This window comes from Hibiscus syriacus, unplaced genomic scaffold (genome assembly GCF_006381635.1).
Source record: "Hibiscus syriacus cultivar Baekdansim isolate YM2019G1 unplaced genomic scaffold, ASM638163v2 tig00110270_pilon, whole genome shotgun sequence".
Taxonomy (NCBI): domain Eukaryota; kingdom Viridiplantae; phylum Streptophyta; class Magnoliopsida; order Malvales; family Malvaceae; genus Hibiscus; species Hibiscus syriacus.
The window spans coordinates 1352606-1424694 of NW_024062656.1; the positions used below are offsets into that span (position 1 = coordinate 1352606).

At 34.8% G+C, this 72089-nt stretch overlaps 5 protein-coding genes, 1 long non-coding RNA gene and 2 other non-coding genes across 9 annotated transcripts; 3 read left to right on the forward strand and 5 right to left on the reverse strand.

The window, feature by feature from the left end:
* Positions 1–30285: 30285 nt before the first annotated feature.
* On the reverse strand, positions 30286–31334 carry LOC120115651 (probable serine/threonine-protein kinase PBL15; the record flags this gene model as incomplete). Its single annotated transcript, XM_039136284.1, has 4 exons — positions 30286–30659; positions 30759–30894; positions 30992–31175; positions 31256–31334. Coding segments are annotated over 4 exons (651 nt in total), but the record flags the coding sequence as incomplete, so codon positions are not given.
* A 3-nt stretch (positions 31335–31337) lies between these two features.
* LOC120115665 (probable serine/threonine-protein kinase PBL22) lies at positions 31338–32212 on the reverse strand. The gene is made up of 3 exons (XM_039136295.1): positions 32145–32212; positions 31831–32048; positions 31338–31524 (listed from the first exon to the last, which is right to left on the reverse strand). Coding segments are annotated over exons 1-3 (360 nt in total). The 5' UTR covers positions 32146–32212; the 3' UTR covers positions 31338–31383.
* Positions 32213–39651: 7439 nt separating this feature from the next.
* On the forward strand, positions 39652–43529 carry LOC120115705 (probable serine/threonine-protein phosphatase 2A regulatory subunit B'' subunit TON2). Its single transcript, XM_039136332.1, is given in 13 exon segments — positions 39652–39863; positions 40450–40541; positions 40652–40714; positions 40810–40908; positions 41042–41069; positions 41072–41199; positions 41366–41437; positions 41568–41700; positions 41807–41871; positions 41982–42057; positions 42268–42369; positions 42610–42802; positions 43128–43529. Coding segments are annotated over 13 exon segments (1434 nt in total). The 5' UTR covers positions 39652–39721; the 3' UTR covers positions 43369–43529.
* LOC120115726 lies at positions 42919–43037 on the forward strand. Its single transcript, XR_005515500.1, has one exon. It is a non-coding gene; the product is annotated as a small nucleolar RNA snoR104 (small nucleolar RNA).
* Positions 43530–43609: 80 nt separating the features above from the next.
* On the reverse strand, positions 43610–45412 carry LOC120115706 (E3 ubiquitin-protein ligase Topors). Its single transcript, XM_039136333.1, has 5 exons — positions 45014–45412; positions 44789–44926; positions 44633–44690; positions 44147–44412; positions 43610–44011 (listed from the first exon to the last, which is right to left on the reverse strand). Exons 1-5 carry the CDS (start codon positions 45376–45378, stop codon positions 43942–43944), a joined length of 897 nt encoding a protein of 298 aa, XP_038992264.1. The 5' UTR covers positions 45379–45412; the 3' UTR covers positions 43610–43941.
* A 320-nt stretch (positions 45413–45732) lies between these two features.
* LOC120115664 lies at positions 45733–47620 on the reverse strand. Its single transcript, XR_005515496.1, has 3 exons — positions 47505–47620; positions 46498–47398; positions 45733–46173 (listed from the first exon to the last, which is right to left on the reverse strand). It is a non-coding gene; the product is annotated as an uncharacterized LOC120115664 (long non-coding RNA).
* On the reverse strand, positions 46265–46383 carry LOC120115727. Its single transcript, XR_005515501.1, has one exon. It is a non-coding gene; the product is annotated as a small nucleolar RNA snoR104 (small nucleolar RNA).
* A 7308-nt stretch (positions 47621–54928) lies between the features above and the next one.
* On the forward strand, positions 54929–60207 carry LOC120115707 (anaphase-promoting complex subunit 7-like). Of its 2 annotated transcripts, XM_039136334.1 has the most exons (18): positions 54929–55072; positions 55173–55241; positions 55344–55394; positions 55881–56018; positions 56108–56170; positions 56328–56443; positions 56604–56688; positions 57319–57378; positions 57618–57663; positions 57828–57901; positions 58085–58135; positions 58251–58451; positions 58533–58577; positions 58712–58805; positions 58966–59111; positions 59433–59662; positions 59816–59876; positions 59960–60207. In XM_039136334.1, the coding sequence occupies exons 1-18, from the start codon at positions 55004–55006 to the stop codon at positions 60044–60046; spliced, it is 1686 nt and encodes a 561-aa protein (XP_038992265.1). In that variant the 5' UTR covers positions 54929–55003; the 3' UTR covers positions 60047–60207. The 2 variants fall into 2 exon arrangements, with proteins under 2 accessions (XP_038992265.1, XP_038992266.1); XM_039136335.1 differs by lacking the exons at positions 59816–59876; positions 59960–60207 and having other exon boundaries at positions 58966–59127; positions 59475–59656.
* The last annotated feature ends 11882 nt before the right edge of the window (positions 60208–72089 follow it).

Consider the following 72089-nt stretch of genomic DNA (forward strand, 5'->3'; position numbering starts at 1 on the left):
TTTGATGTTATCCCTATATCATATAAAGAGTTATATGATAAACTACTTGAAACACGAGAAGTGGCTCCCAACCTCCGTATTCGAATTGGTATGACATCAACGTTTATTGTGAATATCATGCCGGAGCTCAAAGAGATACCATCGAGAATTGTCTTGCCTTCAAACGTCGAGTTCAAAGTCTTTTGGATCATGGAACCTTACAATTTATGGTAAATGATCGACCTAGTTTGGTAACTGAAGGTCCTGCTAGATTAATACCAAAAGTATTCAAAGGTAAAAATATCAGTAGGGGCACCCAGAAAAAGGAAGATTTGCTGAGGTCTGAGGCTCAAATGCGTCATTTAAATATGGAAAACAATAAATTGAACACCAAAATGAAAACCATGCAAGAAGATTTCCATAAGATCAGTCAAGCTTTTCGAAATGCTGGCATAGGAAACACCCCAGAAGAGTGGATAACAGGGGTCACCAAACTAAAAACGAGCTGCAACATACATGAAGATATTGTCCAAGAACTTCTTGAACACAAAGGTTCTCTTACAAGGGAAAATGAGCAACTTCGAGAGTTGACACAAAAGATGAAGGAAAAAGACAATATCATGAAGGAAGCTGCTGCTCAAGCAAACAATGTGGCTCATAAGCTGGTGGACTTAGCTGGCTTCACGAGAGAATTAAGGCAGATTGATAACTCCATACCTGAGCATAAGTGGAAGTTAATTTGGCTTTTAAGGGAAATAGAGAAGTTAGGAGTGAAAGTTGTCCCCTACATGTAAAAGTTTTGTTTGATGCACAGAAACGTTTGTGTTCAATGAAATCTGTTCTAAGATGACCACTCTTGAGTAACACCTTTTCATACATGCATTTGCATTTTGTATCTTTGCATTTTCATTTTTCATTTATACTTTTATGTTTGCTTTTATATTGCACAATTTGCATTCTTATTGTTACATTCACATATTTGCATTTGTATTTGCATTCTGCATTTTTGCATTTTTACGTTTGTATTTACATTTTCATTTTTGCATTTGCATCTTTGCATAATTACATTTTATTTCAAACTATTTTGCATGCATTTAATCATGATAACATGGAATATTTTGGGGAGAATTCCATGACAGAATTTTTGAAATCAAAGTGGAGCTAACTTGGTATTCCTAAAGAAGGATAATAACCATGAATGAGATTCTAGCAAGGGTTGGTAGAATTGAGAAATTGCAAGAGCAACTTATCAAGACTCAACAAGAAATGACTGATCATGCAAAAAAATTTCAGGCTGATTCAAAAGAACAAATGACCACTTTAACGTACATGATGAATGATATGATCCATGGAGGGAAACCTTTAGAGGATCCCGTTGTGAAGGCTATGAATGAGGTTCTGAATGATAGTGATGAGTTCGACGTGATAGTGTCTGATGATCAAGAACCTATTAGTGAGTATGGTAATTCAAGACAACTTCAAGATTTGGTCCCAAGAGGCATTGGTGAATTAATGGTGAATGAAGAATCAATGAAAGAAAAAAGTTTGTTGTAAGAAAAAAGCTTTACCCAAAGAAAAGGGGCATAGAAAAGGATCAAAGGTTGATAAAGAAGAAAAAATGTACAAAGTTTTCAATTTCCTCCCTTCCACTTCTCAGGTGAAAAAGTGCATTAAAAAATGCTCTCATCCAGATTAAATAATCCATGACTTGTTCAGCCACAGTGGCCTCCAATTGAGAATTGGACCTATAAGGAGGTTCCTTGGATAAACCAGATTGAAATTCCAAATTGTTCAACTAAGGTTCTTAGTAACCTTGAGAGAAATTTCCAAGATCCTTTAGAACAAGCAATTCAAAAGTACAAGGTAAAAGAGGGGGGTTAAGGTTCAATGCTCAGAAATCATTGCCTCGATGGAGACTAATGTGATCAAATCATGTGAAGAATATCAGAGGCAAGAAAATGGCAAAAAGGCTTCCATGAATGTAATCTGAGATTGGCCCATAGGTCTAAAAATAAACTGGGAAGATGCAACCATGAAAACATCTCAAACACCCATATCAGACATCTTGAGGACAAATGAAACTTTGGGCAGTTTAGAGAACATGACGAATACTACGCCAATCACAATTGCATTATGTGTTCAAAACCGGGACAAAGTTATTGTCACCAATAAGAATTATTTTGAACCTAATTTCCAATTGATAAACGAGGAGATGAAATTTGACCACAAAATTGCTAAGAAAGAAGTAGAGGTTGGTACGTCTGAGGAATCATCCAAACGAGCCCAGATAAGAGAAATGATCAAGAAATGGGGGGCAACTGAGGACAATGACCCTGATCCTATTACACACCCAACATTAGAGGAGTAATGATGCATAAACAAGTGGAAGTGTTATCTACCACTGTAGTACTTTCTATTTTTAGCATCTTGTTTGAACTTGTCTTTTGTTTCTTTCTCAGTCTTGTTGAAATAAATAAACTTGTGTTGCTTTTATGGTTATGAGCAAGAAATTAAATTTTAATCTTGAAATTTTTGAATATCAAGTAGATTAAATATTCTTTTTCAAGAGTTATAGATCTTTGGCAAGTGGTAAAATTATACCTTCCATATCTCATCCAACGCCAATTACTTGACCCTTGCTAAAACCAAATATTGACCATACATTTATCTGAAAGTCTGAAGTCATGTCTCTACCTGTTTTTGAGACATAAAATCCAGATGTTTACCTTCTTGGGTAGAGTTGATTGTTGATTGGTTTATAACAATCCACCACATTTTTCCTTTCAAATACAAAACCATCATAAACCAAAAGACCTCAAAAAAACCAAACTTCAAATTATCCGTGAATCTTCCTGCAAGAAGAGACGAGATGAGGCATCATGATCAACTTATCGAAGATAATTTCGAGTGATTGAGGCATACTCAAAGAAGAAAGAAAAAAGATTGATTTAGATAAATATATCATGCATTAATTACATTATTTTCATATAAATAAAGATTAATCTTGAATATTCATCCCCATGGGGATACCTCTTTTTACAAAAGCTTATGTGTATGAGATGACGAACGGAATTGTTTCATTTATCCTTTCAAATATATGTGTATATATATATATCCCTTGTTGTCCCCTTTTGAACCTAAATGATTTTTCTTCTGATTCAACCTTAACCAAGGATCACCCTCCACATTGGGGGGCAAGAAGAAGGAGGTGCTCAAAGCAATTCAAGTCCTATACTCATCCATCAAAAAAAAGAGGAAAATAGGAAAAAAGTAAATAAAGGAAAAAAGGAAAAAAATTGAATCAAGATGGGTGACTTATTGAGCCTCGAGCTACAAGGTTGATCAAGTGCAATCAGTTCAAAAATTCATATTCAACAAGAAGAGCAAGATGTGAAAAAATGGAAATGAACCCATAAAATTGACAGTCTAGAGGGATCCAAAAGAAGAATGACAAGCAGCAAAGCATATCCAAGTCAAGAAAGACAATATTGAAGGCATCAGAATGAATTGATCCTTGGTTCAATTACCCTTAAACACTTGTTTGAGCCTTTTTATCCCTTTCTTTCGTAACCGTGAGCCTTGGCCTACGTTACGTACTTGAAAAGGCCTTTCTAATCATACATGGATTTCTATGTGAAAGAGATTATCTTCAGATTTCATTCCGCCTCTCAAGATTGATTTTTATTTGCAAAAATTATTTTTTTAAATCTTTAATGCATGATATGAAAAATAATAAAAGGGGGGTTCAAGATGTAAATTTTTAAATAACATCTTGGAACTAAAGGAGGATTCGAGTTGAAAACCTGAAAATGTAGCTCGAATGTTGAATGGTGCAACAACGACATAAGAGACGATCTTAAGCTCTTGATGAAGCCCCTCACATCCCAAAGATGTTCCTGAGATTCTGGAGTCAAGAAGTATATCTATGAGATGAGCATAACAACCATTCCTTCAAGATAGTGGAAGCTCATAGAAGACATATATGCTGGATCAACCTGACAGAACTTAATTTACCAGAATCAACCTAAGCCCTAAATCAATTAATAATTTTGACACTTGACATAGGACTATGCTTTTTTTTTATTGATTCAAAAGTGTAATTGATTTATTTGATATTAATTAAATTCATGCTTATGATTTGATTCTATTGTGAATCTGTGATAGCCAACACTTTACAAAATTCTTTCATTCTTTGATAAAGAAAGGAGAAAAAACATTTTCAAACAGGACAGTCTCAAATGAGGAAGGTCTTTGAAGCAAGTTGTTTATTCTACCTCTATTGAAGAAAAATAATAAACGAAGCCAAAATGATGAAGTATTTCACTTTCTTGAAAGTAAGTGGTCCAAGAAGCCAGAAAGTCTAGAGAATTAAACTTGTAACGCTCTCATGTGACATCATTAGCAATCCATCAAGAAAGATTATCACTTATCTCATGCTGAGGGCGATAAGCATCACCAGACAAATTATTTTCCCCAACCATTAATTCATGTTCTCTAGAAGATTACATCACAGAGCTATAAGTCCCATTAAGGCATTATGGGAATGAACAAGTCCACCACATGCACTCTGGTTATACCGTGATACTGGCTCAAGTCTTGATACATCATTGCTACTTCTTCCATGTCGATCATTTTCCTTATCATGATTATATCCATTATATCTTTCAGAAGATTGCTGAACTTGAAATTGAGAACTTATAGGCACAAAATAAGACATCGGAACAGATTCTACACTTGTATGCCTTTCATATTGGGTAACATTGGTTATATCATTCCAAAAGTAAAGATAACCAGTTTTACTATCAACTAAACCTTTCCATGGTTCGGGAATAGTGAGATATATATGTGTGTATCTTGAAGCAGTAGAAGAGGCAGTCATTGTAGTAGTCATTGTAAGAAAATGCACCAACAAAAATCTTCTAGTTCATCCCAATGATGTTTATTTCTTCCGGTAAGATTGTTACACAGGATGCCACCAACAACATGGTCGAATTCGCCAAATCTACTCATTAATTGCTCCAACGAATCACAATTCAGTTCTTGCACATCTATTTTCAATGGTATGCCAAGATAGTATAAGGCAACATCTGCATTACTGATCTCAGAGAAAAGAGACAAGACATTGATACCACCGGGGAACATGTCTCTAGCAGATCCTCCTCCTCATGTATGGTTTTTAGGGAAACCTAGAAGCATTTCCACCTCATCAGGTTCAAGTGGAACAACTTTATTCCTTACAACCCATACCATATTTAATTTTTGGCACTCATCAAGAACATACTTCTGGACACTCGAAGGTGGCTCATCGTCATAAGCTTCAAGAGCCTTACGGATCTTTTCTGTCAATTTGGCACTTCCTGTACATGTTTGTAAACAGTTTAATTTTGTTCTTGGATCCCAAGAAGGCCACCATTTCTTTTTCAATGGAAAAACATCATGTATGGTGCATGGAGGAAGCGGAATAAGAGGAAATATGTTCTCAATTGGCAGATTATGAGTAGCCCCTTTTCCGTACAGCAGTACAAAAATACTTCGAATCTACAAATTCTGGCTCTACATCGTATAAGTACCGTAACATTTCGGTCCAAACACCAACTGGAGCAAGTGCCACGTTCTCGTAATAGAAATAAGGAGGCCCAATAGCATCCTCTGGAAGTGTTCTTTGAATTATCTGATATGGTTCGGTAAAAACCCCAAAACCAATTATTAGATTTAGAAGATGAACTGCATGATCGTATTCATTAAGAAGTCTCTTTTCAAGCTTCCTCTACTTCTTCCTTTTTCAAAAATCATAGCCCGAGTTTCGCTTTTTCTTGTAATTAGGGTCTGTTGAAAACATTTTGATATTTCAATATAACAAATTAAGTTAAATGAATTTTAAGATTGTGCAATAAAGGTTTTTTAAGTATATTAGATATAATTATTCAAATATCAAAACATTACTCTAAATCTTTCAAAAATCATTTTTAATCTTTACTCAAGTGTAAAATTAAGTTTTAATCTTAAAACAATTTCAAAATAATTTTACAAAGTATTTCAAACCATTTCAAAGCCAAAAATTCCAGATTGCTTAGAGGGAACCGATTCCCCCCTGAATGGTTTGGCTCCGAGAATTCCAATATGCTCGGAGGGAACCGATTCCCCCCAGGGGGTACTGATTCCCCCCTGTGTAACGGTCGAAATATTTGAATTTTACACTTAGGGAACCGATTCCCCATAGGGGGTACCGATTCCCCCCACGCTCCAAGCTGTTTTATTAATTGTTTTCACACTAAAACGGCTATATTATCTTCTCTAATAATCCTCAACGTTCAGAAGTGATTCAAGGTGTATTTAAGCAAGCTTAGAAGCCATTGATCAAAAACAAAAATATCAAGCAACTAGAATCAAGAGAAAATCAAAGAGAAAGCATCAAACCTTAAGTTTGAGCATTTCAAGCCTATTTTTCATTCAATATTCATCTTGCTTTCATGAACACTCATTGTGCTCAATTGTATTCATTTTTGAGTATTCTTTTCTTTGTTCTAGAATTATGCAAACAATCTACCTTGTGATGATTTTCTTGTAAGTTTACAAAATTTATATTGTTCTCTTTGGGAGAGAGATTCTCAAGAATTTGGGATATAATTCTTGAGGGTTTGTAAGGTTACTCTTTGTCCTCAAAAGAAAGACAAATTAGTGAATTTGTGGAAAATCCTTAGTGTGGATAGCTAAGGTAGTAGACGTAGACTTTGATTGAGAAAGTCGAACCACTCTAAATCGTTGTGCAATTAGTTTCAATTTTCTGCAAAAGCTTCCACCAAAATTTTTATTACCAATTCACCCCCCTCTTGGCCGATTCCGTCAATCGATTAACTCATCAATTGGCATCAGAGCCTAACTCATTTGAAGGTTTAATCGCCTCTTGAGTCGATTAGGGAAGAGTTATATCGATAATCAAAGTCATCAATGGCCTCTACTTCAAACTTCGACTCCAGTCTCGATTCAATGCCCGTCAACAAGCCTCCTTTCTTCAATGGGGCTAATTATGCCTATTGGAAAAATAGGATGATGTACTTCATTCAAGCAAGTGACATGGGAGCATGGAATGTCGTAGAAGAAGGATACTTCAAGCCTCTCACTCATCCAAGATTATGGAGTAAAGGAGAGACAAAAATGTTCCAGCTCAACTCCAAAGCCATCCATATCATATTTTGTGCTCTTGGACCAGATGAATACAGAAGAGTTTCATCTTGTACAACCACCAAAGAAATATGGGACAAACTTCAAGTCACTCATGAAGGTACCGATGAGGTAAAGAAATCTAAAATTAGTATTCTAATGCATAGCTATGAAACTTTCAGGATGAAACCAAATGAAGATATCAAAGCTATGACGGATAGATTCTCAACGATTGTCAATGGTCTCAAATCATATAGAGAGATCATTTCAAATGAAAAGCTTATAAGGAAGTTAGTCTACTCCCTCCCAAAATCGTGGCAATCAAAGAAGACGACAATCATCGAGTCTAAGGATCTAACATCCTTAACTCTTGAAGAGCTAATCGGTTCACTCCTCACTCATGAAATGATGCTTGAAGATGAGGTGGACCTTGATAAGATTGAAGAGACACCAAAGGAGAAGGAGAAGAAGAAAAACATTGGAGTTTCTCTCAAATCCACAAAAAAATGAGAGTGATTCGGATGAAGATGACGATGACGAGGAAATGGCATTGTTTGCCAAACGGTTCAGAAAAATGATGAGACCTTACCGAGGAAGAAAATTCAAACGAAATGAAGGCCTAAAAAATGAACCAAAAGAGAAGGACTCGATCATTTGCTATGAATGCAAAAAGTCGGGGCATGTCAAATATGATTGCCCACAATTGAAGAGAAAGGGTCAATCAAAGAATAAGCACAAGGCTCATGTGGCTACATGGAGCGATGAAGAAGGTTCCGATGAAGAGGAACAAGAAGTAGCAAACTTGTGCTTAATGGCATTCGGGAAAGATTCTAAGGTAACCTCTAACTCATCTGATTTTGATGATTTATCCTATGATGAGGTATTAGAGGAATATAATGGGTTGGCTTCGGATTATGAGAAATTGTTTTTAAAATATAAAAATGATGTTTCAAAATTGAAAAATGAAAATAAACTCATATCCAAAACCAACAACGATCTTGAAAGTAAAATCAAAGATTTGCAAATCAAACTAGAAGAGTTTGAAAAGAAAAATTTAGATTTGCAAAAGTTACTTTCAAAAGTCAATGATGATCATCAAAAGAAAATTGATGATCTTAAAGCTTCTTTTGATAAAGTTGGAACAAAACGTTTTGAAAGTGGAGAAAATTCAAAATCCAACTTTGTTAGAAAAAGTTTTAAAAACTGCAATCATAGAGGTCCCCAAAGAACCTCTAATGGAAAAAATTGTTAGAAGTATATGGGTTCCTAAGGAGCTCATTACTACTAAAGATAAGGATATCCTACACAAATGGATACGTAAGGGGACTAGGATTTTGGAAACTAATGAATATGGACCCAAAAGAATTTGGGTACAAAAAAATTAGAAATTAATCTATGTTTGTAGGAAAATGAACATTGCTACAAGGCACGGAAAACAAATCCAAATTCATTGTACCTTGATAGTGGATGCTCAAGACACATGACCAGAGACAAAAATCGGTTCATTGAGCTTAATGCCAAAAATGGAGGAGAAGTGACTTTTGGTGATGATTCAAAAGGTCACATTGAAGGTATTGGTACTATTGGTAATACCTCTTCCATACAAATTAAGAATATTTTATATGTGAATGGATTAAAGCATAATCTATTGAGTATTTGTCAATTTTGTGATAAGGGATTCAATGCCATGTTTGATATTAATGGTTGTAAAGTCATTGACATTGCATCTAATCGGATTATGCTTGTTGGTCATAGAATAGGAAACATATACATAGTACATTTAGATTCTATTGATATGACTAATTTGTGCCTAGTTGCTAAGAATGAAAATGATAGTTGGTTATGGCATAGGAGACTAGAACATGCTAGTTTGAGTGTTTTGCAACGGCTAATTCAAGGTGATTTAGTTCGAGGGTTGCCTAAGCTTAAATTTGATAATGATAAAATCTGTGATGCTTGTGCTAAAGGAAAATAAAAGCGAGTTTCTTTTAAATCCATTAATGACGTATCAACTAGTAGAGTATTACAATTGATCCATATATCTTTTTGGGCCAACTAGGACTACTAGCTTGGGTGGAAAACAATATGCATTTGTCTTGGTAGATGACTACTCTAGAAATACTTGGGTTCTATTCTTAAGTACTAAAGATGAAGCATTAGAAAAATTCATCACGTTTTCAAAAGTAATCCAAAACGATAAAGGTTACTCTATAACTAGTGTTAGGAGTGATCATGGCACTGAATTTGAAAAACTTGGATTTACTGAGTTTTGTAATTCTAATGGTATTAGTCACAATTTTTCAGCACCTAGAACCCCTCAACAAAATGGAGTTGTTAAGAGGAAAAATAGAACTTTAGAAGAAATGGCTAGAACCATGCTTTGTGAAAATAATTTGCCAAAATATTTTTAGGCGGAAGCCACAAATACCGCTTGTTATGTTATAAATCGAGTAATGATTAGGCCAATTTTAAAGAAAACTCCATATGAAATTTTCAAAAATAAAAAGCCTAACATTAGCTATTTTCATCCTTTTGGATGTAAATGTTTTGTTTTAAACAACGGTAAAGAGAACCTTGACAAATTTGATGCTAAAAGTGATGAAGGAATTTTTCTGGGTTATTCCTTAAATTCTAAAGCTTATAGAGTATTTAATAAAAGAACTTTAGTTGTAGAAGAGTCTATACATGTTGTTTTCGATGATAATCCCCTTCCGAGGAAGGATTCTTGTGTGAATGATGATGTAGGTGTTATAAATACAAATGACGTTAGACAAGACGTTGGAGAACCATCATCAAAGGAAGAAACGAAAAATGAGGAAACTCATGATCCTCTTGAGAATCAAACCATTGAAGAAAGGGAAGTATCTTATCCAAGAGAGTACAACTATGTCAAGGATGGTGAAATTATAGGTGATACATCCAAAGGGGTAACAACTCGATCTTCTCTTAGAAATATTTGTAATTATGTTGCATTTATTTCATGCATAGAGCCTAAGAATATTAAAGAAGCATTAAAAGATGAACATTGGATTATGGCTATGCAAGAAGAATTAAATCAATTTGAGAGAAGTAAAGTATGGACATTAGTTGAAAGGCCTAGTAATAAATCTATTGTAGGTACTAGATGGGTATTTAGGAATAAGCTTGATGAGAGTGGTAATATAGTGAGAAACAAGGCTAGACTTATTGCTCAAGGGTATACTCAAGAAGAGGGCATAGACTATGATGAAGCATACGCTCCCGTAGCTAGGATAGAAGCAATTAGAATGTTACTAGCATTTGCATGTTTTCATGAATTTAAATTATATCAAATGGATGTTAAAAGTGCATTCTTAAATGGTTTTATAAAAGAATAAGTGTATGTGGAACAACCTCCAGGTTTTGAAGATTCAAAATTTTCGGATCATGTTCTTAAATTGACAAAAGTACTTTATGGTTTAAAACAAGCTCCAAGAGCTTGGTATGAAAGATTGTCAAATTTTTTAATTGAAAAAGGTTTTTCAAAAGGTAAGGTTGACACTACATTGTTTTTAAAGCATAAAGGTAAAGATTTATTAGTAGTTCAAATTTATGTTGATGATATAATATTTGATTCTACTAATGATGTTCTTTGCCAAGAATTTTCCAAGCTAATGCAAAGTGAATTCGAAATGAGCATGATGGGGGAGCTCTCATTTTTCTTGGGACTCCAAATCAAGCAAAGAAAAGATGGCATCTTCATCAATCAAGCTAAGTACATCAAAGATATGCTCAAGAAGTTTGGACTGGAAAATAGCAAACCTCATGACACTCCAATGAGCTCTTCAACAAAGCTTGACTTAGATGAAGGAGGTAAATGTGTAGATATAAAATTATATAGGTCAATGATTGGATCTCTACTTTATCTAACTGCAAGTAGACCGGATATTATGTTTAGTGTTTGCTTATGTTCTAGATTTCAATCATGCCCTAAGGAATCACATTTACTAGCTGTTAAGAGAATCTTTAGATACCTTAAGGACACTCCTAGTTTAGGTCTTTGGTATCCTAGAAACTCTAGTTTTAGCTTGCATGCTTTTTCTGATGCGGATTATGGAGATGCAAATTAGATAGAAAAAGCACCTCCGATACTTGCCAATTCCTTGGAAATATGCTGATTTCTTGGTTTTCAAAGAAACAAAATTGTGTTGCATTATCTACCACTGAAGCCGAATACATTTCAGCTGGTAGTTGTTGTGCACAAGTTTTATGGATGAAACAACAACTTTTTGATTATGGAATTGAAGTTGGTACCATTCCTATCAAGTGTGATAATACTAGTGCTATTCGTCTCACTAAAAATCTCATCCAACACTCTAGAACTAAGGACATTGAAATAAGACATCACTTCATTAGAGACCATCTCACTAAGGAAGATGTAGTTCTAGAATTTATTGATACTTTGCACCAATTAACGGATATCTTTACAAAACCTTTAGACAAGGAAAGATTTTGGACACTTAAGAGAGAATTAGGTTTAACCAACCTATCTTCACTTAGTGTTTAAAATAATTTTAGCACTTTTAAGACTAAATGAAAATTGTTAATTTTTAATTGCATTCATTGCTATTAGTTAGGGGGAGTTTATGATTCTTGATGAAAAATTAATTTTATGTTCAAATATCGTTTAAAGAATAATTTGATTGTTTGAACATGATTAATTTTCAATATATGAGTTGCCAATACCACTAGAGAAAATTAATTTAGCATTTTGTGTGTTTAAAATCAGATTTTAGCATTTTGGTGCAGAGGGAATCGATTCCCCCCCACAGGGGAATCGATACCCCCCTGGGCTGGTTTTATCGGGCAGAACCTCATTTTCTTTACTCAAACCCTCTTCTCTTCACGGCGTTTCTTCCCTCTACTCTCTCAAATCTCCATTCTTGCCTCAAATCAACGTTTTTAATCAGAATTCACTTCAAATATCATCTTCTAAACCTGTGAATGGATAAAGGATAAGGAAACCGGTGAATGGATTCGATCGTCTGAACATACTCCAGGAGCTAGTTCTTCACGAGCTCAACCAGAAGCTGACGATGATCCCGAGCTTCAACAATTAATGCAAGACATCGATGAAGCCGAAGATGAGCCTGAGTAGCCCGAGGAGCAAGCACAACAAACACATCAAATGCCTCCATATTTTCAATCCTTTATGGAGACATTCGATTTCCGATATGCTACCATGGATTCGCTCTTTACTTCTATAGAGTCCCATTTATCCATAATGGGAGCTCAACAATTAGAAATTCTTCGAGAGATGCGTGCAAACAACGAAGCAACCAACGCACGTATTAATGAACTCACTCACGAAATGACCGCTATGCGAGCTCGTTTTCCCCTCTCGATCCGGATGTTTAATTCTATGCTTAGTTTTAAAACTTTAAACTAAAAGATTATTGCTTGAACATTTTGAATATTTTGGAATGTTTTATTTTGAGGATTGTTAGACTTTGGATTTGTTTGGACGTTTGAGCTTATATATTTGGCTTAGTTAAATTTATTGCATCATTTACATCATTTTAGCAATATGACCAATTTTGCCATGTCACATTAATTATGAATATTGATTATGAAACTAATTGTAACATCCCGAAATTCAGGGTTAGTGACTAAATTGCAAATTTTGAAAACTATGTGCTTGATTTCGAAATAAGTTAAAAGTTCATGGATTTAGTAGTAAAACTGGAAAATAACAAGGGTGTTATGGTCTTTTCTAAGAGAAGATTTTTATTTTCCCTTTTTAAGGAAACCACGTGGGAAATGAGAGAATTATCCATAGTCTTCTTCTCCAGCTTCTTCTTCTCCCCGTAAGCCTCATTTAAAGGTGAGTTTAATTTCAACTGTTTAAGTCTTGGATTTATAAGTTGATTTTGATTCTTGGAGTATTATGTAAGCTTAAGGAAAGCTTATATAAGCTTTAAACATCAATAATAGAGAATTAGAAAGGAAATGATATGAAGGGTGTAGAAATGAAATTTTGTTATAGAAAGGTTTTTGAAGTTCTAAAGATGGATTTGACTTGTCAAGGGTATAATTAAGAAGCTAGAAGCAATAGAATTGAATAGGAACATGTTGAAAATTTAGTGTAATTCTTGAATTACATATGGAGAATAGGATTTTGATGTTAAAGAGGTGATTAATGAATAGGAATGAGTTTGAATATGAGTATGCAAGTTAAAAATAAGAAAGGGAATGATATATGAAGTATTAAGTTGAAAGAGTGGATTTTCGGGCATAAAAGAGGATTATGGGCAGAGTGCATCGATGCACATTCATAGTGCATCGATGCATCAAGGTTAAAACCCAAAAATTGTTTGAAGGTGTATCGATGCATTGGTAATGCATCGATGCACTCTTTAGAAATAGAAACATCGAATGCAATTAGTGGATCGATGTATAAGTCATGCATCGATGCATCCCTATAATAATACAACATCGAATGCATTTTATGCACCGATGCATCAGTAGTACATCGATGCATACCTTCATTAAAAGATGAAATTGGCTTTTCTCTGAGCCTAAGGAGTGATAGTTTCGAATATATCAATCAGTATACTGATAAGTATTAATGTATTATTATGTAGATATAGAATGAAAGCTTGTTCCGGAACAAACTAAGGATTAGGATTGATTCAAAACAACGAGGCCCAGGTGAGTGCATCTTATTGTATAAGATTATATGGAAATTTGGACTTGTGATAAGTCTATTCTTATAGTAATAGCTCATTAAGTCTTGATTATAAGTATGTTAACGATATGAAGTGTATGTATGTTTGATTATATGAATTGATATGTTTTGTTTTGTATGTGCTATGTGATTTATGTAAAAATACGGTTAAGTGTTAATGAGACAATATAAAATAAGTTATGAAATTATATGAATATAGAAGATAAGTCAAGAGATGTATGTAAATGAAAATAGATGTTTATAAAGAGTCATAGGAGAACAAATATAAGTAATATGATAATGAAATATAAGGCTATGTGAATACATAGTTATGAGATAAAATATGTAAGAATAGGAAAAGATGATGAGAGTGAGTTCATGAGAAGTGATATGAACTAGGTAAACATAAGTTGGACAAGTACATAGTGGTATGATCCATTATGGGAATTAGTGTAATAGAGCTTTTTGATTTAATGAGAGTTAAGGGAACTAAATAAGATTGAATTATAGAATGAAATGGGAATAGTATATCAATTAGGAAACTTGAATATAAAGGGACGATACGAATATACAAGATAAGTTATATGCTAAATATCTATGGAGCTATATGAAAAGATTATAATGAAATTATGAAATTGAATTAAGTAAATAGATTAAATTATTACCTAAATAAAAATACATTAAATGATATATTTAGAAATACGATATAAGCTATGTGAAAGTGTTCTAGGTGTTTCTATATGTTATATGAAGTATATGATCATATGTGAACAAGATATGATAAGTATGTTTACATGAATAAATGTGACTGGGTGAGAAATGATAGAAATTATATGAAAACATGTATATGTGAATTAGCTTTGTAATTAGGTAAATATATGAATTCATAACTATGACTTATGTGATGTGAAAGTAATCTATGTGATTATATGTTATATGAATACAAGAACATGAGATATGTGACATGTGAATTATATGGAAATGATCTACGTGTAAGTGAACTATGTGACTATGTGATAATATGAAAAGAAGCTATGTGATACGTGATTACCTGCACTTGTGATAAATGTTATATGATATGAGAAATATGTTTACACATACAGATGGTATGTGACAGAAGAAAAAGAACAAGTGATATGAACTGTTATAAATGATAATGCCCATGTTATGTGATATGAGAGCTAGTGGTATAGTTGGCATGCCAAGAGTCGAGGGTTCTACGTGGTCTTCGGGACATGTATGTAATTATGTGGAACCTATATGTAGTACTTCGGTACACTTATTGGAGCCATTGTATTATGTATGTGGTTCTTAAGGAGTAGTCCTTCGGGACATAGTGGTCCTACGGGACATATACAGTGGTCCTTCGGGACATAGTGGTCTTACGGGACGAATACTAAACTAAGGTTCGGTGCCCCATGAGGGAATTGATACGAGCTGTGGTGACAGCATTAGTGCACAACCTCAATGTACTCACATACCTCTATTCTCAATAATATACATGGGCAATTGAAATACAAACTTTAAAGTAAAAGTGGTACAAGAAGGTAAGTTTCGTATGTGCATGATATGATTATATATGTTATCGTGTAATAGATACATGCATATTGAAATGTCATGATCAAATGTTTAGAATACATATTCATCGGATGAAATGGGTATTGATTGGAAAAATGTATGATATATATGATAGATATGTAATGATAATGATAGTATTTGTACAGGTATGTGTTTTGTTATATGAAATGTTCTATGTTTTTTATTATATGTTTATATGGCTCACTAAGTCAACGACTTAGCGTGTGATTGTTTCACACGTAGGTTTCGAGAAGAGTAAAGAGCAATAAGGAGCAAGATAGGTCAGTTCTCCTTACCAAATGTCAGATCAGAAAAGAGGTGAATAATACGTATTTTAATAAATAAAGTTTTAGTTGGCATGTAATCAAAAGAATATATTGTATAAGCTCTGAATAGTTTTGTAAACGTTTTGAATAAGTTCAATGTTATAAAAGTTTTTAAATTACTCACTATTTTATATGAATAAATGTTTGAAAAGACAATGTGACACTTCGGACTCGTATCCGGGTCGGATACGGGTTGGAGGTGTTACATTTAATGGTATCAGAGCTAAGGTTTAGCCGATTCTAGGCTTAAACCAAAGTCAAAGGAGGTTTAAAAATGTGTACATGCCAACTAAAGGTGAAAATTTCTGATCTGATAGTGTAAGGAGTATACTGTCTTGCTAATAGAATAAGATTTGTATGAGATAGTAAGAATTGATTATAGAAATTGTCAAAGTAAAGTAAATCGATAACTGACAAATCTGATGGTGATAGCAATTCACCTGCCCTGGCCAGGCAGGATGAAGAGCAGAAACCTCAGAAAGTGTCTTATAAGATTAAAGGTTGATTTCAGAAAGTTGAAATCATATTAGAATAGTGATAGAAGATCTTTATTGTGTTGAATCAGAAAAGTTATATGAATTAGTTTTGTTAGTATGTGGATAAGATAGAATATGGTGAACAAATGTCACCATAAGAGCGTTAAAAAGATCAAATGATGTAGTAAGATTTGGTAGAAGAGTTCAAGAATAAGTATGTTAGTGACAAGCGTATAAGATGTATAAGTCAGAGCTTATGAGTTTGAAATGAAGGGAATAACATTGTGTATAAGCCAGAGTGTTTATATGATAAGGGTTTGCAGTTAAGACAGAAAAAGTTAGCGTTGGCTAACAAGAATATGTGATGGGAATGTACGGGAAGTATAAGAATGTAAGATATTGTCGGATATGATAATCAAATATGGAATGGATCTGGATACAGTTGTATATTTGAGTAAAGCTGAGAATTGATAAGAAGAGTTTGAGAATGTGTATATCGATAATTAGTTTATAAGACAAAGAAAGTCATAATGTTGAGTTTGAACAACGGAAATTTCGGGATGTATATGATTGGATGATTAGGACTTGTTCCCTAGATTGAACAGATGTTATTGAATAGTTGTCATAGTAAAGGTGATAGAGTTATAAGATTGAAGGAAAAGATAAAGTTGAGTTAATTGATTATGATGTGAATTTGAATATAGTTGTATATTCTGAGCAGATAGCTATGATGTAGAAACAGACATAAGTATTTGCATGGAACCTTCAGGAAGGAAAATACAAGTATAAGAAATGATAAAGAATGAAGTTATGTATAAGAAATGGGTTATCAGAGTAATGAAGATGCAATGAAGATTGGTACATAAAGATGAGTATAAGTGATAAGACAAGAGTATGTGAACATGAAAGGAAATATATGATTTATGTATAAGGAATAAGGAATAAAGAAATGAAAGGGATTGATTTAAAGGATCAAATACGATAAATATGGAAGTACAGATGACAAATAAGACAAGTGTGCAAGGTGATGTGAAAAGATTCTTTAAAGTGTATGTTGAATCGTATTTAAGAAGATTTAAGGTCGTATTCTTGGTTAAATGATGATGGAAAATGAATTTGGTTATTATAAAGTATTTAGAGATGAATTTATGATGTTAAGTGATGAAAATTGATGTTACCGTCTATGTGATTAGTGACATTATATGAAATTTCAGAAATGGTCAAAGGAAAATGCATAAAGGAATGAGAGAGAAGACATAAATGGATTAAAGTTACTAGTTACTGTTATATGATAAGTGTCAGTACATGAATGTATAAAGGAAAAGGCAACTGAAGAAATAAAGGAAGAAAAGATTAAGTGAAAGAGGTAGTATGAGAACATTAGAAGATATGTTCTTATTGATATGTTCAGTGAAAATTCGAGGACAAATTTTCTTTAAAGGAGGGGAGATTTGTAACATCCCGAAATTCAGGGTCAGTGACTAAATTGCAAATTTTGAAAACTATGTGCTTGATTTCAAAATAAGTTAAAAGTTCATGGATTTAGTAGTAAAGCTGGAAAATAACAAGGGTGTTATGGTCTTTTCTAAGAGAAGATTTTTATTTTCCCTTTTTAAGGAAACCACGTGGGAAAGGAGAGAATTATCCAGAGTCTTCTTCTCCAGCTTCTTCTTCTCCCCGTAAGCCTCATTTAAAGGTGAGTTTAATTTCAGCTGTTTAATTCTTGGATTTATAGGTTGATTTTGATTCTTGGAGTATTATATAAGCTTAAGGAAAGCTTATATAAGCTTTAAACATCAAGAATAGAGAATTAGAAAGGAAATGATATGAAGGGTGTAGAAATGAAATTTTGTTATAGAAAGGTTTTTGAAGTTCTAAAGATGGATTTGACTTGTCAAGGGTATAATTAAGAAGCTAGAAGCAATAGAATTGAATTTGGAACATGTTGAAAATTTAGTGTAATTCTTGAATTATATATGGAGAATAGGATTTTGATGTTAAAGAGGTGATTAATGAATAGGAATGAGTTTGAATATGAGTATGTAAGTTAAAAATAAGAAAGGGGATGATATATGAAGTATTAAGCTGAAAGAGTGGATTTTCGGGCATAAAAGAGGATTCTGGGCAGAGTGCATCGATGCACATTCATAGTGCATCGATGCATCAAGGTTAAAACCCAAAAATTGTTTGAAGGTGTATCGATGCATTGGTAATGCATCGATGCACTCTTTTGAAATAGAAACATCGAATGCAATTAGTGCATCGATGCATAAGTCATGCATCGATGCATCCCTATAATAATACAACATCAAATGCATTTTATGCACCGATGCATCAGTAGTGCATCGATGCATACCTTCATTAAAAGATGAAATTGGCTTTTCTCTGAGCCTAAGGAGTGATAGTTTTGAACATATCAATCAGTATACTGATAAGTATTAATGTATTATTATGTAGATATAGAATGAAAGCTTGTTCCGGAACAAACTAAGGATTAGGATTGATTCAAAACAACGAGGCCCAGGTGAGTGCATCTTATTGTATAAGATTATATGGAAATTTGGACTTGTGATAAGTCTATTCTTATAGTAATAGCTCATTAAGTCTTGATTATAAGTATGTTAACGATATGAAGTGTATGTATGTTTGATTATATGAATTGATATGTTTTGTTTTGTATGTGCTATGTGATTTATGTAAAAATACGGTTAAGTGTTAATGAGACAATATAAAATAAGTTATGAAATTATATGAATATAGAAGATAAGTCAAGAGATATAGGGAAATGAAATATATGTTTATAAAGAGTCATAGGAGAACAAATATAAGTAATATGATAATGAAATATAAGGCTATGTGAATACATGGTTATGAGATAAAATATGTAAGAATAGGAAAAGATGATGAGAGTGAGTTCATGAGAAGTAATATGAACTAGGTAAACATGAGTTGGACAAGTACATAGTGGTATGATCCATTATGGGAATTAGTGTAATAGAGCTTTTTGATTTAATGAGAGTTAAGGGAACTAAATAAGATTGAATTATAAATGAAATGGGAATAGTATATCAATTAGGAAACTTGAATATAAAGGGACGATACGAATATACAAGATAAGTTATATGCTAAACATCTATGGAGCTATATGAAAAGATTATAATGAAATTATGAAATTGAATTAAGTAAATAGATTAAATTATTACCTAAATAAAAATACTATTAAATATATATTAGAAATACGATATAAGCTATGTGAAAGTGTTCTAGGTGTTTCTATATGTTATATGAAGTATATGATCATATGTGAACAAGATATGATAAGTATGTTTACATGAATAAATGTGATTGGGTGAGAAATGATAGAAATTATATGAAAACATGTATATGTGAATTAGCTTTGTAATTAGGTAAATATATGAAATCATAACTATGAATTATGTGATGTGAAAGTAATCTATGTGATTATATGTTATATGAATACAAGAACATGAGATATGTGACATGTGAATTATATGGAAATGATCTACGTGTAAGTGAACTATGTGACTATGTGATAATATGAAAAGAAGCTATGTGATACGTGATTACCTGCACTTGTGATAAATGTTATATGATATGAGAAATATGTTTACACATACAGATGGTATGTGACAGAAGAAAAGGAACAAGTGATATGAACTGTTATAAATGATAATGCCCATGTTACGTGGTCCTTCGGGACATGTATGTAATTATGTGGAACCTATATGTAGTACTTTGGTACACTTATTGGAGTCATTGTATTATGTATGTGGTTCTTAAGGAGTAGTCCTTCGGGACATAGTGGTCCTACGGGACATATACAGTGGTCCTTCGGGATATAGTGGTCCTACGGGACGAATACTGAACTAAGGTTCGGTGCCCCATGAGGGAATTGATATGAGCTGTGGTGACAGCATTAGTGCACAACCTCAATGTACTCACATACCTCTATTCTCAATAATATACATGGGCAATTGAAATACAAACTTTAAAGTGAAAGTGGTACAAAAGGTAAGTTTCGTATGTGCATGATATGATTATATATGTTATCGTGTAATAGATACATGCATATTGAAATGTCATGATCAAATGTTTAGAATACATATTCATCGGATGGAATGGGTATTGATTGGAAAAATGTATGATATTATATGATAGATATGTTAATGATAATGATAGTATTTGTACAGGTATGTGTTTTGTTATATGAAATGTTCTATGGTTTTTATTATATGTTTATATGCCTCACTAAGTCAACGACTTAGCGTGTGATTATTTCACACGTAGGTTTCGAGAAGAGTAAAGAGCAATAAGGAGCAAGATAGGTCAGTTCTCCTTACCAAATGTCAGGTCAGAAAAGAGGTGAATAATACGTATTTTAATAAATAAAGTTTTAGTTGGCATGTAATCAAAAGAATATATTGTATAAGCTCTGAATAGTTTTGTAAACATTTTGAATAAGTTCAATGTTATAAAAGTTTTTAAATTACTCACTATTTTATATGAATAAATGTTTGAAAAGACAATGTGACACTTCGGACTCGTATCCGGGTCGGATACGGGTTGGGGGTGTTACACTAATGGCTAACATTTCTCTTGATTGTGATCTTAGCAACTTAAACTATATTAAATTGGCTAAATGATTTCAAAACCTTGTTTAGATTCTTTACAAATGTCTTTTTGATTTAACAAAAAGGGGGAGAAGTGTTAAATATTTTAAAAGAGGAGTAAGTGTTAAAGTAAGGGGGAGTAATTTTCAAAAACGTCGGTTTTTTATTTCAAAATCTTAAATTACTAAAATGTTTTGTTATATCAAAAAGGGGGAGATTGTTGAAACATTTTGATATTTCGATATAACAAATTAAGTAAAATGAATTTTAAGATTGTGCAATAAAGGTTTTCTAAGTATATTCGATATAATTATTCGAATATCAAAACATTACTCTAAATCTTTCAAAAAATCATTTTTAATCCTTACTCAAGTGTAAAATTATGTTTTAATCTTAAAACAATTTCAAAATAATTTTGCAAAGTATTTCGAACCATTTAAAAGCCAAAAATTCCAGATTGCTCAGAGGGAACCGATTCCCCCTGAATGGTTTGGCTCCGAGAATTCCAGTATGCTCGGAGGGAACCGATTCCCCCCTAAGGGGGTACCGATTCCCCCCTGTGTAACGGTCGAAATATTTGAATTTTACACTTAGGGAATCGATTCCCCATAGGGGGTACCGATTCCCCCCCACGCTCCAACTATTTTATTAATTGTTTTCACACTAAAACGGCTATATTATCTTCTCCAATCATCCCTAACGTTCATAAGTGATTCAAGGTGTATTTAAGCAAGCTTAGAAGCCATTGATCAAAAACAAGAAATATCAAGCAACTAGAATCAAGAGAGAATCAAAGAGAAAGCATCAAACCTCAAGTTTGAGCATTTCAAGCCTATTTTTCATTCAATATTCATCTTGCTTTCAAGAACACTCATTGTGCTCAATTGTATTCATGTTTTAGTGTTCTTTTCTTTGTTCTAGAATTGTGCAAACAATCTACCTTGTGAGGATTTTCTTATAAGTTTGCAAAATTTGTATTGTTCTCTTTGGGAGAGAGTGTTCTCAAGAATTTGGGGTATAATTCTTGAGGGTTTGTAAGGTTACTCTTTGTCCTCAAAAGAAAGACAAATTAGTGAATTTGGGGTATAATTTGTGGAAAATCCTTAGTGTGGATAGCTAAGGTAGTGGACGTAGACTTTGATTGAGAAAGTCGAACCACTCTAAATTGTTGTGCAATTAGTTTCAATTTTCTGCAAAAGCTTCCACCAAAATTTTTATTGCCAATTCACCCCCCTCTTGGTTGATTCTGTCAATCGATTAACTCATCAGGTCATTGCATAATGGTTTCCTATCTTCTACTGAAAGAAGTGTGTCAGCAGCCTTAGTCATTTGAGCAGCACATAGGAAATCTGTCAACTTTGCAATCGATGAATCTGGACCATATCTCTCCTTGGCTATTGAAGCCTCGGCCTCTGAGTACCTATTTTTGTCAAGTATAACAGTTTATTCTCCTCATCAGAATCAGAATTCAGGATTTTCTCGATATCAGAAGAACTATCAATATATGTGAAATCATCCTGAAAGATTGCTTCATTATCAGATGAGTAGTTATCAGAATCAACATGTTGCATGAGTGCGGACTTTTCAAGAACTTGTATCACTGTATATGTAGTCTTGCTATTGCATCAAAGTAAGATTATTGTTCACATAAATTGGTTTCTCTCTCATATAAAAGTATATTCCAGAAATAGCCTTCACTGAAAACAAGGTTCACTGTGTCGACCTGGAATGAATCACCAAGCAATTTATACCACTCTGTCCGACTAGATCCCTCCAGATCTAAAAAATGGGTACATCATTCAGAAGAGACACATATCTCAGACATTTTCATCATAATGATTGATCACTTCTTAAGATTGTGACAACATGAAGAGAATTCCTCGATTTACTTTACAACTGCTGTTTAGAGATATCAGAATGAGAGTATTCAAGATAAACAGATTTGAGGCACGGATAAAATCGTAAGTACCCACAACAATACATTGTCAAAATTGGACCTCGTGGGGATCATGATATTGAAATCAAACAAACATTGAAAGCAAGCCTTACAGTTTAGAAGGTTTGGAGCATTTTGAAGGCCCAATTCAGACAGATCCATGCAGAACATCTTGAAAGCCCATTTCAACCAGAAGTAGAATGGTGGAGCATTTTGAAGGCTCATAGTAATATGAATATTTGGGCATTCTTGGAGGCTCATCTCAGCAAGAAGTAATGTTGAACACACTTTTAACATCTGTATCAGCAAATATTGGGGCATTTTAAAGGTTACTTCAGACAGATCTATGTGGGGCATTTTGAATGCTCAGATTAACAAGAAACAAATGATGGAGCATGTTGAAAGCCCATTTCAATTATAATCAAGAATATTGACACATTTTGAACATTTGTATTAGCCAATGATGGAGCATGCTGAAAGCCCATTTCAATCAGAATCAAGAATATTGATGTATTTTGAACGTTTGTATTAGCCAATGTTGGGGTATGCTGAAAACCCATATCATCTTATTCAAAAAAATCATTGAATTGAGCAAATATTTCCAATGAGATAGAAATGTATGAAGAATGAAAATGGAGAAGCAGCGACAGTTGAGCTGACTATACATAATTGCTTCGTTCATCAGGCAGTTGCATTAGGGTCATGTTGTGGAACAAATATTTACTCAGCAAGTAGGGTTTCAAATACCCAATCTTCTTAACCATGTGTCACATGACAACATGTTCTTTGCTACATCACGGTTTTATGAATAAAGATGGTCCCATATAGACCATTCGATCTAGGGTTTAATTCCTAAAAATTTCGTATTTGAATTTTGTATTCTGTTTGTCGGTTATGATTGGAAATATTTATTTGAGATTCCTGGCAGTTAGTTTCAACCATACTGTTGGGGTTATGAAGCTGTTTTACACATCACTTTTACTTACTTGATAACATTGAATAAAGAGGCTCAACTTATGTTATTATTATTCCCATTATTACTGGGGCTATCATTGTCATACATGATGAACTAAGTTTTCATCTATTTAGTTTATCATGTGCGTTTCATCTACAGCAACAAGAATTCCATGGACCTCCTTCTGTACATGGCTCCTATAGTTGATGTGTTTCTACTTCCTACAATATTCATTATGGAAGAAAACGTATCGATGCCACAGCTAGATGAATGTGTTGTCAAGTGTTTTACGAACCAGTAATTATGGTACTGAACCAATGTTGTGATCATATGGTTTCCATTTTTGATTCAAAATATAATGAAGATTTCTTTCCATGAGAAAGGGAGCTAAAATTTTAACAACAAGAAAATAGTGGAGCCTATTAAGGTAGAACGACATGTTGTTGATAAGCATCTCGACATGATGGTGAACCCGACGTGAATGGCTTTGTTCAAGATCCAATTAGATATGGAGACATGAAAGGAATTAGGATAAATCTCCCTTGTGATGTGTTTCAAGAGTCAAATCAGAACAGACGTTGTTATCCTAATTAATTTCTGCTAAGTTTGACATATCTACATCTATATTTTTCAAAGAGATAGATTCTCTTTTCAAAGATGAAAGCTTTATTGGATTTCTACACAAATCCAGACGAAGAAAGTCGATGTTATCAAAGACAAAAATGGGGAATCAAGTCATAATTCTGATTACGACAAGAGTTCCATAAATGAAACATTTCTTCTGATACTTTTATGAAACAAAGAAGACACAAAGATACAAGTTGATCAAATGGTTCTTCAGTTTTATGGCATAGGTTGCTACACTTATATCCAAAAGTAACCCTGGCAATAAATGATGAAGTGAAGGAAGACCGAGTTCACCACTTTGAAGTCAAATGAAGATTGCATAAACATTCATGCATTCATAAGAACATCATTTGCATAACATAAAAGGCATTACATTGCTACATTTAATTGCATTCAAACATAAGGTTTTGCAGATTTTCATATGAAAAAGAAGATTTATGATGAACAATACCTTACAAGAAGAAGGTAGAATTCAAAACCTTAAATACGAGAATCACGCAAACATCTGAAGAATAGATGGACGCAATCCACAAAAGAAGTATTATTTTGGGGCATGTTACCCAATCAACAAGTTATTTCAATGAGAAAAACGCTTTCCAAAGTTTCTCATTTAATCTTTTATAAAAATGAAATTATTGAATAGTAAGAAAATGATTTTCATAGTTTCTTACGTAGTAAACTATTTCCCACATCTGTAAACCCTTCAGTGCATGATGTTCTCAAAACCTTCGGGTCATCTGTAAGCCCTTCAGTGCATGATGTTTTCAAAACCTTCGGGTCATATGTAAGCCCTTCAGTGCATGATGTTTTCAAAACCTTCGGGTCATCTGTAAGCCCTTCAGTGCATGATGTTTTCAAAACCTTCGGGTCATCTGTAAGCCCTTCAGTGCATGATGTTTTCAAAAACCTTCGGGTCATCTGTAAGCCCTTCAGTGCATGATGTTTTCAAAACCTTCGGGTCATCTGTAAGCCCTTCAGTGCATGAAGTTTTCAAAAACCTTCGGGTCATCTGTAAGCCCTTCAGTGCATGATGTTTTCAACATTTCCATCCTACTCAAAAGAAGCCAAATGAAAAATTATTTTCTTTTTCGTCTTTGCTATATTCTTGTTAACACAAGAATGAGCAAAGAGGGGTAGCTGTAGACACTAATTTTTCAGTTTTCTTTTATTATTATTATTATTTATTTTATCATTATTATTATTATTATACATTATTATTATTATTATTATTATTATTATTATTAAATAATTATAAGGCCCAAATACTCGGTGGCCCGTTTACAACCCAAGACCCAACAGTGATCGAAACATGGTGGTCCAGATTCAGAAGCCCAATACTAACCCTAAAACCATATTAGGGTTTTCATCAGCTCTCAGCCGCCATTACTTGTTGCCGTTGGATCTAGTCTTGATCCAACGACCCAGATGGTCCCAACAAGGAAACCCTAGGGTATCATAACCCTAGGGCCACGCGGTCGCCGCCGTTGCTTCCAGAGTTCCAGCTGCCTCTGCCGACACCTTCACTTCCAGATGACCCAATCCGCTGCAACCATGACGTCGTCGCCTCGATGACACCTCCAGAAGAGCCAGTTTCTCCCCCCACGTTGCAGCTACAAGGTGAGTCACCACTATAGTATGGTGACTCACCGAGAAAGTCCTCTGTGACCGGTCCGAAGATAGCTTGGTGGTGGCCTATAAATATGGCCACCGAACCTGCAAAAGAAGATCATCGACAACAACCAACACAAAAAAAAAACAGAGAGTAGAACCAGTAACCATAGAGCAGACGAAGAACGGGAGAAGAAAAAAGAGAGACAAAAATAGCAAGCAACGAAAAGAAAAGAAGGGAATACTTACCATCATCGGACCTTCGAAACGTCGCCGGAGACCTTCGGATTTCAAAGGTAAAAATCTAGATTTACTCCGATCATGAGTTTTTTAGGGGAAACCAAGGCCATATTCGGTATTGTGGTAGTTGGGGCTTCATTTTGGTGTAAGTTATTATTTTCAACCACCGACGACGGTAGCCGGCGGTGGTCGACTATCATCGGTTTCCCTCCGGTGAGGGAAACCTAGAGAGAGGGGAGAGCATTTTTTATCTCTCTTTTAGAGATAAGTGAAAAATGAAAAATAAAAGGAAATGACCATTATGACCGACCATTTGGGGTTTATATACCCCTTCCCAAATGACGCTATTTTGGGAAAGAGTATATGTGTAATTTCATAAGGGGCAAACCCTTTCCGCAACACCCTTGGTTTTGTAACTTTGCATTTTAGTCATTGAAATCAAATTCTGAATCTTTTAATTTGATTTTCGAAGTTTGGTTTATTATATTTTAGTCCCTAAACATAGTTATATATATTTTAGTTAAAATAACCGAATTAGCCATTATAATTTTGTTAAATAATGTTTTAGTCCTCGACAACATATTTTAATTTATTTTAATTTAATATTCGAATTTGATATAAGTTTATTTTAGTCCCTAAATTAAATAAATGTAAAATTGCATGTTTAGTCTCTGTAATTTTAAATAAATAATTATGAATTAGGGTATCTAATTTTAATATGTTATAATTTAGTCACTAATTTTAATATTTTAATTTATTTTTAATTACAAATTTTATTGTTTTTAAATATATAAGTTTTAATTTTATTTATTCATTGTTTAGTTATATTTTAATTTTATATGTTTATTTTTAATTAATTATTATTACTATTATTATTATTATTTAGTCATATAAATATATATATAATAAATAATATTTTTTTTTGTTTTCTATTAAAATCCTATTTATAAATTTAATTTTATAAATTACTTTTAAATTATTTTAATCATGTTTGAATATTTATTTTTCAATATTAAGAAATGGCAGTCTTAAAGCAACTGGATATTCATTTTCTGATATTTTTAAATAAATAAATATTTTACTTTTATAAATTATATATATTTTAATTGTTTTTGATAAATGTTTTATTAATATTTATTTATTTTTTAATATTAAGAAAAGAACTGTCTTAAAACACCTAGAAATCATTTTCTGATATTTCTAAATAAATAAATATCTTATTTATATATATTAATAGGTTTTCTTAAAATTATAGTAATAGATTTCCTTAAAATTATAGTAATAGATTTGAAATAAATAAGATTATAAATTAAATATATCTTTGAATTTCGAAATTTCTAATAATAGAGACAATTTATAATTAACGAGTACCAATTTTGGTCGTTGTAGGGATGTTAATCCTTCCCTAAACGTAATCGACCACGAATCCCTTCTTTACTAAAAATATTTTTGGTTATACGCATATCAGTTTATCTTTTAGATTATGTTTTCTTAAAAACTATTTTAAAAGATTATTTTTTTAGGTATTTGACCTACCTAACCCAAAAAGATTAATGGTGACTCCTAAACATTTTTTAAAATCAAAATCATTTACTTATTCATTTTATTTTTCTCGCCAAGTAAAATTTTGTGTCCGGACGAAAACCGGTTACGCATAAAATATTAAGACATAGTTATTAATATTTTAAAACTCAAATAATTTTAAACTTAAATCAATTAAAGTAAATATAAACCATACCCATTTCAAACCCAAATAGTTTTAACTCAGAAGTTGTAGGTTACATTAATGAATAAAGAATTTTATGTGGTTATTGTTGTTGTTGTTTACGTTCGTTTACGTTCATTTATTGTGTTCGATTATGTTCATTTGTTATGTTTGTGTGGTTCGTTTATGTTTGTTTACATTCGTTCGTTTGTGTTCATTTATGTTCGTTTACATCTGTTGTTTATGTTCGTTCATTTGTGTTCGTTTATCATTTAAATGAACGATTATGAATGAACACGAACAAGCTACACTCCTTAACGAACGAACAAAGACAAGAAATTTTATGCTCGTGTTCGTTCATTTGTTCGATTAAAGTTAAACGAATAAACATGAACATACCCCGTTCGTGTTTGTTTTGGTTCATTTAAAGACCTACATACAATCTCAGTCCAAGTCAGAGGAGTGCTAGATGAACATATGCAACTCTAGTCCAGTCCAGAGAATTGCGAGATGAACCAATGTTATTCGAACAACGCATCACAGGCGTAGGACGAGACATGTAACCCCAATCCAACAAGTCCTCATAGAAAGCTCCCTAGATAATATAATTATTATTACGAGTATGTTATAAAAGTCTGTAAATAAAATGATAGTATGATTATGAACGCTTTATTGAAGGTTGAGATTAGTTCACTCAAAAAACTTCTCTATCTGAATCCAAATGAGGTCCAATTGTCATTGCTCTTCAGCTTTCAGGTTACTTCACTTATGCCTTAACAATTTGAAGCTTTTTTTTGGTTAATTTATGCTCAGTTACATGATTGATAATCGTGTCTGTAACTGTAGTGGATGAATCTGGGTATTTATTTCATTGTACAGCTATGTTCTTGTTAATATCCCAGGTGGTTTTGTTTTGTGTTTCATAAGTCATATTTTTTTGTTTCAACAGGCCAACAGCAGTGCCCACCTTGTGTTTGATGGAAATTCTCCTGCATTTTTCAAGTAGGGATATCCCATATTAAATAACACTACTTGTCAGGTTTGTTTTTCACTGTGTTGAAAATGAGTGGACATATGACATATCTATATATATAGATGGATGTATATCAATAAAATTTACCATGGTCGAAAAAGATAATGAAAAAAAGAAGGGATTTTAGTAGGGTAATGTGAAATCTTTATGGACCCTTCATCCCCTGAATACTCGCGGATCTTCGTTGGACAAAGAGGGTACAGTCTAACTTGTGGGGGGCCAAAGAGCTAGGAATCGTTTGTATGCTTGGTCCTCTATGATTCTGTTTTAGATGGCCTACAAGTATTGATGATATAACGAGAAAGGGAAACCGAATTTACTGATGAGAAAAGCAGCAGGAGGTACAAACCGATCAGCCATTCCGGATGTTGATGTTCGAAGTCAAAAAACTGAATGTGTGATTATAAAAGGTTCAAGAAAAATATGATCATATTGTATATGGTCTAAGATGCATAGCTATTCATGTTTTAGCTGAAGCCTTTCACTTGTAGAGAAAATTATCTTTTCTTCTTTCCCCCTTGAACTGTAATCGATCCGTGATGCAGTTTACAAAGATTCACTACCAGTACCGATTCGTTTGTCGAGTCATTTCGAAATTATCACCTGAAGTAGATTTGAAGGATCTAGGCACATGGTCCACATGTTTACACAAGAAATGAAAGGAGAGAGGAAGATTTGTCACAATCATTGCCTTTCCCGTCTCTATCCACTGCATTGATTTGATCTGCTTGCGCCAAAATAACTTTTAGCATTGTGAGACAGGCAGGGCCATATAAGCACCATTCACCTCACCTTTATTTGCTAGGATCCCCTTAGGGAGTTCAACATCGTTCTTGTTCTCAACTTGTCCTAAATTGCGATTTTGTGCAATGAGATTGTCTTTTGTAAGAAGTCAACGTGCTTATTTTCGGTATACGGAATGCGTATCTTTGAAAAAAGCTGTATAGCATGACCAATGTGAAAACATTTACCACTATGCATCATAATATTCCTAAGAATATCCAACATGTTTATGTACTTATCTGACTGTTCAAAGATCTTAATTACCTGCTGTGTTGTCTTGGTACTTCTTGACAGGCATCTAGGGCAAAGGGAAGAAGCTGTTGCAAATATAGAGTTTGGAATCTGATCCTTTCGAATACCACACATGCATTCAGGTCATCTGTTACATTCCTTTTCGGTTTGCATGGACGGTCATATCATTGATGATTATGATAATTATGCAGAAAGTTAATAATTTCTTGAGATATTAATATCACTGATCATGTTATGCATCATTTGTAAAATCAAATCCATAATGTACATTTCCATTTCTTTACAGTAGCTTGACTATCAGTACCCATACCCAGCTACTCCCTTTTTCTTTCCTTATAAACTGTTCAATGTTTTTTTCTTCTTTTTTCCTAATTATTTTGGAAGCCTAAGCTTGGCCATAGCTTAACAGAAGACTCCACTTGAATCCCCTCCTTATTTTGAAGCAAATAGCTCACTGCCTAGAGTAATTTTCGAAGTAGCTTCGCCCCTGACTGTGGTCAGTTCCATCTCTTTTTCATGGATCCTTTCGAGCTCCTCCATGATCATATTCATATTCATCCTCCGTTTTCCAGGAAAACACATGCATTTTAGTGTCAGCTTGATCACGTCCTTAATACCATCCATGGTAAAGCTTCCAGCAAGTCGACGATCCACCAATTCATTGGAACTCAGCCGTGATTGTACCTTCAATAGTTAAACACATGAATTAGCAGAAATATGATATATATATATATATCATATTTTAGGGATTCTCCTAGTAAACCAAGGGACTAGTCTGCTTACCAACTGAATTAAGCTGTCATTGGATCGTAGGTAATCGATGTGCACAGCCTCATCCCTTCCAGTTATGAGCTCCATAAGGAACACTCCGAAGCTGTATACATCGCTCATTTCGGTGAAGCTTCCCAGTGCTTCCACCCTGACATTGATCGATGCACAGGATAAAATAAGTATATAGGTGAAGGCTTCTCTTTCCACAACAGATACGCAAATTGCATCAGAAGAAATCGATTTACTCTGGATCTCGGAAAACATTGATGTTAGAACTGTGAGATGGACCTGCTTCTTCTATCTTTTCTAGTAACATTGTGATGCCTGCATCTGCAACCTTAGCGGTGAAGTTCTCGTCAACCAAGACGTTGGCCGTTTTGAAATTCTTATGTATCAAAGGAGGTATCAGGCTATGCAAATGGCATAAACCTTCATTGATAAAACACAATTTCCTCAGTTTGAAACTAGTATTAGTATCGTATTCCTTCATTCTTTTTCTTCAGATTTACCTCTAGCAGCCCCCAGAGCTATTGATAACCTCTGCTTGAACTCTAGTCTGTCGGAGCCTCTCGTCCAGTATCTGCCAAAACACGGATGAATGTAACATTTGCATTGATAATCACGAAAAACTATGTTGTTAATGAGTCATACCATATAGATGATTGCACATGCTTCCATTAGGTATACATTCATAAACCAGCATTTGAGATCCTCTTTCTTGACAGTAGCCTAGAAGAGTAACCAAATTTCGATGTCGGACCTCTGACAGATAGATTGCCTGCTTGACACTCTTAACATGTCATTTTCTATTTTAATCGGAGTTTGGAGCTATTAGAGATAAATAGAAGAAGCATTGACAGTTAAAACCATCTTCATGAAGTGTCTGCAAGTAACATATTCATAAATATCAACCAACTTGTATAATTACCTGGGAAATGGCTTTTTGGATCAACTTGTTGACATAAAGAACCATTTGAAAAGGTTAAAATAATTTCATAGGGGATGAGTGATTTCCGTGCTGTAATGTACTTGACACAGATATCTATTAGATACAAGATATGTAAATTAGAAGTACTGGTTTTACCCCTGCATTGAACTCCTCTCTTGGAGCACCTTGATGCCTTTTTATAACCACAACATTGTCACGAATCCAACCTTTATAAACCGGACCGAAGCTTCCAAATCCGATGAGGTTACTATCGGCAAATTGCCTGGTAGCTTGTTCCAACTCTTCCAGTCTGAACTGCCTTGCTCCTTGAGGTCCAGCTGATGAACTGGGTCCAGCTCCTTTATTCCACTCCACTGCAATGTTGGAGCCGTAGTTAGTGAAAATATCAATTCAAAAACTGTAGCATGAACCACAGTGATTACTGCAAGTTTGTTGCAGTGAAACCTTACTTAATGCAGAAGGATCCGACGAGCCTGTCTCCGAATTTCTTTTAGAGTTCTTGAATGATTTGCAAAACCAAATGAGTCCTATGATTACAGCCACTAACACAAGCGCCCCTGCAGTTCCACCGATTATTATCACATTCATTGACATTTTCCTTACTTACCATTGAATCTGTGATAGAGAAAACAATAGAGCAATCAGTCGAATTGTCGAATTAGAGACAGTGAAAAACAATAGAATTATGAAATTGAACACTAACTTTGAGATTTAGGAACTCAACATTCTTTACCTGTTGCAGGAACCGGAGATCAAGTGGTCCTTATGACTGAATTTCCTTTATTGACTTCGACAATTGAGCAACGCTGATAGTACTTTCAGTGCCGACAAGTATTCAGAAAGCAAAATTGGCTGGTATTTGATGTTTGGTAAGGTTCAATGCTGCTGAAATATGAATGACAGATCATAAGAAAACTCATTTGCTTTCAAAGTACCCACATTTGAGTTCAATATCAAGCATCTCATCAAAGTGACAATGAAAAAGCCATATCACAGAAGATCATCCTGTCCTTAAAAACCCTTTTTTAAAAGAAAAAAATCTGTTTGATCCTGAAAAACAAACAGAAAAACTCGAACCAGAAGTTACTGGTGATGGACTTATTGTTGGTATATATTTGTCAATGATTCTCACAACACTCAGAATCTGTAACTCAAAACATAAAGCTGAAACAAAAAGATTTAATCTATGGCATGAACTTGCTGTCAACCAAAAGTGATGGTGGATATCAATGGACCCCAGAAGTAAAAATGAAATGCATATATGGGAACTGTTAATATGCAAACTGTAAATGTTTTTTTACATTACCTGTGAGTAGATGTTTACAGGCAAGAAAGCGACTTTTTTGGACAGGTGCTGGAAGACATAATTATTGAACTTGAAGAGCGGATCAAAAGAACAAAAAAAAAGGTTAGTTATCATCACTTATAACAGTGTATCAAATACAAGTCTGTTGCCCCCTTTTTGTCTATCTGATCTGGAAAGGAACTGAAGGGGAATACCTATTTTAGTAGAGAGAGATTGAAGAGTCTTCCATTGATGGGGTCATGACAGCTGCACCAAACATGACACTGCTTGCTCCTAGACTAAAAGTATAACTGGATCCTAAGTTTCCATGACAGGATATTCTCAATTGATTTCTCCCCTTAAAATACTGAAATACATATATGTGTATATACACACACACACACACAGGTACACTAATGAATGTTAACAGCTCTGCTAAAACAAGTTATTTAATTATCTTCTTTTAAATATATTGCCTGTTTTTGCATGAATTTATTTTCTTGTGCACATTGTTGAGCTGTGATCAGTGGTGGGGATGGATTTTGAGCTGTATATGCATATACAGTTCTCTCTCATATTTATTTATTTTGTTATTTTTCATGTATTTGTTGTGTTTTGTATTGGGTTTGAAGGCCTATGGGGATTGGTTGAGTGAAATTGGCTGTTTTCTGCAGGTTTTTAGTATGCTGAGTACAAATAGGCCAATGTCAGATAATAGACAGTGGACACAGTTTTTTTGTTAGCCATTGTTACAGATTTCTCATTACAAAGGTGTTGTTTCAATTTTTTTTGTCTCAGACATTGGCATTTAGCAAGTTTTGTAGTGCATTGCCTTTATGCAATGGTTCTTACTGTATGTGAATCGGAGTCGAGTGTGAACGTGTTATCCGAACCCAATATGGTAAAGTTCGTTTAGCTTTTTCTCGAGTTATTTTCATACCATATACGAGAGGCGTTACAAAAACGAAAAACCCGAATGACATGGACCACATGATTTTGAATCGTTATCGGGTTTTCCGGTTGAACATCCGGTCCAATTTAACGGAGTGAGGGATTATCATTACATGTATGGCATGGACTGCCAATAAGCTGTGCTGCAGGGGACCATTTTAGGTATGGTTCTTTAATATATAATTATAAGATGAATCGAGTAATTCCAGGTAAGACATAATTCTACTTCTTGTGGTCCTTAAAAGTGTCTCGGTAAACTGTTTTAATGCTCAACTGTTTTTGAAGTGCTTTGATTAACTTTAATTCCTTCTATAAAGAAATAAACCTCATTCGAAAATCTCAAAATAATACAACGTTAAGATTCAAACCCTAAACTTATTGCATTCCATCGTTAAAAAGCAGGTGAGATAAGTTCAGTTCCAATGAAGTTTGTTGGAAACTAATTTCCCTCGAGTTTACTTATAATTTTATTTAGTACTGATTGCATTTGTTAAAATGAAGTCTAAAATTATGTTTTAAGAGTAGTAGTATACATATTGATATTCGAATTTTAACATTATTAAATATTATATTGAATTCAAAATTTAGACTTTGAATTACTTTCATCTCTGCCTTGATTTTGTTTACAGAGTGTTGAGCAGCAAGAAAGGGAAAAAAAAAAGGAAACACAAATTAAGGACAAATGTAAATGTAATAATGTCAGATAAAAGGTGGTTAATTTGTAAGCTTAAACATAAATCATTACGAACAAAATACAAATGATGCTGATACTAAAAAGCTTTACGTCTTGTCTCTACAGAATTTCCTTTTCATCTTTACTAAAGGGATAGCCGAGGGGATATAAGAAAAGATTCCACTTATTTATTTATTTTACTTTTCATTTTTACTTTCTAAATTTGGGGTCTTTACTGAGATGTCTTTTTTAAGCATGAATTGAAATTGGGTAAACTATTCTAAATATCACTGAAAATATAAATTGATACGGTTGAGGTACTGAAGTTGAGTTTGATTCATCCAAATATGATTTGTAAATAATAAATATTTAGTGATATACTGACTCATTTTCCTCTCAAGAGTAGTTGATATAGCTCACATGTCATATGATTTGAGTAATCGTTTTTTTATGTATGATTTATGGGTGATTGAGGTCAGGGGACATCTTGGAGAGAGATAGTGATAATTCATTCATGTGATATGTTTGGTGTGCTTGGGAGTGTTAGCATCATGCTAAAATTTGATAGGAACATGTTTAACTCTTTAAGTCAATTAAGAGACAATACAAGGAGATCCAAATATTCAATGAAGAAATTTAGATCAATTTCATTTGTAGAGTATAAATATATCACTAAGTTTTATAAAATTCAACGTTAAAATAATTTCATTTGTAGGTTAGTAGATTAAATTTGTTTGAGAAGCACCGTCATAACATAACTTCCAACACCTTCTCTTTAAAGTACACTACTTATTTATCTTAAATGGTTTATGCATCGTATTACCCTTATTATATTTTTATATGTAACTCTATTGGTATTTTTGAATTTTTTGATCTTATATTAAATTGTCACGGAGGTCTAATTTTGTATAATATTTTTATAACCATTAGGAATGCCACTATTTTGTTATATCATAATTATAATTTGATTAAATATCGTAAAAGAGAATAAATTTTAAATTTGATGATCATCTTGATAGTCAATGTGACATCTTAGGTCCGTTATATAAATGATCGAATTTGAGATGTTAAATTATCGATAAACAAAGAAATGATGATATGATCAATGAGCGTTTTGGAAGGCTAAAAACATGTTAGTATATAGTAAGCATGTGAATTTTTTTGACAGAATCAATAATAATTCAGTACTATGTAATTAGCAATAATAAAAGAATATACAATGTGGTAGTAATATTATGAGGCAATACAATATCATAATAATAATTGGGGTGAATAAAATTTGACTCGACTTAAAAAATTAACTTTTTTTGGGAAAAACTCGACTTGAATTGACTTTGAGTTATAATTTCATAAACTCGTCTCAAATTAACTTCAAGTGTTAATTTCATAAACTCGACTCAATAAAATTTCAAGTTCATATTGAGTTATAAAATACAACTCGAACAACTTGAATAGTAACTCGAAAAACTCAAAATTTTCAATAATTAGTGGATTGATTTTTAAGTTTGTGTCTAATCTCTCGACTCTATATGATATGTATATATCACACATGAAAAAAAATATGAAGAAGTACATAAATATATATATATATATATATGGTTATAAAAATTTATGAATTTAAATTAAAATCAAATGGTATCATAATATTATAAATATTTATAATTAAATTTAAATAGAAACTCAAAAACTTGACTCGAATATTACAAACTCGACTCCACTCGAAAAAATTTAAAATCAAGTTTGAGTTATAAAATAGGATTCATCAACTCGAATAATTCGACTTAACTCGACTCAATCGAACTCTCACTCCTAATAATAATAGCAAGAATATGATGATAAAACACTTAACTTTCTAAAAGAAAAAAATATAATCAGGCGGAGTTCACAACTAGAAGAAGAATTTTGTTAGGTTTGTATGAACAATTTCTTTAAGACAAATTCAACATTTCTTTGATGCTTTAGTAACATTGAATGTTTCTCCTAATACAATAATAAATGGTCATAACAGTAACACAACATCACTGATCAATCAAACAAACATGTCTTTTTCTATTAAAAAAGAAACAAATTTATATATATATATATATATGATATTTTTAATATGATTGATGTGTTCTGGAAGAGGGTAAATGAATTTATAGAGAAGAGGGTAAATGAATTTATTCTTGTTGAATTTATTATGACACCATTATGTTTATCGAGCTAGCAGAAAAATATCTTGTCAATGTTAAAAGAATTTTAAGGTGTTTTGAGGCTTGTTGGGATTTAAGTATTAATTTTGAAAAATCCGTATTATTGGAGTTGGGATCGAGAAGAAAGAAATTGAAGAATTGACAAGTTTTAATGGTTGTGTGATAGGCGAACTTCCCTTCTCTTATCTGAAAATTCCGTTAGACGTTGACCCGAGAAGAAAGCAACGGGGGATCCGGTTTCGGAGAGGCTTTAAGCAAAACTGGCAGGTTGGAAGGGAAGCTCCTTGTCCTTTGTTGGTAGAGTTGTGTAACACCCACAGATCGATGAGGTGATACGATCCGATTCGAGGGGCCACCGGAGCGACCCACCGTAAAAATTCAAAAATTTAAAATTTCTATTAAAACATTTAAAATCATAAAACAATTTATAAATACAAAAAGTAAAATTTACCAATATTCAAAGATAAAAACAGATTTTAGACTCGTATATATAAAACAAAATACAATCTACATGCCCTCTAATCACATCCATCGTACTCCGCAAGCAACACTCGTGGAACTCCTTTACTGATATCGATAGCTGCACTGGTTTGATTCTTCTAACCTGAAATAGTGAGTCAAATTAGGAAATTCAATAATACAAAACTATCAATTGATGCTACATGACAAGCAGATAAATGGAAACCCATAACATTTTCGTGTTGATTCAGACGTATACAAGTTTTCAGAATGAGTTACGGTTCCATTGGTATTTCATCGAGTAAAAGTCATGAAGATTTCAGTTCATAGGAAACATTCAGATTACCATGTTTTCAGGAAATTAAAATTTAATGTATAGTGTGTTCCAACAAAACCAATGCAAAGATATAGATCTCTTTTTAAAACAGTAATTGTTTAAAACATGTTTTCAAAACCGTAGTGGAACCCTCCAACCAAACACCGTTATGCAGTTCCCCATAACTGCATCCATAAGGGCTTGCTCTAAGCACACAGCAAAGGGAGCCACCCTAAGGGGATGTCCTGGGGCTCGAGAGCCTACCCAAGAAGGTTACTCGGGGCCACGGGGTCTACCCAAGAAATATCTCGGTATCTCGGAGCCTACCCAAGGGCCACCTTAGGTCCGTAAGGATTTACCAGCTGGATCAGGGCTGAACCTCCACACTCCATAATTCTACCCATATAAAATCCAATAGAAATTAATTTTAACAATAAACCGTAATATCTAGATCGTGATCTAGTAAAATCTCGTAGACGTGACAATGAAATAAACCATATAATTGCCCTCCACCCGTACACCATATGTAGTCCCATGATTAACCCAAGGGAGTGCCTTGGGCTTGAGAGTCTACCCAAGAAAGTTTATTGGGGCGTCAAGCCTACCAAAGGGTCACTTTAGGTCCGTAAGGATTTACCAGCTTGATCAGAGTTGAACCTTCAGCCTACCCATATAATGTCCTAATAAAACAGTTCAAGTAGTAACCAGTGAAAACAGAAAACCATAGTTCATAAACCAGTAAATTCCATGATTCCATAAATCAGGAACAATCATATTTTTTTCAAGTGAAAACTGTAATCAGAGAACACATACCATGTAGCCTTGGTTCATAACCCAGTAACTCAATAATTTCGGTGAAACATATAAGACGATCATGTAGTACATGGGAAACATACTAGAGGATACAAATATTTTTCAGAGGTACTCGGTAGTTATCAGGAATGGAAAACATGAAACTTATGTAATTTGACCGGATTCCAAGAACGAGATCCTATTGAAAGGGATAGGTTACTAACAGATCTATCGGACCATTAAAATTGATACCTTAGGACCCTTTTTTATGCAATAAAGATGTGAGATGACATAGTGATTGGCTTTCAACCAGAGTGAGACTTGAAGAGAGAAGATTAAATAGAAATAATGAGTTTTGACGAGTTAAAGGAAGTGGGGATGGGAGAATAGAGATGTCAGAGAAAGATCAATCAAAATAGTGGTGAAACAGTATTAGTCAGCGATTAACGTGCGACATCAGCTTTTCATCACATTCAGTAATGGCTGTTAACGTTGAGTGGTCAATTTATTATAAATCGATATCATTATTGATCAGTTTGTTAATTTTAAAATTTCAGTAGGAAAATGAAAATTTACTCAAAAATTAGTGACGACTTGTATTGTTTACCCTTTATTACCAAAATTCGCAGTTAGATTACTTGATTAAGGGCAAATGGTTGAAATGGACTTGATTAAATTTTCTAAAACCGTTAGAGGACTTTTCATACCAAATAATATTAAAAAACAGTCCAAAAGAAAAGGTTTAAAGATGCTTGTAAGCCTTCATATCTTAAAAAAATCAATTAAATATTTTTTTATACCCAAGTGAATCATCAAATTAAATTAATTAAATTTATTATTCAACCTTTAAATTTTAATTTTTTTCTAAAATATTACTATCAAGTGACATTTTGAAATTTTTTCACATGGTTTTGTAGAATATTTAAAAAATTAAAAAATATTAAAAATTTGGAAAAAAATTAAAAATTGACAAATATATCAAAATACCGCATGAAAAATATTATAACATGACAATGACACTAGATGATCCAAATAAATCGTTACATTTAACGGTGAAAGTTGATGAAAGAGGTGAATAATGAAATACTATTAGAAAAAAGGACTTCATTAGGTACACAAGAAGTTCAGTAGCTTAATTAATTAATTTTTAAAAGTTTGAGGACTTCCTGCGTCATTAAGCCGAAAGAAAAAGAGGAAGCACTTTTCTGTACCGAAAGCAATTGTTTTGAGCTTTTTACACAGATTAATAGAACCGAAAAGTTAGGGTTTTTTTTTATTCAGAGAATTAGAAAACGCTGCTCCAAGAATCGAACTGTTTTGTGAGTCGACTCATCTTGCTAGATCGGTGCGACTCGACCATGTATAGTGGGTCCAGCGACGGCGAGAGCCACGAGGCTGCCACACAACGGAAGATCCCGCCAGTATCGTCGATGCTTTGGGTTCGAAATCTTCGCCGGTACATCGGATCCGGTGCCGGACTCGGATCTGAAGCCTTAATGGGTCCATTTCTCTTCTCTCATGCTTTCATTTTATTACAACTGCCGACATTCCACTGTCTACTTACTTCTATTTATACATTTCAAATTTTATCTCTTCTGCTGAACTTTAGGACTAGTTTTTCTTAATTTAGGTTTATACTGTAACTGTGAGGGTCTTTCTTACTGAAATGTGAATTGGTGTTTAAAGTTTTATAATTTTGCTAAGCTATGGTAGTGGAAGCCTATTGGATAAGATGGTAAGTAATAAACCTGTAAGCTAGGTTAATGTTGACTTTTGAGTGTCTGAATTGATAAGCAAAGATGAGAATGCTTGCGATTTGACGTCTGTTTGTAATTCTTGGTTCAAGCTTATATATTTGAGAAAAATTAGGAACTGGGACTTTTCTTGTTACAAGTTTTGTAGTAAAGCAATCATAACATGCTATGATATTTCGATTGGTAATATGTGTATTAATTAATGAGGATCTGCTGAGATTTTTTTTTAGTTGAATTGCTGAGATAAATACTTTCATTTTACTATTGAAATCGGCTTTTGTTTCCTCAATTAAGATTCCTGATTTTGTGTGTTCTTTCTTTCCTTTTTCCAGAGCTTGAAACTAAGAGGATCTTGCTAGATATATTTAAAGAAAAGCAACAGAAAAGTGCTGAAGCTGGTTCAATACCAAGTTTCTATAAGAAGGCATGTATAGTAATTAGTAATTCTGTTCGCCTCATTACTCTTAAAATCCCCTATTAACATGAACTCACTCTTCGTTTCTTTGTTTTTGTTTTTGGTTTTGCTTGGTTCAGAAGCCTGAGGAAGGATCCATTAGTCATAGGGTTCAGAGACTGGCAAAATATCGATTTCTGAAGGTAGCATTGGTGCTTCCTTTGATAGATTGTGTTGGTTCCAAACCATCTACCTGTCCATTTTAATCATTGCTCACGTTCTTGATTCTGAATTGCAGAAGCAATCTGATCTTTTGCTAAATGCCGATGATCTGGATGCCATGTGGGTTTGTTTAAGAGAAAATTGTGTTATCGATGATGCCACTGGTGCTGAAAAGGTCTATATTCTCAGCCATTACATTTTCCTTCAGTTCAAAGGATAAAAATGCTTAGCTGCTTTTAGTTTATTATTCACAACTGTGACTTTATTTTTTTAGCTGTATTCAGAGCTTGATTTTTTTGGACTTGCAGATGAATTATGAAGATTTTTGCCATATTGCCTCGTTTGTACAGAACAAATAGGTCCAAAATGCCGTCGCTTCTTCAGCCCATCAAACTTCATGAAGTTTGAAAAGGATGAGTCAGGAAGAATAGCCATTTTGCCCTTTTATCTTTATGTGATGCGCACGGTGAGTCTTTAATGTAACAAAATGCTTGTAATTGTTATCATATTTTGCAATTTATCTTAATTATGTGCACGTCTTAGCATCAGTCTCTTATGAAGTGTTGCCTTCTAATTTATTCTTATTGAGGAAGTGGTTCCTTGACCGCTGTTTATTGTTCAATGTTCTTCAGGTTTCCCTTACACAGGCCAGAATAGATATGAGTGAGCTTGACGAGGATTCGGATGGTTTCCTCCAACCTCATGTAATGAGTCTTTCCATCTTGAAGCCTTCCAAGTATTTAATTATTTCTTACCATGTGACTCTACCAATCTAGTGTCAGTTTGTTTCTGATCATCTTTCACGTTTAAGAACTATAATTTTTTTTTGTACAGGAAATGGAGGCCTATATTCGTGGTCTTATTCCTAACCTGGCACAACTACGGGATATGCCTGGAGCCTTTGTTCAAATGTATTGTCGCATAGCTGCACACAAATTCTTCTTCTTTTGCGATCCTCATAGACGAGGTCTGTACCTAAATTTGCACGCCAACACCCAATTGCATTTTAACTAGCTTTAGTGATTCCGTTATGCTCTCTACAAACAGTTAACATTTATTTTTTTCTTTTTCAGGAAAAGCCTGCATAAAAAAGGTGCTGCTTAGCAACTGTCTCCAGGAATTAATGGAACTACATCAGGTACAATATTCATGAGTATATCTTGTAAATATACCATCCTTTTATACTTGGTTTTGACTGCTATATTTCTTATTTTGATTTTTTATTTCCTTCGTTAAACTTCTGTGCAGGAAAGCGAGGAAGAAGTCACTGACACTGAGCAAGCTGAAAATTGGTTTTCCTTGACATCTGCACAACGTATATGTGGTGAGTGCTGTGAACATTTTCAACTTCGTAGAGATTACACTGTGTTTTTATTGTTTTTTATGCCCTCTCCTTTGGAACTGATGGTATAGTGGATCATAATCTGCAATTTCTTACTCTTCCCATTCTTTGTCTTGATTTTTGGAAATTGCTTATGTAAATAATGTATGAGTGAAAGATGATGTACTAATTACACTTGGATTCTTCTCCTAGATATGTTTCTTGCCCTTGATAAAGATATGAATGGCTCACTGAGTAAACAGGAGCTTAAAGAATACGCTGAGGGAACACTGACTGAAATTTTCATCGAAAGAGGTAGGATGTAACATTTCTTTTTCCAGAGTATACCGTGCTTTCTCATGTTTGATCCTTAAGCCTGGTTGTTACTTAAACGCCTGTCCTTCACAGAAAAATGGAATTAAACTTTAGAATTTTAGTAAACCAACCCCACATATATTCTCTTCTATTTAGATAGTTGTATTCTTTCTACTATTGTGGGTGGATTTCATTTGGGTTTAACTACTCACTATTCTTTGGATTTTTTGCATCCAATAGTATTTGATGAGCATGTCCGTCGTGGCAAAACTGGTGCTGGAAATAATCGAGAGATGGATTTTGAAAGTTTTCTCGACTTTGTTCTGGCCCTCGAGAACAAAGACACCCCAGAAGGATTAACATATTTGTTTCGCTGTCTCGATCTCAATGGTAGAGGATTCCTCACAACGGCAGATATTCATTCTCTTTTCAGGTAAAGAACTCTTCATATATTCATAATTGAAGTTTAATTCTGACTGTCACGGTTCGGACCTATATTTTGTGGGTTGAGGGATTGAGTATATATCTCGAAAAAATGGAAGTAAATAAGGGGAGCATCACAGAGATGAGATGTTTACTTGATCCAATCTTCCTACATAAATCTCTGTTTTTTCCTGCTTGTAAAAATTGAGCAAGTTTATGCGAGTCTCATATCTCCAGATACATGAATGATGAAATTACTGATTTATTTGAACATTTTCCACCCATTATAAGAATTTCATCAACTGAACGAACTTCTCGTTCGACTCTTGAAACAGGGATGTACACCAGAAATGGATCGAAGGGGGCAACTATGAATTGTGTATTGAGGATGTTCGGGATGAAATTTGGGATATGGTAAAGCCAGTTGATCCGTTGAAGATTACATTGGCTGACCTCCTAGCTTGTAAACAGGGTGGTACCGTGGCTAGCATGCTCATAGACGTGCGCGGATTTTGGGCACACGATAACAGGGAAAACCTTCTCCAAGAGGAAGAAGAGCCCGAGGAAGAATCATGACATCTTTGATCAAAATGTTGCTTGTTTTGTCGAAGGTCCTTGTAGTCTTGCAAAATTTACTATTTTGTTGCATTTCTTGTATGATTTATGATCTGATATGTTGTATCAAACTCTGCAACTCTTTAATCAAGTTTCAACTTGTTGCATTAAATAAAAAAAAATTCAAAATTTCCATTGAATTGTATAAATGCCTTTCCATTCAATCATTGCAAATCATTCCAAGAGAATGTCAAATGATTAAAATAAAATAGACTGTGCCAAGGAACATGTACAAGGATATCGACCGGCACCTTTGAGCTTGCTTGCTTGCAACCCTCGACTAACATGCTTAATCTGCTCCGAAATTAGTGCTTGGTTCTCCTCTGAACTTCAAAGAATTTTCCCTTGGTAAACCTCATCTTTCGGAATTTGATTATTCCTTCAATCTCTAAGTTGTGCCATTTTACCAGATCACCAGTGCCTCGGCGATTGGGCAATGAATGACCATAACAAGCTCATCTCTTGGGCCACATATGCAGTATGCCAGCATGTAGAAGGTGGGGATGATCTGTTTTTTTTAAATGTTGTAAGCCCCTACTCCAACTGTCTATACTCGATTACTGCATCATATGTTTCCATTGTAAAAGAACTCTCTACGAAGCATCTGAAATAAATTTTCATAAAAGTAAACAATAACGAGTAGTATAAGCAATAAAAAAAATCTTCACAAGCCACCAACAAGTTAAAGAATGCAAGCAAGAAAAAACAACATTCAGTAAAGGTGTACTGTACCACTCACCTCAGTTCATGCCAAAACATGTTGGTTCGGTCGTGCAAGAAAGGTTCCAAAGGAGCAAGAAAGTTATCGTCCAAACCAAGCTGTCTTGAAGAGGTGGAAGAAGAGCCATCGAACTTTCTTTCATGTCCAGAAAAAAGAAGTGAGGACACAACATGAAGAATGATTGACGGATCTGGATCACCAAGGATAGCCTGAAGCTCCCTTCGAATCCATGGTTCTATTCTTTGCATAATTCTCTCTTTATCGAAAGCATTTCTGGGTACATTCTGAAAGAAATGAGAGAACACATCAAGACCATATACTAAGCTAATCTGCTGATTCATGTTATCTTGGTTCTTTGTTTTTCTTCTAAAGTTTCTTTGCCTCGTATCTATGTTCATCTAGATAGGACTTAAGGATATGATACTTCAAATATATATAAAAAACAAAAAATAAAATAGGTGACAATATGCAGAAATTGCCAGCCTTAAACCATGTAAAACATACCTCCTGAGAACTAATCCCATGAGACATAGGCACAGCTTGCAATCTTCGATTATACACACTGCAAAAACAAAAAACCTAAGAATTCTCCATATTTTCTTTTTTAACCCAAAAGAACATAAGAATAAGCATATAGCTAATCTGGGCGCCATAAAGTACCTGGCACGCCATTGAAGCTTCCTTTCAGCGATAACATGAAGTGACACAGTCCCAGCCCGCCCAAATGATCGCCGCCAAGGCAACGGCCTTGATCTCCTGTTAACACTGTTAATTTCTCGCCTTGATCTTTCAATAACCCTAAACAAATAAAAAAAAAGAACCAACTTAAATAATCAATTCTTTACTCCATTTAATGTGTCAGAAAATCGTTAACAAAAATCCCACCGTCGACGATCGATTACGGTGGACGGAGGACGAGGAGTATCCGATCTGCAGTCAGGGAGAGCGGGTAATTGCTGTTTGAGGAATCTTAGGGAGAAGAGATCGATTCTGTAGAACCAAGAATCGAAGATGGAATTACAGAGAGGGCATTTCCTCCTCAAATCGCTCCACTTGCGAATGCAATCTAAGCAGTAAGCGTGGGAACAAACCGTGAGAACAGCCGCTCCACGGACGTCGATGGTTCTAAGGCATATCGGACATGTTTTGCCGATGATTGCCGGCGAAATTACTCTTCGTATGAATTTCTCAATCCTCGATTTCTCTGTAGAAAATGGAGAATCCATTTGAGGAAGAAGCTCCTCCTTCATAGATATATATATTTTCTTAATGTATAGGTTGTCGCTGAGTTATGGATATCGAACCAAGTAAACCAAAATAGTTTAAAGAACCCCCCCCTCTTTTAACTTCAAGGCAAAACTATCGAAGTAGTTACTTATGAAATTGCTACTTACCTTTCATATTTATATACTTTACCCATCAAATTTAAAAAGTTGAGTTTTAATCACTTATCATTAAGGGTTTAATTATTATTTTAACCCCTGAATTATATATAAAATGTAATATACAATAATTTTTATTTGGATAATCTTCTGCATGTACAAATATTTCAATATGACTCCAACCCAATACATTGACAATATATTATGGAAAATTACTTACATTCAAGAAACATGACGTATAAAATGTGAAATAATTGTGGCAAAGCAATTTTCATGAAAGCAAGGGGATTAGTTGTAACTCTCTAAATTATCTAGATAGGTAGCATCCGCCTCACAGTCCAATGCAAAAGCAACGGCACGAGTTTTATGCTCGATGGCTCTGCTTTTCTCGTCTACCTTTTTCCCGTCTTTTGCAAGCTCTTTCGTAATCAGCAACTGTAGTAGGATGTCTATGACAGAACTAGAGGAAATAGAGTGGAGATTGGCTGCTCCTTGTTCTGGATTTGAAGATAAACATCTACGAGCATGCCACCCTGTTTACAAGCTAGGAGGTAAACGCCAACGTAATATTCAACTGGCTTTACCATATCTCAAATTTTATCCCGAACATCCTCGATAAACAATTCATAATTGCCCCCTTTGATCCATTTCTGCTGTACATCCCTGTTTTCTAGAGTCGAAAAAGAAGTTTGCTCAATTGATGAAATTCTTATATTGGGTGAAAAATGTTGAAATAAATCAGTAATTTCATCATTCATGTATCAGGATATATGAGACTTGCAAAAACTTGCTCAGTTACTACAAGCAGGAAAATACGGAGTTCTATGTAGGAAGATTGTATCAGGTAAACACCTCATTACTGTGATGCTCCCCTTCTTCATTTCCATTTTTTCAAGATATACTCAATCCCTCAAACCACATAATATGGGTCCAAACCGCGACAGTCAAAATTATACTTCAATTAAGAATACATGAAGAGTTCTTTACCTGAAAAGAGAGTGAATATCTGCTGCCATTGTGAGGAATCCTCTACCATTAAGATCGAGGCAGCAGCGAAACAAATATGTTAATCCTTCTGGGGTGTCTTTGTTCCCAATGGCCAGAACAAAGTCAAGAAAACTTTTGAAATCCATCTCTCGATTATTTCCAGCACCAGTTTTACCACGGCAGGCATGCTCATCAAATACTTTGAGTGCATAAAAAATTTAAAAATTATCGAGTAGAAAACCCAAAATGAAATCCACACATAATAGCAGAAAGGAAACGACTAAGTAGAAGAAGAGGATATATGAGGGGTTGGTTTAGTAACATTCCAAAGTTTAATTCCACTTTTGCTTTGAAGAACAGGCGTTTAAGTAACAACCAGGCTGAAGGATCAAACATGAGAAAGCGGGGTATACTCCGGAAAAAGAAATGTTATATCCTACCACTTCTGATCAAACATAAGCAGTTTCCAAAAACCAAGGGCAAGAAACATATCTAGGAGAAGAATCAGAGTGTAATTAGAACATCATATTTCCCACGTACATTATTTGCATATGCAGTTTCCAAAATCAAGACAAAGAATAGGAAGAGTAAGAAATTGCAGATTGTGATCCACTATACCATCAAATTCAAAGGAGATGGCATACAAAAACAATAAAAACACGGCACAATCTCTACGAAATCGAAAATGTTCTGAACACTCACACATATACATTGTGCAGATGTCAAGAAAAACTAATTTTCGGCTTTCTCACTGTCGGTGACTTCTTCCTCACTTTCGTGCGCAGAAGTTTAACGAAGGAAAGTATATCTACAAGATATACTCATGAATATTGTACCTGATGTATTTCCATTAATTCCTGGAGACAATTGCTAAGTAGCGCTTTTTTTATGCAGCCTTTCCCTGCAAAAGAAAAAAATAATTAACTATTTAAAGAGAGCATAATGGAATCACTAAAACTAGTTATAATTCAACTGGATGTTGGTGTGCAAATTTATGTCACACAGACCTCGTCTATGAGGATCGTAAAAGAAGAAGAACTTGTGTGCAGCTATGCGATAATACATTTGAACAAAGGCTCAAGACATATCCCGTAGTTGTGCCAGGTTAAGAATAAGACCACAAATATAGGCCTCCATTTCCTGTACAAAGAAAAAAGAAAAGAAATTATAGTTCTTAAAAATGAGAAATAGTCAGAAATAAACTGATGCTAGATTGGTAGTGCCATACGGTAAGAAGATAATTAAATACTTGGGAGGCTTCAAGATGCAAAGACTTGTTACATGAGGTTGGAGGAAACCATCTGAATACTCGTCAAGCTCACTCATTTCTGTTCTGGCTTCTGTAAGGGAAACCTGAAGAACATTGAACAATAAACAGCAGTCAAGGAACCACTTTCTCATTAAGAATAAACTAGAAGAAAATATTTCATAAGAGACTGATGCTAAGACGTGAACATAATTAAGATAGATTGCAAAATATGATAACAATTACTAGTATTTTGATGCATCAAAGACTCACCGCGCGCATCACTTAAAGATAGAAGGGCAAAATGGCTATTCTTCCTGACTCATCTTTCTCAAACTTCATAAAGTTTGACGGGTTGAAGAAGCAATGACATTTTGGACCTATTTGTTCTCTACAAATGGAGGCGATATAGACCTTTTCAGCACCAGTGACATCATCAATAACAGAATTTCTCTTAAGCAAACCCACATAGCATCCAGATCAATGGCATTTAGCAAAAGATCAGATTGCTTCTACCTGTTAAGAGGTGGGTGTTCCTTCCTAGCATACCACCTTCGCAGACAGAACAGAAGAATGTAAAGTATCTGCTTTTCAAAATTGTAATAGTATGTGAGCAATGATACCTGATGTTAAAGTCTTTACTTGTTATTCTTTTTCTACTTTTCTCTTCTGGGATAGCAGTAAAGTTCTTTTAACTTGCAGAATCTGTGTGTAGACAAGCCTGCTCCAGGGGATTTACGTTATTTCTTATTGTCTCTCTGCAGGAATTCAAACAGCACATAGAGTAACATACAATATAATTTAAACTCAAGATTCATAGTATGTACATCAAACTAAAAGTCACAACATTTCAAAATATGAAAACACCATCTTGCAAATCCTCATTTCCAGTATCAACAACTTATTTGACATTGTAGATTTGGACATTGCAACAAATCCGATCTCAAATACCACATCACCTTATGATATAGCAAGTGGACTTAAATTAACAAGAATTTAGATCCAATTAGCAGATGATTACAAAGCATGCAACGAGAACAACGTACCACATAAAGAAATATAAAACTTGAAAGTGCTCAACACATGAACCAAAAATAAAATCAGGGAACTCCCGTGCTGAGCAAACTCGTACCACATTAAAATAGATGGCCAACATGGCTGACACAACCACCCTTAAACCAAAAAAATATCTGAAACAAACTCCCCATAAAAATTACCTCAATGCTAAGACAATAGAATTACATCCCCAATACAGACCACCACCGATAGACCCTACCTGGATGATCACCAATAGAAAACAATTTGCTACTCAAGTTACAATCCAAATCAAAGCCATCACAAGCCAGACAATGAAGACTCCAAATATCACCATAGAAAAAAAAAAGAATTGCCTCAGACCATTGAACCAGATCTAGTGCTAATCATCAGTAAAACCTTCCATGAGCATTTCATGTTAAGACCATTGAACAAGAATTGCCTCAGACCAATGAATTCTCAGAGATGAAAAACCATCGGTTAAGCTTATGGGATATTTCATTTGCATATTTCTAATCTGGGATTTATCTCTTCTTCTTTTTCTGGATTTGATACAAAATTCACGAACCTTTCATGTAGACATGATTAGAGAAGACTTCCTTCCAAACACTCAAATAAACAGTAGCCAAGCTTGCAAGGTACAAAATTCCTGAATGACAGCAGCTAAATTAAAGGCCCGGCATCGGATTATAATTCAAAGTGGAAAAAGTCACAACGTCAGGATCAGCGTCTAACTTGCAGAATCTGTGTAGACAGCCTGCTTCAGGGGATTTAGGTTATTTCTTATGACCCTTCACTGCAGGTATTCAAACATCACTTAAAGCAAGGCACAATATAAATTAAACTGAAACATAACGTATCCCAGCAGTATGAACAAAGTGCTTCACATTCACAACCCACTATCTTTACACTCTGGAAACATTCATATTAATATTGGTTTGCCAAATCGTAAGATGAGATCCACAAATAAGGAGGCAGTCCTTAAATCTGCAGAAAAGTCCTGCCGACCATTTCAGTTAGAAGGTGTTTTTCCTTTGAGGTGTAGTTGTGTTGAAGAAACACTCGGATCATCACATTATAACAGCAGCTATTAGGAAAACCATCATTATCTCCCATGCTCAACAACTGGTATGCTGCATCTGGCAATCCCTCTTTACAGAAACCATTGATTATTATAACATGTGCAAACATCAGGTTTCAAACCAGACTGAGAGTTCAAGGAATAATTCCTTTGCATCTTCGATACGGCCAGCATTGCACAAGCCGTCAATTAGGATATTATAACAGACAATATTGAGTTCCAGCCCACTGTTCTGCATCCCTCGAATAATTTTCAAAGCCTCTTCAAGTCTATCATTTTTGAAGCAACCATCTAGCAGAATCGAATAAGTCACTAGGTCTGGAACTGGTCCAAAAGCAAGCATCATTCCCCAAGTTTCACATGCCATAGAAACTCTCCCTAATTGATACATGCCTCGCATAAGAGTGCTATATGTCATAGCATTAGGCTCAATGCCTTGATTTATCATTGTGTGAACAATACCTTTAGCTTTATAAATTGCTCCCTCCTTGCAATGGGCATCCACTAGTATAGTGTATGTGACAACATTAGGCTCAATGCCTTGCTTTCTCTGTAACGCCCTAGACCAGTACGACACACAGACGACCGATGTAGGATACCACACGGAACCACCGAAGTGGCTAACCAACTTTAAACTTAATTTCTCATGCTTTAAAACGACTATTATAACCAACCATAAAAAAACTGAAATATAATTAAAAAAACTATCTTTTCACTAAGAAGCTCCAAAATAAAATTTTTACACTTCAAAAATATTACATACCAACTTGACTGAATCTAGGACTCAACTGGACAATAATGTTTACAAATATACATGCCCAATAAAAACGCTGAAAAGTACATCTGATCTACATTGGACTGGTCTGAACCTTGGTTTATCTACTGCTTCCCAACTGCTTGATCTACTAACTTGCCCACGGAACATCCGAAGGTTAAGCTAACTAGCTTAGCGCCACACTAACGGCTAAAGCATACTAATTGCATCGCTGAAAAGCTCAAGCTATCAAGTTTACTGGTATAAGGTCTACTGCAATCTGTTCTGTTCTACTAGCCCACTCCTTGAGTGTTGGACCTTGCGCCAAGCTAGTCTACTTTAAAACTGCTTTAATGAGTATTCTCGAATACTCACTCTCTAAGCTATGGTAGACATCATTTTGCGGCTGAGGGTTCTGCATCTCGGAGCTCACACACCCCTCTAGTCTACCCTGGATATGGCCCACGGAAGTCCCTGCATCGAAACCATACCTCTGACTAATCCTCCCTTTCTTCTAAAGAGTGTTAAGGCCTCGGCAAACATAGTTAGTCAGAAGGGACTCGACCCTACATAAGGATATCCAGACTGAATCTATACTGTCTACTCTGTTAGCTTTTCTAAAGGAATCGGGTGTCCTGGTTGTTTTCCCGAGCATCCAAACAAGACTAGTTTTATTTCTCCTAACTTTATTCTCGTTTCTACGTTTGAATTAAACATTAATAAATGTTCTCACTTGTAGTCTTATTTGAGAGAAATTATAAGCTTTTGGAAACCTCACTTACCTCTATACTTTCACTTGAATTAAAGCTCATTTCTCAACCTTGGTATCGATACTGGCCTTACAATATTGACCCTCGCTTTCCTCTACACTTACTCGTGCTTTAAGCTCAAACCATACCCTTGGTATCGATATTGGCCTTACAGTGTCAATACCCTCTCTGCAGGATCGATCCTTCCTAAGGTATCGATACCCCTACAGCTATTTCATCCATTTTAACCCAACTTTAAACACCTTCTATAGCACTTATTTTAGTTTTTTACACATATTTGATCCCATTTATGGTCATACTATGGGTCTAGGGCCTCTCGGGCAACGTTTTGACCAAAACATACTGAAAGTATCGATACTAGCCCAAGAGTATCAATACTTCTGCAAAAATTTCGATACTTTATATAAGTATCGATACTTTTAAACATTCTGATCTGTCCACTTTCTAGGAGTTTCGAAACTATGACCCAAAGTTTCGATACTCTTGCCTAGAAACTCACGAATATGCCCAAAACAAAGAACAAGTATCGATACTCTGCAGAATTCATAAAACAAGTACTAAAAGCTCTATTTTTAATCCCAAAGACCTTAGTGAGGTCCCCAAATATTATTAAAGTTTTATGTGAATACAAGGAGCATAAATAAGGCTTTATACCATGCTTATAACATCAAATGAACAATCTACCATGGAAATTGCTAAACATGTTTTAAACTTAACTTTCTAACACATCTTAACTTTCCATGATCTACACTTGGTATGAGAAAGCTAAAGTGTGTTACCTGGCCTTCTTGGTTGCTAAACTCCTCTTGAATCAACTAGGATTCACCCTACATTCAAGAAAAATCCATTTTGAAAACTAATTCTAAAACTTACAAAATGGAGCCTAAAACAAAGCTGAAGGATGGAGAGAAACTTTCTTACCTTGGCTACAACAAACTAAGCTTGAATCCTTAAAACTTTGCACTTAAAAAAGGAAGAAGAAAAGAGAAAATGATGAAGAAGAAGAGAGGAGTGTTTGGTGAGAAAATGGTGGGGTGGTTCACGTAAACATGATATAAAAAATGGAGGGTCTTCAACTTTAAAACAACAAGGGAAAAATTGCATTATTAGCCCCTCTACTTTCTCTTACATAAAACACTAATCACCTATCACCCAAACTTTTAGGCCCAACACAAGCCCACTAACACTAAACTTGGTCCAACTGATTTATAAAACCTTGTGGGCTAATCTTTGGGTCTCGGGTTGACCCGAACTACTAACCCGGGATTCGGGGTGTTACATTCTCATTGTGTCAATGACATCTTCAGCTTTGGAAACCATCCCCTTCTTGCAAAGTAAATCAATCAATATGCTATACAAGACAACATCAAGCTTAATGCCTTGCTTTCTCATTGTGTCAACGATATATTCAGCTTTTCTTACACATAGCATGAAATAAGCAACTGTAAGTAACAGTATTTGGTCTAATATCCTTAGCCTCCATTTCAAAGAAGAGATTGAGAGCCTCCTCTAGCAAACCATTCTTACAAAGAAGGTCAATGACAGTGTTATAGCTACAATATTGGGTTCAAAACATCTTCCAATCATTTTATCAAACAAACTCACAGCTTGAGAAATCTTTATTTGCTAACAAAGTCCTTTAATCAAAGTGTTAAAGTCAAAACATCAGGTTCAACACCTAACTTGAACATTTTTCTCAAAACAGAAAGCCCGAAATCAATTTTACCTAATTGACAAAAGCAATTAATCAAGACGTTGAAAGAATAAACATCAGGAGAAACTCCTAACAATTCCACCAAACGATTCATAGATACAACAGTGGCATACCGTTTCATTCTAACAACGGCTCCTAATAATTTGTTGAATTCAACAATGGAAGGATTTGGATACTTTCCAATCATCTTATGAAACAAAGTGAAAGCTTCATCAACATTATCGAAGTAATCATACCTTTGTAAGTTTTGCAATGCATTACAAACATGGAATTCTTGCTTGAAGCTTCAACGAGAGTAGTAATGGTTTTGAAATAACATGAAAAGCAAGGGCGGAAAATATAAAAATTAAGCAATGAAGGAAGAAGAAATAAAGAAAAAAAAAACTTACCCATATCGTAAAGTTAAGCAGGATATTGGCTTGCTCTGTTTTTAGACTCTGCTTTGCTTTTAGTTTAGCCTTTTTCTTTCTAGCGGTAGACCGATAAGTTATTTTAACCGGAAAGAAATATGGGCATTTTTACTTTTCCTCCTTTTCATTTGTATTTCTCTCACTTTGGGCTACAAAAGGTTTCGAAATGTTCAAAACTATCCCTTTTATTTCTATTATTGATTTCTACACCCAATAAACGAACGCTTATTTTTTAGGGGGAATATGTTTTATAAACTAAACAGAAAAGCCTAAAAATTGAGCTTAAAGAAATCATATTATCCTAACTAGATCCCTCCCTTTTAACTTGTTGGTCATCTACAATTTTAACAGATTTAGATTTTGTAGAATCAGACATTTTATATATATTAATTTTTATTTTTTATTTGAATATGCAATAAACAATAACATTTTATTTAAATTCAAATGGAAATAGTATGATATTTACGGATAAATAATAGATGCAAATATTTTTTAAAAATTACAAATTCTTTTAGGAAATCAATGCACTTAACATAAATTTTCAATTTCTTTTTTAAAGTTTATTTAAAAGTTCCTTCTCATATATAAATTTTCAGTGAGAACTTTAAACGAGAAAATAGACAGAAAAGTTCGCACCTAGAAATACTTGTAATTTTCAATAGGATATGAATTTATCTAATTAGATATCATTATCAGTGTAAATGAGTAGGATTTGAATGAATAAATTATATTTATGTTCGGTTTTGGTTTGTTTATTGTTTTTGAAGAAGTTTGTGTTCGTCTATTTATTGTTTGATAACATGTTCGTTTATCGTATCTTTATATGTTCAATTTTCAATTTTACATTTTGTTTTTCAGCCACTAGTGCTTGAAACTCCATAAAAATCACAGTTTAAACTATAAATTTCACAATATGTTCAATTAATCCTTAGCTCCACCAATATTTAAAGTTGAAAAAAAAGGAAAACTATGTAAACGAGCGTCTAAATGAGCCATTAAATGAGTTTGTTCATGAATATAATGAACGAGTCGATAAACGAGTTGATAAACAAGTTCATTCATAAATATAAATGAACAAAACATATCTTAGTGCGTATTTGTTCGTTTATTAAACGTATATAAAAGATTTATTCATGCTCGTTTATTTAGCTTAACAAAGGATCAGATGTGATAAGAAAGAGAAAATAATTGACATTAACATTTTAATAAAGATAAATAACTGAAATCAGCTTAACAATTCGAATAAAAAATCCAGGGTCGAAAGAGATACTATACAAGTTAAAAGGTCAAAATGAGTACATTGGTAAAGTTGGAGGGTGGAAAAGGTTAAACTGCCCTAATCATTTCAGGGGCAAAAGCGGGGTTTACGAATTCAAAAGAAGGCAAAATTTCAATTTAATATACCTGAAAGATTTCATTTTGTCATTTCAAAAATAAAAAAGAACACTCCCCAAACAGCAAAAACAAGAAGCCTCACTGTGTGCTGCTCTCAAGAAATGGACGTTCCAAAGGAGCAAATCACTGCTCTTCTTGATAATGCTCTCTTTAATTCTGCTCAGCTTCTCGTAATCTTTTGTTTATAATTTGTTAATTGTTTATGATTATAATAAACCTAACTTAAATTTTCTCTGATTGATTATTATTATATTTGTTTGGTTGCGATAGGGTTCTTTTCTTGTTTCATCATCTACCGTCAATGCTGAAACTAGTCCACATCTCAAGGCTGAAAATCTGGTCGCGATTTTATTCTGATTTTTGCTTCTTTTTTATTGAAATTAATTTCCAAACGTTATCTGGATTCTTTTCGTAATATTTTTTTTTTGTTTATTTCTGCAGATTCTTCTTGGCGATGCTTTGTTTCGCGAGAGAGAGTACCGTAGGGCAATCGTATGTTTATATTTTTTGGACAACTTTTTTCTTGTGATTTATAGAAAAAAAAAACATAAATGGCACTCTTTTGAGTATTGAGTACTTAATTTGTTAATTGTATTGTTAGAATTTCTTAATTTCTTCTCCGTAGTTGAAAAAATAGTATGAAATATAAATGTTCTGACGGGTTTTTACAGATTAATTTTTGTTAAGTTTTTAATAGTTTCATTTAATTTATCCTTATATCTACGCTATTGATTACAATTTTTCCTTTTTAAAATGGAATTTTGAGCTTTGTATATTTTTCTTATGGAAGAGTATTGGATTTCTCAAGTTCCATTTAGTTATCCCGTGAAATTTATTGAAACTGTTATGCAGATTTTAATTTTAAATGGATTTTATTTAGAGAATGTGATTTATGGGATGAAATGATTTGATTTCCGGAGCTTAATAGATTAGGGAAAAATTAACTTGCTTTATCGCCTTTTTCCTATATGTTGTCAGCACACATACAAGCAAGCCTTGCAGTATTACAAGATTATTCCCAAACAAAATTCAACATCTTCTAGAAGTTCATTGACTGCCTCAAACAGGTCTTCTTCTCCGAATTCTTTTAACATTTCAGCAATAAATGAAAATGAGGTATTTTCTCCTTCCAATCAACTTTGAGATCTTCTATTTTCTTGCAAGCTGAAATGATTATTGCAGATTTGTTTGGTTTAATATGACAGGTGAAGTTCAAAATTGCTTCTTGTCATTTTGCTCTAAGTGAAACCAAAGTGGCCCTTGTTGAGGTTTTATTCATTTCTAATTTACTTCATCTCCCTGTTTGATTATTTTTGTTAACTTGTTTTGGTGATTGTAATTTGGATTATAAATATTTGTTATTTAACATTGATGTGGAATCTATTTTTGTGAACTCTTTTTTTTTTCATTACTTTGAACTTTCAGATGGAGGGAATTCCTAGCAAAGCAAGAAATTTGCAGATGAGTTTATTAATGGCAAAGCTTTATCGGAATACTAAACATATCCGTGGTGCAGTTACTTGTTACAGGGAATGTTTAAGGTCTGTTCCATTTGTCATTCCTATTTTCTTGATGCTTTCTTTACTCTTTGTGGATGCTGAGTCTAACTGTTATTGCTTTTCTTTGTTTTTCTGTTAATTCATTAAAAATTGTTGTGCTAACTTTCTGAAAGCTTGTATCTTTTGGTTTATTCTTTGGCAGGCAATGCCCTTGCGTCATTGAGGCCATCATAGCCTTGGCTGAATTAGGGGCCAGTGCCAAGGACATAATTTCATTGTTCCCTCAGGTTTGTCAGATTTAAGTTCTATGCCTTCCTTGTCCTTATTTTTGGTCTGCTAAACAAGCATGCAAGATGTTTTTTTTCTTTGATGTTGGATGCCTTTAAATTCACATAAAGCTTTTATTGTGAGATGGTATTCAATTTTCATTCTACTCCATCTAGACATGTTGAAAAGTTTAAAATGGAGCAGTATCTTTATGGATTTGTCATTCTCATGCAGGCTGCTGTTAGTCTTACTTGAAAAGTTCAAGTTTTTCACATTTGATATAGTGGTCAAGTTGCATGGATAGCCACTGAGTCAATTCTTTTCTCATTTATAAAGAAAGGTTAATATATATTTGTAGTGCGGTCTAGTTTGTTGCTCCCTTTATCCCAATTAAATGTCATAGTTGACCTTTTTGACTGAAAGTCAATGTGACAACTTTACTGGGATGGAGGAAGTATTCAACTTTGAGAGCTGCACGGTTTAGTGCACTAAACACCTTGGACAGGAGGTTTCTTTTGTCTTGAATCCTTTTTATATCCCTTTGGTTAAGCTTCAATTTGTTTACTTTAGCATTCTTTTTTTTGGTATGGTTTCTTTAACAGTATATCTTCGTTATCTGACATGTTCATTTTCCAATTGTATTAATCCAGACACCCAATCGAGGTGGAAGGGCTCAGTTTGATCATAGTGACTCAAGCCGTTGGCTGCAAGTAAGAAAAAAAATGAAATGGATGACACTCTTCCCCATAATGATATACTGTTCATCTTTATGCTCCTTGATGAATGATATACATATTTTGGGAACTTTGATCATGGGCTTCCTAGAGAATAATTATCCACTCAGTTCATTTGCTGTTATCTCTTTCTTTATTGTTTTTGTTTCATCGCTTATGTCAGTGCTAATTTCTACTTTGATAGTCATTCTTAGTAAATTGTTGACTTTTTGCAGCGGTATGTTGAGGCACAATGTTGCATTGCTTCAAATGATTACAAAGGTAAGCTAATTTTCTTTTTAAATTTTAAAGTTTCATAATTCAGACCGTAATCACTTTATAGATGTTCCTTTGCTGAAGATTTTTATTGTGATATCTTGTTAACTTATCTGCTTTGTCAATATCTTTCAACAAAGTGTCTTGTTTCCCTTAAATCTTTTTTGCAGGTGGTTTGGAACTCTTTGCAGAACTTTTGCAACGGTTCCCTAATAACACTCACATATTACTTGAAATGGCAAAGGTCCGTGGTGGTTACATTCTGACGAATGTAGCTTGCTTTTTTACTCCTTTGTCTGCTTAATAGGAAAGAAAACTAATGAGATGAGTTTAGAGTATATATGAATCTTAAATCTTGCGAGTCGTAGGTTTTTTGAAGCATATAGACCATTCGATTTTTAATTATCTTTCTTGTTTCTATGCGCAGGTTGAAGCCATCATTGGAAAATATGACGAGGCAATAATGAATTTTGAGAAGGTGTTAGAATATTGAGAACTTGTTATATCAATGAATTATTGCTAATTCTTTTCTGCCAATGCTTACTGACACTTCTATCATGAATCTTAACAAATTCAAGTCTGTTGTCCTGCAGGTTCGCTCAATTGACCCTTACGTTGTGACTTACATGGATGAGTATGCCATGCTTCTAAAGCTGAAGTCTGATTATTCAAAGTTAAACAAGTTAGTGCATGATTTGCTGAGCATTGATCCTACAAGACCGGAAGTTTTTGTGGCTTTATCGGTTTTGTGGGAAAAGAAAGATGAGAGAGGTGCTCTATCTTATGTTGAAAAGGTTAGCTTGTTTTTCTTCTGTAGTCTGTAACCTTCCATTAAGTATTTATATATGACATTTTCATTCACTCTTTACAACCAGAGCATCAAAATTGATGATAGGCACATTCCCGGGTACATAATGAAGGTATTGAAATATTTTCCATCCAACTGAATGGATGATTAACGATTATCCTCGTAATAGTTTTTCCACAAGTTTTCTTTTTCCGGGCAAATATAATTCATTGTTATCATTTGCTACAATTTTCTGAATGCTGTTAGGGTAACTTGCTCTTGTCATTGAAGAGGCCAGAAGCTGCTGTAATGGCCTTCAGGGGAGCTCAAGAATTGAGAGCTGATCTCCGTTCTTATCAAGGTTTGAGTTTTATGGAGAAAAAAGAATGTTCAATTTCACTATTCAGTTGCATAAACTTCATCTTTCACTGTTCTAATTTTTTATGTAGTTATATAGTAAGAAAGAATGAATCTCGAGATTATGGGACATTGCAAAACCTTTGACTTTTTTATAATTTCAGGTTTAGTTCAGTCCTATCTGGCATTTTCTAAAGTCAAGGATGCCCTCTATGCTGCTAGAGAGGCGATGAAGGCCATGCCTCAGTCTGCAAAGGCGCTGAAATTAGTTGGTGATGTTCATGCCAGCAATTCCGGTGGTAGGGAGAAGGTAGGGCTGAGCCAAAAAGTTACAAAAATTGATTTGAACTGTAATGTTCAGTTTTTTTTAATTAATTCAGTCAGTTCGTGCTTACATATATTCAGTTTTTGGTTCACTAGTTAAAAATCACAATTATTCAAATTGAATTCTATTTTTTATTTAATTTAGAACTAGTTTTTGGTTTTTGATATTATAATAAATATTAATATTTAAATTGATGAAAATAACTTAAAAATTTTATGAACTTAACTGATCTGAACCAGTAGAATTCGGTTTGGTATTTTGAAAGTCAGTTTTGATAAGTTTTACTCTAACCCAATCTGGTTACAGGCAAAAAAATTCTATGAATCAGCCCTAAGGCTTGAACCTGGTTACCTTGGAGCTGCATTAGCTTTAGCCGAGCTCCATGTTATTGAGGGCCGTAATGGAGATGCTGTATCTCTTCTCAAGCGTTATCTCAAAGATTGGGCTGATGACTCTCTTCATGTCAAATTGGCTCAAGTATTTGCTGCTACAAATATGTTTCCAGACTCTTTGTCACATTATCAATCTGCATTGAGGTCAGTTTATTCTCGGATTTTCGTTGTTCTACACTGAACATGGTCAAGAACTTTGAATGATCATAAAAGAAGCTTTTTGTGTTGAAATACCGTGACTGGGAAGACTGGTATTCCCTCTTCAATTGATCTGATTAATGTATTTCCATTTTCCAGAATAAATCCTCAGAATGAAGATGCAAAAAAGGGACTAGAACGCCTGGAAAAACAGATGAAGGTCCGTCTTGTTCTTCTGCCATCCAATGTTCTCTTTTCTTTGATCATCCATATGCAAAATACTAAACAAGTGATTTCTTGTAGGGGGTGGATCCCGATGCACCCGAAGAAGAGGAAGAAAATGAGGTTGAAGATGCAGATGCAGAACAAGAAGAGACCGAGCTTCTATAGAATTTGTTACCAATATCTTCAATGGATATCGGTCCACTTGAGCATTATCGATATTTTCGAGAACAAAACCCGATGATGAACCAAGGTGAGGCTCCCGGCTCCATACTCTGCAACAGCAAATTTAGAATGAGGATACCAGAAATCAACATGCAGATGAAATTTGAACAGAAGTTTGAAATCATGTTTGGTAGTTGGCTTGTATTTGAATCCGATTCACTGTTACGATAGATGTTTCCATATAATTTTGCCTTCCCTCGTTAATTGGCATGATTGAATTTGAATTGTTAATGGGAGCAAGTGATTACATGCTTAGTTCAGCGGAAAGAGGCTGGATTCCAGGCGGATTCAACTATTTGTTGTATGGAGGATCATGTACCGGATTATGTCTAAGATACGATACATTGAATGGTTTTCTTGGAGTGGATGCTGGGTTCTCCATGGCGTTTAATTGTTTATGCTTGCATATATTCCATCAAATTCTGCCTACTTTGGGGTGAATTATGACCCTTTCAGGAATAAGTTAATGTTGTAGCAGGAGCCTTGAAGGTAAGGTTTTGACATGTTGTCATAGTGGTTCTAGGTTCATGTCCGAAGCTTTTCTTTTCCATTCACCATTTAATTCATAAGAGCTTAGCAAGCCTATAAACAACAGTTGAAAACTCATCTACTGATACTCTTTTGCACTAATTTGTTTAACTCTTCTGTGCAATTCTTGTAACAAAGTTGTGGCAAAGGGCGGCTGTAAATGAGCCGTGTCGAGTGTGATATATTGAGCTCAACTTGACTTGAAAACAAACAGTTTAAATTTGTCAAATTCGATTTAAAATAAAAAAATTGAAGCTCGAATCGACTTGAAAGCTTGTGAATTTAAATTTTCAAGCTTGACTCGAGCTTGAAAAACTTGAACTCAAAACATTCTCAAACTTAGCTCACTTGAAGTTCAAACTCAAGCTCGAACCTCAACCTTAAGTACATAAAATCTTGTATTGAATTTTCTTTAAAAAAACACAGATTTTAAAATTATTAATAATTTAAATCAACATTTTAATATATATATATAATATTATATATATATATATATATATATATATTTTGCACCTTTCCTTAGCCTTAGATTAAAGATGAGGGAGAGAGGTTCAGTCTTCCGACAGAAACTGTTGCTTTGTTTGTGGATTATTTACCAAATACTATTCACTGGAAAGGTTTATGGCAGGTTGTGGGTCGTTATGGTGAGGTTCTTAGTGTATATTCCAAAGAAGAGGAGTCGAGCAGGAACAAGGTTTGGATTCGTAGAAGTGAGTAATTTGGTTGAAGCGGAGAGAGGGAACAATTGAATGGTCTTATGGTGTATGGCAGTCGTATATTAGTGAGTTTTACCAGTATATATTGAAGGATCAAAAGAAAAAACGTTTGCAAAGTAAGTTGGTCTGGAAATCTAAAGAAAAAACTCAAAGTATGATGGCTGGACAAGAGCAAACATCCAGAAAGGAAGTATTGGGTCATGTTGACGAGGAAGAATTAAGAAAGTTGAGGAGATGTTTAGTGGGCGTAACAGCTGGTGTTTGCAGCGTTGGGAGTATCGTTGGTAGATTACATAACTGGGGCTTAGGGAAAATTAGAGTACAAAGACTACGTGGGAAATCCTTTCTGCTTACTATTGAGGACGAAGACTTGTTTATCATGCTGGAAGACCTACAGTGGTCTTACTTGAAGGAGATTTTTGTGGATGTTATGCTTTGGACAGAGTTTCTATGTCAAAAGGAAGAGTTGTGTGGATAGAGATAGATGGTTTACCACTTTATTGCTGGAATGAAATCACTTTGAAAAGGTTGGCTGGATTGTGGGGTACGTTTGAAGCTTATGGTGAAAATGTTAACATCATATAGATTGTGAAAAGTAAATATGTTGATATCCACTACGATGGTAGCTCAGCTTGATGAAGTTGTAGATGTGGTGGTGGAGAAGCAGAAGTTTGTTGTCCGAGTTCTCGAAGTAGGGATGGTAGATTACTCAGTAGCTAATTGTCTAAATATGAAAATCTCAAGAATAAGAGAACGGGGATGAGAAGGTTCGAGTAGCGTTTGGGGCTGAAAAAGATGGAGTTGCATCGGAAAAACTTTCCGAAGATACATAGGAGGCGTCTTCGTCAGGAAGCTCAGCTGACAAAAAATAGGCTACGAAATTTAGTGGCGGCGCATTTATTGTTTCGTGTATTGGAGATAGAGTAGGAGACTGTAGTTATGATTGTGTTGGGAAGCCGACCGAGGATGGATGTGATTTCGATGAAGGAATAGAGAATGAAGGTTTTAAATTCAAAATCTCTCTAGTCAAGAGGGAGTTCAGGGTGGGGGTGTTGTTGGGGTAGAGACTAAGGTGTTAGGTTCTAATGAGGTCAATACTTTTAAGAGAAAATAACCTCAGTGACCAAAAATCCCATATAATATACGATTTTAACCAACTTTTTCCGGATTTGCCAAAATGACCAACAAAATCGCAATGCGATCGCTAATTCGCAACGCGATCTCCATTATCGCAAATTCGCGTTGCATTTTCGCAATGCGATTCTACAGTATCGTTGCGATTTTCCCAATTCGCAATTCGAATAAGTAAATCGCAACGCGAATTGGGAAAATCGCAATGCGAATAAGTAAATCGCAACGCGAATTGGGAAAATCGCAATGCGATACTTACTATCGCAATGCGATAATACAAAATCGCAACGTGATACTGACTTTCGCAACGCGATTCTGACTTTCGCAACGCGATTTACATAGCGCCATTCGTATTAACGCATATTTTTTTTCAAATTCCAAACACGAATTTTTTCTTAATAAATCGGAAAATGAACCGTCCACAGTAATCGCAACTCATAACCTCAAACCCAAAATCACAACTCAGTCCCATCTCCATCTCTCACTCTCTACGGCGAAATCCGTCCCATCTCCGAAGATTTCCGTCCCCATCGCCGGCGAAATCCCTCACAACCATTCACAGTCAAAATCCCTCACAATCATTCAGAAATGGAAAATCAACCTCGAGGGTTAGTTTTTTTTGTTGTTGAATTTTTTGCATTATTTAGGTTTTTCATATTGAGATTGATGATAAGTTTACTGGTAATTTCAATAATAGATTAACCATTTCACTTAGATTTCTTATTAAATTCATTCGATTGCTGCATACTGCTAACTGTTTAGCCTGTGAAGGTAGTTTGTCTTTGCTTTGTCTTTTGGTTGAAGTAATGCAGAAGAAGAATAGTTTCGAGAATGAAAATCGCAACGCGGAAATAACTATCGCAAGGAAATAATCGCAACGCGAAATAAAATCGCAACGCGAAACCAAAATCGCATTGCGATTTTCATTTCGCGTTGCGATTTTCATTTCGCGTTGCGATTTTATTTCGCGGTTGCGATTTTCATTTCGCGTTGCGATTGTCTGGTCGCGATAGTCATTTCGCGTTGCGATTCTCTCGTTGCGATAGTCATTTCCGCGTTGCGATTCTCATTATCTCGTTGCGATTTTCATTTCAATCAAAAGACAAAAACAGTGTTGCAAATTTTAGTTTCAAGAATAAACTACTATTTATGTTTATTGTTTTGTTTTTGGTATATCTTGACAGTGTAATTTTTGGTATATCTAACTTGGTATGTTTATTGTTTTTTTGTAGAAAATTTTTTCGGCTTCATTGACATTAAGGAATAAAGTTAGCCTAGCCACTACAATTGCTTGGAAGCTTTCACCTGCACAAAGAAAATTGTTTGAAGAAACCTGCTTCGGGCCATGGCTGAGAGTACATCATCCGGGTGGAGATGCTAGTTTGACCCATTTGTGGCTTCAGACCATGACTAGCGATCTACCCGACAGTATACAACGTGGTGAGAAGAGATATGGTTTCATTTTCCACCGGCGTTTACTTGTTTTGGGCGGAAGGAGTTCTGCTTAATCATTGGTCTACGATTCGGACACGATGATGTAGGCCGGTACACTCGTCATATCACCCCGCCCATCATGGTTATCCAGGGTTTTTCCTGATGAGTCAATAGAGAAGCCGAACTTACACGTCGACGACATGAAGAAATTGTTTAATAAGAAAGATGGTTTTACTCGGATGAATGACGTCGATGTTGTCCGAGTATGCCTTCTACTACTTTTGTATGTTGGCTTTTTAGGCAGAGAGGCCAGACAACCTATTCCTCAGGAGCTAATATTATTGGTAGAGGACCTAAATGCATGGAATCTGTTTCCGTGGGGTTCGTATATATGGAAAGCTACCTAGACTAAGTTGTCGTCTGCCTTTGATGACCGCAAAAGTTTACGGGGCGATGGGTCGAAATACACTTTGTCAGGCTTTGTTTGGGCCTTTAAGGTAAGAATTTCTATATAATGTTTTCAAAATTATAATTAATTATTTAACAATTACTAATGTTTGTTATTATATTGTTTGTAGATTTGGATATTCGAGGCTTTCCCAGCATGCGGACATATGCATTAAAATCCTCAGATGATATTCCTAGGGCTATTTCCTGGAAGAGGAAACGTATGTTGGATTGGGAAGACTTAATACCATATGCGACAATAAATAATGTAAGTTAACACAAATACTATCATATATAAACAAGTTTAATAGTAGACGTTTAACTTTGTTTTAGTTTTATATTTTTAGGAGGCCAACACTCCATTAATGAGACTGACACCCACGGAGGCTGAGCTTGCCACTGATTGGTGGCAAGCTAGTCAGTGTTTTTTTGATGGCACGAATGATGAGCAGCCTCCACTTCCTCCACTTCGAGAGCCATTACCTCACCCAGAGCCATCACCTGATCGACCCCGACTATACACCTCTACAACAAGAGCCATCACCTATCCCGTCACATCATCGAGTCTCTTCTCCACCATCACCTCATGATAGGCGACCGACAAAGATGCCACGACTTCTATCTCCCTGTTCTCCACCTCCACGGGATGAGTCAAGGGAGTTACGTGATGAGGTCAATGCCTTGCGTGAGGAGATCGGTACTCTACGCGATAACGATGGTGCATGGCGTGTGGAGGTGTCTACTTACGTGGTGAGGTTGCCGCTCTACGTGAGATGGTAGTATCGTTGTAGAATGAGATTCATACTCTACGCAACGAGGTAAGTTTAATTTTTCCATATTTAACTTGATGATAAATTACTCGTAATTTCACTTAAATTAACCATTCACTTAGATTGCTTAGTAAATTTATTCGGTTGCTGCCAAAACTGCTAAACTTTTACTTTAACACTGTGAAGTTAGTATTTGTCTTTGTTTTGTCTTTTGGTTGAAAGTTTGAAATATATTTATCTTTGTTTTCACTGTTTAATATCATGTCTGTTTATTTACTGATATTTGTATTTTTATTTAGCGGACCGATAAGGTGGATGCTTTACGTCGGGTTTTTCTTGCACGACAGAGTTCACGCATCAGACGGCGCACGTGCTATTAAGTCTCCGTATACCCCAATAGTGCAAAGACACCGCAAGAAGAAGCCCGACTCGCCTATCATCCCTCAAGAGTCCACTCCTATCGTTGAAGAGGCCCCTATCATTCCTCGAGAGTCCCCTCCCACCGTTCAAGAGGCCACTGTCATCGTTGAAGAGGTCCCTCCCACCATTCAAGAGCCCGATTCACATGGCGTCATATGTAGGATTCTTGAGAACCCTCTGACGTGCCGGACATGATGGATTCAAGTTGGCTCTCGTATGAGTTACCGGCCAGTACCATACCGGTATCTGAAGAGGAGAGGAAACAACTACCGGACACAATTCTGGATAACACCCTTTGGGCTAAGACCGCAGTTGATTTTTATCTACATGAGCGAAGCCAGGGGTGTTTCACTGACATATGCAAGCTCATGATGATATCTATTTGTTGCTTGATCGGTCTTGGTGGGGCGTATTATTAGGGGTCGAAGACAATGGCTATTTCGATGGGGGATAATCTTATATTTTTCTTTTATTTTCATTTGATTATTTTTTTTTGTAAATTTATGTAAGTTAATATGTCTTTTTTGTAAAACACTATCGATGCATGGGTGTCACGTCTTCTAATAATTAGGAAACTTAAGGAAAATAAAAGAAATACACGGTATACAATTATGCTGACGTCTTTTAACGCCGTTCACTTGAAGAATCAACGAGATGAATCATTTGCGTTGGGCAATGGACAAGCTAAACTTTATCCTGCATGTGGGGTCGATAAGGTTAGTGTTTATTTTAGATGAGTTTAAGGTATTCATAAATAAGTGCGCAAATGAATGAATTATTATTATGATTGCAGGTGTTTATCCCTGTTTTGGAACGTAACCATTGGCTTCTCGTCGAGCTTCAGATCCCTCCTTAAGGCATATATGACAGCATGATAAATTACATATCATTGGCTGATTTAAGAGATATATTAAGGTATGGAGCTCTTTTTGGCTAAATACTTGGATGCGATAAATTATTGGACTCGTTCTGGAAACAAGAAGCCAAAGAAGCTCAAATATACAGTTTAGCAGAGACGAGACCGCACCACAACAAATGAAAGGATCCAGAGGGATTGTGGTCCTCTCGTATGCTTGGCGTTGGACCGTTTGATCACAGGAAGTATAGTATCTATCTCCACCGATATAGATAGAGCTGCAGTAGGCTTGTTTCGACATATATGGCTAGATCGATATATACGAGACGCTGCCTACCTGCATCCGCGTTAAAAAATGTCCATAAACAATTGGTATGTTTATAGGCTTGTGGTTTGAAAATGTTTGGTTAAGTACCTAGAATTCAATAATTTGTTGTTTGTAGGTTTTAGATGTGTAGAAAGTGTTGTTTGAGCAAATTTTGGTTTATGCAGGTTAATCTCAGAAGGAGCTGCGTGAAAATGATGTATGGCTGCAAAAGTTGATTCAATAGTAGAAGTGTTATTTCTCTAATAATTATTGCTTATTTTTTGATTGTTTAATGATTTGTAAAAGGTGATTTGTAAAAGTTGATTTGTTTAATTGATGTTAACATAATTCTATTTGTTCTTGTTTAATTGATTGAAATGTAATGGTTGATTTTGTTGATTCAATCTGCATTATGTTGAAGGCAAAAAGTATTATCGCAATGCGAAATGAAAATCGCAACGAGAGAATCGCAACGCGAAATAAAATCGCAACGCGAAATTAAATTCGCGTTGCGATTTTCATTTCGCATTGCGATTTCCCTCGTTGCGATTTTCATTTCGCATTGCGAAATTAGCGTTGCGATTTCATTTCACATTGCGATTCTCTCGTTGCGATTTTCATTTCGCATTGCGATAGTAATTTCCGCGTTGCGATAGACATTAAGATGATTGCCTATTAAGTGATAACAACTGGAACAAATCATAGCAATTTTCAAACTCAAGTTACTAATACATGCCTAACTGAAAATGTTAAAAGTTCACATAAAATCTACATAATACAACGTTTGCATTTAAAAATCACTAAGTTAACAGTCCCAAAAGGTGAAGCCAGTTGTGATTGGGATTTTAAAGATGATTGCGATTTTGATTGCCTTTTTCTTGACACCATATGAGCTTTGGATTTTGATGATGATCCATATTTGGTAGAGGAAAAGATGATTGTGATGGCACTGGTGATCCACATGTCAACCTGTATGACCACTTTCCTTGCACCGACTACATGTCGATCTCTTCTTCTCTTCACCCTTAGACGGTATACGATCGTGACTTTTTGGTCGGCCAGTAGCCTTCTGTCCATGGCTGGTGGGAAAACTGTTTGTAAGTCATCTGGTATGTCCCACTCAGAAAGATGTGAATAGGGTAATCTCTCGGCATAAGTCTGTCGATATACTTCTGTAGTGTAGCAATCCATAGCGTATGTGCTGAATCATCTTGGTTTAGATGAAGAGCAACTTTTATAACATGGCCACAGATAACCAGATGTTTGCCATTTCATACAACTACACGTCCTTGCATTTAGATCGACAAGCCCATTTAAGTTATTATCCAGTACTTCAAACAAAGTGTTTGAACATGGTTCAACTCTCCATGACGTTGACTTCACAACACGTTTCGTTATCTTTTTTTCAGTCCATGGTGTAACACGATGTTCCAATGTTCCTGTAAATTTAAATAAATAATACTTAGTAAAATATATGATAAGTTACGAATTCAAAAAATAATACATGCATGGTTTCTTTTCTTGTACCACTATTGAATAGAGGCTCGAAAAAACTCCATTAACATAGTAATGGGTAATTTCCGGGAATGACGACTTAGATCGTTAATTGATTCTGCACTATTAGACGTCATGAAACCATATCTTGCTCCAAGTTGATGTACTCTTGACCATCTTTCAAACCCGACATCTTCTAGTGTTTGAGCACACTGAGGCAAAACACGTCTTAAACAGTTTATATGCTTATTGAAATCCACTTCCCGATAAGCCTTTACAGCCTTACAATATGTCCATTTGTGCTTTTTTATACCAGCAGACCTTGATTTTAGATTTCTATACAAATGAACACCACAAAGTCCATGAAAAGCATCTGGGAAACACCTTCTAACAGCGTTGTCAATTGAGTATGGCCTATCGGATATGATTGTCAGATTGCTAATAGGACCTATGCAATCCCTAAGATGCCCCAAACCATGTCCATGAATCAGAGGTTTCAGATTTGCCAACCCCGTAAGCTATTGGCAATATCCCATTGTTAGCATCCATGGCTACTGCTAATAAGTTTACTCCAAGGTATCGACCTTTCAAATGTGCTCCGTCAACTATAATACTGGGCGCATGCAAGTAATAAACGAATGAATCTACAAAATATACACAAGAATATAATCATTTAAATGTGAAATGCATGTAACTAACAGAAATGAGTCAACAGAATTATATTGATTTACTAACCGCAGCACCAATGGCGATAAACAGCAACTCAAAGCGTCCATCTCTATCTGTTTTGATATGAGTTACCGACCCAGGATTTTTCAGCTTTAAATTGTGACAATAAGCCTGAAGTTGGGCAAACGATGCTTCTGGCGACCCCCTCAACAATTCCAAGGCATAACATTTGGCTCTCCAAGCTTGAGAATATGATATACTAATCTTGAACCGAGCATTCATGTCAGTCATAATTTCATGTCCCCGATATACCCTGCCATTCAAAACATTAACTCAGCCAGAAAACCACCCAACACCTTTTTGTTTGCCTGTCTATGGTGAGGAAAAACTTGGGTTCTTGAACATGTATGTTTCAATAAAATCCTAACTTGAAACATTGCGCAATCTTTATCCTCTTTGCAATCATACGCCACGTACAATTTTTGTCAATCGTACACCTTGTTTCGAAACGATCTTTGCTTGATTTGTTAACTTTTAGTTGATAGCCATCTTCCACACATTTCGTATACAAAGTATCTTCAAGTCTTCCTTTGTATCAAAACAATCATCTTTCTTGATATGAATAACTTTTGTGTAACAATCAACTGCTTTCTTTGCCAACTCTTCTTCCGGTAACTGAAGTAATTCTGGCATATTCCAGTTATACTCCCGTGGCATTTTCTTTCTTCGGGGACTTTTTCTTCTTCTTTTTCTTCTTCAGGATTATATGAATTACAGAATGGATGTTCAACATGTTCATTCACAGTCGTAACTTCCTCCTCATTATCATCAACAACATCTTCCTCGGCAACGGGTGTTTCATCATCAAAATTCGGGTATTGACCATATCAAAATCATTACACGCAGGGTCTGTTTCTTCTTCTGAAACATCATCAAAATCCGTGTATTGACCAATATCAAAGTCCGGGTATTCACCAAGATCAAATTTCGAATACTGACTAGTACTCACAATTTTTTCTCTTGGCTCATCATCGTCTAATTGGTCAATACGAAAACCGGAATTTGGTGCTGAAAGTTGATTTGGATTTGGATTAGAGAAAGGCTGTGGGTTTTGAGACCCACTTAGTTGATTACTACCCGCTACTGACCCAACAATACTACTTCTAGGTTCAACAACATACAATGTAACATCATCACTTGAAACATTAATGTAAGCAATGAATCGTTCAACATCTTCATTGTCGGTTAACAAATAAACTTTACCATTTCTCTGATAAGATAGCCTAAATCCACTTAGGGGCTCTAAATTCAATTTCTTTGAAACACGTAACATTAGGGTTTCATAAGTTAACTTCTTTAATGACAGTTTTAGTTGAAGATTCATGGGTAAAGGCATATATTGTAAAACACCATGAACATTCTCCCATGACCCTCCAAAACACAAATCTATCCAAACATGATCACATTAGAGATTTCATGGTTGTAACTAAACAAACGAGATGCGAAACTAAGACTGTTGCCGGATGGGAAGGAGTCGTTGGATATAGGAACGGATGTCGCCGGAGAGAGTGATAGATGGAGATGGAATGAGTTGCGATTTAGGGATTTAGGTTATGAGTTGTTGCTGCTGCGTATATATATACACAAAAAATTTGGCAATCATTTGCGAAAGTATTATCTCGTTGCGAAAGTCAGAATCGCGTTGCGAAAGGCAATAATTTGACCATCGCATTGCGATTCTGTATTATCTCGTTGCGAAAGTCAGAATCGTGTTGCGAAAGGCAATCATTTGACCATCGCAATGCGAAATGCAAATCGCAACGATAGAATCGCAATGCAAAATGAAAAAGGCAACGAGGATTAACATGCATAAACTTTTAACAATTATTATTGAATTCTAGGTACTTAACCAAACATTTTCAAACCAAAAGGAGTATATATGTTAACAAAACTTGCATTATGTGTATTTTATGTGCGCACTTTTAACATTTTCAGTTAGGCATGTATTAGTAACTTGAGTTTGAACATTGCTATGATCTGTTCAGTTGTCATCACTTATTAGACATTCATTTGACTATCGCAACGCGAAAATGGCTATCGCAACGCGAAAATGGTTATCGCAACGAGAAAATCGCAATGCGAAATGAAAATCGCATTGCGATTTTCTCGTTGCGATTTTCATTTCGCATTGCGATTTTCATTCCCATTGCGATTTTCTCGTTGCGATAGCCATTTCGCGTTGCGATAGTCTGTTTTGCCTTCAACATAAAGCAGATTGAAAATCACAAATCAACTATTACATTTCAACACACAATTATGTACACATCAATTAAACAAATCAAGATTTACAAATCATCTTTTACAAATCAATTAAACAATCAAAAAATAATAAAATTCTTATTTCTTCATCAATTATTGAATCAATGAATCAACAACTTTGTGACCCCGTACATCCATTTCACGCAGCTCACTTAAGGATTAACCTGCAGAAACCAAACATTTGCTCAAACAAGACTTCCTACACATCTAAAACCTACAAACAACAAATTATTGAATTCTAGGTACTTAACCAAATATTTTCAAACCAAAAGGAGTATATATGTTAACAAACTTGCATTTGACTTACCAATTAACAATGGACACTTCATAACGCGGATGCAGTAGGCAGGGTCTCGAATATATTGCTCTAGCCATATAATGCTGAAACCACAAGCTGCAGCTCTATCTCTATCGGTGGGAGGTAAAACTCTGTGCTTCCCGTCGTCAAACGCGCCAAGCAAAGGCATAGAGGGACCACAATCCCTCTGGCTCCCGGTGATTGCTGTGGTGCGGTCTCGTCTCTGACAACTGTGACATTGAACTTCTTTGGCTTCTTGTGTCCAGAATGACTCCAATACTTAATCCCATCCAAGAATTTAGCCAAATGAGAGCTCCATCCCTTGAAAATATCTCTCAAATCAGACAGTGATATGTAATTGATCATGCTGTCATACACTATTATCTTCAGGGATGGGAGCTGAAGTTGGACGAGAAGCCAGTGACGACGTTCCAAAACAAGGATAAACACCTGCGATCATAAGTAATTCATTTATTTGCGCACTTATTTATGAACACCTTTAAAAAATTTAAAAAATAAACACTAACCGTATCGACCTCCCACCATGCAGGATAAAGTTTAGCTTGTCCATTGCCCAACAAAAATGATTCATCTCGT

What these genes read in the sequence shown, in the direction of transcription:
- LOC120115665 (XM_039136295.1), bottom strand. An exon ending in GAGAGGAGTTCAATGCAGGG is followed by an intron (nt 31,525 to 31,830) that starts GTAAAACCAGTA and finishes AGTGTCAAGCAG; the next exon opens with GCAATCTATCTGTCAGAGGT.
- LOC120115706 (XM_039136333.1), bottom strand. Translation starts at nt 45,378, where the DNA reads ATGAAGGAGGAGCTTCTTCCTCAAATGGATTCTCCATTTTCTACAGAG. An exon ending in ACCGTAATCGATCGTCGACG is followed by an intron (nt 44,927 to 45,013) that starts GTGGGATTTTTG and finishes TTATTTGTTTAG; the next exon opens with GGTTATTGAAAGATCAAGGC. An exon ending in ATGGGATTAGTTCTCAGGAG is followed by an intron (nt 44,413 to 44,632) that starts GTATGTTTTACA and finishes CATTTCTTTCAG; the next exon opens with AATGTACCCAGAAATGCTTT.
- LOC120115707 (XM_039136334.1), top strand. Translation starts at nt 55,004, where the DNA reads ATGGACGTTCCAAAGGAGCAAATCACTGCTCTTCTTGATAATGCTCTC. An exon ending in ATCTCAAGGCTGAAAATCTG is followed by an intron (nt 55,242 to 55,343) that starts GTCGCGATTTTA and finishes TTATTTCTGCAG; the next exon opens with ATTCTTCTTGGCGATGCTTT. An exon ending in CAATAATGAATTTTGAGAAG is followed by an intron (nt 58,136 to 58,250) that starts GTGTTAGAATAT and finishes GTTGTCCTGCAG; the next exon opens with GTTCGCTCAATTGACCCTTA.